The 72,089-nt window shown below is 36.4% G+C and overlaps 1 protein-coding gene and 1 non-coding gene across 4 annotated transcripts; both read right to left on the reverse strand.

The window, feature by feature from the left end:
- Positions 1-21,828: 21,828 nt before the first annotated feature.
- On the reverse strand, positions 21,829-49,024 carry LOC107639375 (1-aminocyclopropane-1-carboxylate oxidase homolog 12). Of its 3 annotated transcripts, XM_021121209.2 has the most exons (4): positions 48,663-49,024; positions 48,034-48,574; positions 46,435-46,756; positions 21,829-22,246 (listed from the first exon to the last, which is right to left on the reverse strand). In XM_021121209.2, the coding sequence occupies exons 2-4, from the start codon at positions 48,435-48,437 to the stop codon at positions 21,986-21,988; spliced, it is 987 nt and encodes a 328-aa protein (XP_020976868.1). In that variant the 5' UTR covers positions 48,438-48,574; positions 48,663-49,024; the 3' UTR covers positions 21,829-21,985. The 3 variants fall into 3 exon arrangements, with proteins under 3 accessions (XP_020976868.1, XP_016198334.1, XP_020976867.1); XM_016342848.3 differs by having other exon boundaries at positions 48,034-49,024; XM_021121208.2 differs by lacking the exon at positions 21,829-22,246 and adding an exon at positions 38,223-38,620 and having other exon boundaries at positions 48,034-49,024.
- On the reverse strand, positions 23,032-23,119 carry LOC148568027 (small nucleolar RNA Z221/R21b). Its single transcript, XR_015882744.1, has one exon. It is a non-coding gene; the product is annotated as a small nucleolar RNA Z221/R21b (small nucleolar RNA).
- Positions 49,025-72,089: the final 23,065 nt, after the last annotated feature.

Genomic DNA, 72,089 nt, shown 5'->3' on the forward strand with positions numbered 1-72,089 from the left:
GAGAATTCATAATAGTATCTGGATTCTAATTCCGAATGACAGTGACATTCCTCTGATTCAAAGGAGAGTGAGATGCCAAAACTATTCAGTATTGCAATAGACAAGCCCCACTTCAAGAAGAGACATGAGCCTAATTGAACTCTCACTCCTCATGCAAATTCACATCTTAAATATGTATTAGTTCTGGTTGCTTGAGGACAAGCAACAATTCAAGTTTGGTATTGTGATGCGTGAGCATCTCTTCTATCTTTTCCTAGTGAATTTGCATTTAAATTGTTAAGTTTAATCAAGATTTAAATATCTTTTAGCCACTATGAATACTACTTTGAGTTGTGTGCAATTCTGTTTATTTCAGGTAGTATTTTGGACGAATTTGACAGAATTTGCGTGAAGAAATGAAGCCACAGCAGAATAAGGAGGTGAAGCCAAACTTGGACTCTCCAAGTTTGGTGCCAGGTGTGCTTCACAAACTCGCATTACTTTCAGCCTTCACGGCACCAAACTTTGGATTCTCCAAGTTTGGCGCCACACTCACCATTCTCTGCGAAGCACACGGGCATGATAAAGCCAAACTTGAGATACCTCAAGCTTGGTGCCAACTAAAGAGACTCCAAGGAATGGATACGGATGATTTGAATCCAAACTTGGGATAACTCAAGTTTGGCGCCAGCTAAGGAAGACTTCGAAGATTTCACACAGCCTTCCCGGCGCCAAACTTGGGATTCTCCAAGTTTGGCGCCACCTCTTAAGAATCAAGTGGTCCCCGCACTGTACAAAGCATGCACGAAATAGTATTTTAATTTGATTGAACTTTATTTTATTTTTAAAATTGAAAAAGGTATTATTTAGTTTTAGGAAATATAATTTACATTAATTAGGATTAGATATAAAAGGAAAAAGAATAAGCCCTTCGGGCTCTTCTCTTGTCTTCTACCTCATTCCGCACTTGACAGTTTTTCAGAATCCTAGTTTTCTCTCTGAACCATGAGCAACTAAAACTCCACTGTTAATGTTAGGAGCTTTGTCTATTGTATGGATTGATATTATTATTTTTCTATTTTAATTCATGTATTGATTTCTATTTCAAAAATTATTTTCGTTCTTTATCATATGAATTTGGGTGAAACGAAAGTATGACCCTTGTTCTAATTGAGTTCTTGTATAACTTGGAAAAGCTCTTTACTTGAACAATAGCTTGAAAACAAAAATTCTCCTAAATTTCTAATTATCTGAACTTAATGGGATACGTGACATATAATCTTCTTATATTTGGATAATTAAGGTTTCTGTGGCATATGAACTAAAATTGAACTTAACCTTCTAATTGGAATCAAGTGACCAAGGAATTGGTGGTTGATGAAGGTTAGAAGAGACTAAAAAGGACTAAGGAATTAGGATTTAGTCACATATAGTTTGCCATGAATTGAATCTTGCATGATCAAAATAGTTGGTAAGAAAAGTCAATCCGGAAGATAGATATCTCTGAAACCTTAACTATTTCTCCATATATACTTCACAATTAGTTTGTGGGTTATAAATTCCGCACTAATTGTCACAGATGTAAATTCCGCACTAATTGTCACAGAAGGAGACATCCCAATTAAGGAGGACAAGCCCATCACTAAAAGAAGGATGGATCATGTTAGAGAACTGGCAGATGGACCACAACAAGAGCATGTGGAGCCGCCTCAACAGAAAAATCCCTAAGATGCCTCAAGGATCTATTTTCCTCCCCAAAATTTTTTTGGGACCAATGGCATACCTCTCTAGGAGAATTGAGCTCCAACAGGGATCAGCTGAGGATGGGACATCAAGAGCACTCCACCATCCTCCATGATATAAGAGAAGATAAAAAATTCATGAAGGAAGAACAAAGAGTTATGACGGAAGAACAACAGAGGCAAGGGCGTGACATAGAGGAAATTAAGCACTCCATTGGATCCTCCAGAAGGAGTAGTAGCTACCATCACTAAGGTGGATTCCTTCCCTTTACTCCCTTGTTGCCTATGTTAATTTTTTCTGTTTTCCATGTATTTTGTTTTATTCTCTGTTTCTAGTGCATGATCATTTGTTTTCATGTCTTAAAGCTATGAAATATTCCACGCATCTATCACCTTGCTTAAAAGAAAATTTATTTTATTGAAAAAGAAAAGTAAGATGCATGAATTTTGAGTCATACATTAAGAATAGTTCAATTATTTCGATGTGGTGACATTGCTTTTTGTAACACCCTCACTACCAGAATGTCATGCTTCCGGCTGCGTGACTCTGATAGCTAGGAGTATTACAACTACTTTATATACTTAATATTAAAATAGGAGCCTGTGACTCAACACAGTATCGCTGATTTCTTTAAAAAAACCAGAAATAAAAACTTTATCTTAAAAGAAACAAGCAGGCATAGATTCATGTACAAGACTTCTTACATAATATCTTACTATATATATATACAACTCCTATCCCTCTTACAAAATTGTAATAACAAAGACGAGGGAAGAAAATAATCTAACTAATACAACAACATATAAACCAAACGCAGTATAACTCTTCATAATGCTTCTTCATCCGGTTCCTGAAAAGGTAAAGATGTAGGGGGTGAGAACCTAACCACACGGTCTCACCACGGAGTTTTAGAATTGTCATAAGAAGATATTTAATAAGAAAACTGTTTTCAAATTCAGTGATTATCATTGCCTTATGAATCCTTTTAAAATCCAATAGCTAATCGTTCAAAACCTTTTCAAAGAAACAATGTTTAATCTTTCAAAAATCCAAAGTCTTTCTTTTCTCATAAGAAAATTTCAATCAGAAACCAACCACGCAACCAATCAATACAATCATCAATTCAGCACCAAAGTTCAATCTCAAATGTAGCACACTAGGACAAACACAGGTAAGACAGATAAGGAAAGCACAGGTTTAGGTAGTAGTTACAGCAAATAGTTAAGGTAGCAGTTAAGAACAGTTTAACAATTAGGCACACCAAAACACGTTCAAACCCAAGCAAATCATACAAATGTATATGATGCATGCCTGTCCTATGGCTGATGAGGCTCATCTGTCGGTTATCCAGCCAACTCGACAAGTCTGAAAATACTTAGACTGTCCCCCAACGTGCATCCCCAAGAGTCTATGCATAGCTTTTTCTCAAATAATCAATATTGCTCAATGGGGTTACATTCTCGAAAATTTATATAGTGCCCGGTCAACTTACGTCGTAGGGTCAACAGAGTATCGAGCTTTCAACCTAGAGCAAGTGATGGCAAGCCACTGCATTTACCCAGGGAAACTTGTGTCTCAGATAATTCAATTTCATAAGCCATATAAATAATTCATTCAACATTCATCAATGTCTAAGTCATTCTCAACATCATCATCATTCATCAATCCATATCTCATTTCCAAATTCATTCAAAATCATATGTCAAAGAAAATCCTCATCGTCCTTCTTTCCATTCCGTTCACTAACAATTCCCAATCCAAAACATAACTTTTCCTTTGATAAATGAAGTAATCTTAAATCATATAATGCTTAAAATTAAACCTTTTAAAATAACTACTTCAAATGAAACTTCTAATTTTATAAAATTTTGGCAGCATCTCCTCTAAAACTCGGATTCTGCCACCCTTTTCGGGTCCCAACCAAACCAAACCAAACACCTGTTAATCAGAAAAATCACTTCCAATAACCATTATCACAACAACAACATTCAACCCATGGAAATTACAAAATCCATAATTCAATCAACCAATCCTATAAATCGCAATTTTAACCAACTTCAACCAATAGCAATCAATCAATAATTAAGAATTCTCGGTCTTCTCTAAACAGTTTCAAACCAAACCGTTCTTCAAACCCTTTTCGATTCATTTTCCAAAATAGCAAATCATTCTCAACAAAACAAACCGTTTTCAAATATTAAGTCTCTTCCAAATTTATTTTAAAATCAAATTCCGATATTAAATCGGGTTTAATATCAAATCAAATTTCAATATTAAATCGTTTCTAAAATTAAACTAAATGCCAATACTAAATTTCTTCCAATAATTCAAGGAAAACCACTTTAATCACATCAGTCAACTAGTTAGAATATTCAACTTTCTCATTTGATCAATTAATCAATCAAACTCACAAATCTCATTCATCCAAAACAACTCAATTCAATTCATAAGACTCACGAAATCACAAAAAAGTATTTTACACATTAATATCGATTTATAACAACTCTGAAAAGTAAAACAAGTTTAAGAAAAATGCCCCTACCTCAAAAGTCGAAACCTTTAAGGGTTAACGCGTCAAGGGTCCCTTTTTAGTCTTAACTCGCGGCAGCAACCACGAGAAACGAAGAAGGATGACACCGCAACAGCCTCTATTTTAATCATACAGTTTCCAGAACTCAACCCTAGCATATTAACATCATGAACTTCTCAAAATTTTATAGCAGAATAATAACGGTAAGAAATCCAAGGCTAGAATAAATTACCACAGTTAAAGAAAAAATTCCGCAACGGAGGGGCAGAAGCTCCGGCAGCTACTCAAGTGACAACAACAGCCCCAGGCTCCGACGACGCAACTGTAAAAGCTCTGTAGTGACAACAATGTTCAAGGAATTCAGAAGAACAGAGATTAAAAATGAAACCCTTACCGACAGTGGATTCCAGTAACGACAGTGCCGTTTTCTGGCAACTAGGCACGGCGGCGAGGCTCGGCAACCCATAATCAACCGTGGTGACAGAGCATGCGACGGTGGCGGCGGCTTCGCGCTGCACGACAGCGCCTTCCCTCTCTCCACTGGAAGCTCTCTCTCTCTCGCTCTTTGCTCCAGTGACGGCGATGTTTGCGGCTTCACTCGGCAGCAACGACGTTGGCGGCACGCTCAACGTGACAGTGACGGCGTGGACAATAGCAGTGGCCTCCTCCTCTCCTCTGCTCGCATGGTTCCTTTTCATCCTTTGGGCAATGTCGACGGCGACGGCAAGGCCCACCAGCGCCGGCTCGTCCCCCTTCCTCTCTTCCCTCTCCTCTTTCTCCCTTTCTCTTCTCTCTGCTCAGTGTTTCTTTTTTTTTCTTTTTTTTTTCTTTTGAAATAGTTGTTAGTGGCGTTTATGGGAGGGGTTAGGGCGGTGAGTGTGGCGGTGAGGTTAGGGAAAATTTGGGATTTTGTTTAATTAGGGTTAGGGTTTGCGTATGGAATTGGGGATTTTGGGTTTAAGTTGAGTAAAATAATTTTAATAAAATTGGAGCATAAAGTATTAATATTTTGAAAACCTAATTTAATCTCTAAAATTACTTTAAAATATTATTTGTGGTACAAAAATACTAATTAATTATTAATAAATTACTCTAATTAAAAATACATGGTAATATAATTAATTTTCTTTATCTTTAACTTAAAGTATTAAATGATATAAATTAAATTATCTAAAATCAAATCATATAAAATTCTTATTATTTCATAACTACCAATTTTATAATTTAAATATAGAAAATAATTCAATAATTATAAAATTAGACAAAATTCTAATTTAAATAGCCAAACCTCATTATTTTTCAAATTTCTAGAACTTTAATCATAAATAGGAAAATAATCCATAAGTATAGAGTTCGGATAAAACCTTAATTTATTTAAAATCCAATTAATTGCCTTTAATTATCTTTAATAAAAATAATTTCTGAAATTAAAACTATAAATAAATATATGATTTGAGATTAGTTCAAAATAGGACTTTTCAAAAGTCTTGGGTCTTACACTTTTATTTTCTGAATGTATGAATAAATAGTGCATATTTGATGTTGGAGTTAAAGAATTTGGCTCTTGAAATAATTATGATAAAAGTGAAATATTATTGGTGATATGAAAAATCCTAAAATTGATTCTTGAAGCAAGAAAAAGCAGCATAAAGAAAAAAATACGAAAAGAAAAGCAAGCAGAAATAAAAAGCAGAAAAAGCCAATAGCTCTTTAAACCAAAAGGCAAGATCAAAAAGCCAGTAGCTCTTTAAACCAAAAGGCAAGAACAAGGATCCAAGGCTTTGAGCATCAATGGTTAGGAGGGCCTAAAAGAAATATCTTAGCCTAGGCAGTTCAAATGAGTTGCTTCCCTAACTATATGCTTGTGGTGTGAAGGTGTCAAGTAAAAAGCTTGAGACTGAGCAGTTAAAGTCATGGTCCAAAGCAAAGAGTGTGCTTAAGAACTCTGGATACCACTGGCTAGGGACTCTAGCAAAGCTGAGTCACAATCCTAAGGAGTTCACCCAGTTAAAGTGTCTGTGGCATTTATGTATCCGGTGGTAATACTGGAAAACAAAGTGCTTAGGGTCACGGCCAAGACTCTAAAGAGGCCGTGTTCAAGAATAAAAAATAACTTAACTAAGAGAATCAATAATATCATCTGGATTCTGAGTTCCTAAAAGATGCCAATCATTCTGAGCTTCAATGGAAAGTGAGATGCCAAAACTATTCAGAAGCAAAAAGCTACTAGTCCCGCTCTTCTAATTGAAACTGAGCTTTGTTGAAAACTCTGAGATTTATTGTATCCTTCTATTCTTTTTATCCTACTTTGTTTTTTGTTTCTTTGGGACAAGCAACAGTTTAAGTTTGGTGTTCTGATGAGCGGATATTTTATACGCTTTTTGGCATTATTTTCATATAGTTTTCATTATGTTTGTTTAAGTTTTATTATGTTTTCATAGGTTTTAGTATAAAATTCACATTTTTGGATTCTACTTTGAGTTTGTGTGTTTTATGGTGATTTCAGGTATTTTCTGGCTGAAATTGAAGAGCTTGAGCAGAAGTCTGATTCAGAAGTAGAGAAAGGACTACAGATGCTGTTAGGATCTGACCTCCGTGCACTCGAAGGAGCTTTTCTGGAGCTTCAGAAGTCCAAATGGCACGCTCTCAATGGCCATAGAAAGCTAACATTCATGGATTTCCAGAAATATATAATAGTCCGTACTTTGTTTCAGAAATGAAGGCCCAAAACTAGCGTTTAACGTCAGCCACCAGCTCCATTCCTGGCGTCCAGCGCCCACAGGGGAGCAACTGGAGTTTAACACCCAACAGGGGGTCCCTAGCCAGCGTTCAACGCCCCTAAGGGACATTAGCACGTGGGAAACACTTAAGCTCAGCTCAAACACTCACAAAGTGGGCCCCAGAAGTGGATTTTTGCGCTATCAACTTAGTTTATCTTATTTCTGTAATCCTTAGTCCTTAGATTAGTATATATAGGAGAAGATCACCCATGTTTAGGATCTTCTTCCTCACCCATTATTTTTGAACACTATTATGTACAGTATGAGTCACTAAACCTCCTAGGTTAAGGTTAGGAGCTCTGCTGATTTTTATGGATTAATAAAAGTACTACTGTTCTATTCAATTCGTGTGTAACTCTATTCTAAGATGTATCTTCGTTCTTTAACCTTATGAATGAGATTATCTGTGACAATCATCCTCATTCTACATGGGTTCGGTGTGAGTCCTTGACCGAAAATCACTGAACCACAAGCTTGATTATACATCTCTTAGACGGCTAATCCACGACTTCGTTGGGGACTTTTCGAAACACCAGTTCAGCCGAGGTATGGGGAGATTAGGGTCTTTGTGGTAGAGGCTAGAACCAAAGGCGCAATATTCTCTGATCCGGAATATTCGACCTTTTCTGTGGTGTCTTGAGTAGGATCATCAAGGGAATGAACTGCAGGAGCTTTACCCTCATTCAGATTGGGCGCACACTAAACCTGGCGTTCGGCCTGAGAGAGGAAGATTGGCGGCCATTAAACCGGCGTTGATCACTTACAGCCTGCCATGGAAAGAACCACTCACAGTTGGAGAAGACATTAGGAAAGGTTGATCCAGAAGAATGAAGCATCTTCAAAGCCTCAACCGTTCTCTTATCACTGGTTTCACTCAAATTAAGTAATTTCATCCCTATTCTTGTTTTATGCATTTCTCTCAACAAACTATATTTTCTAGTCGCCTGACTAAGATTTACAAGGTGTCCATAGCTTGATTCAAGCCAACAATCTCCGTGGGATCAACCTTGACTCACCTCAGGTATTACTTGGATGACCCAGTGCATTTGCTGGTTCAGTTGTACGACTTCTTATTTTGCGCACCAACTACGCCGTTCTAGCCTAAACCATGGAAAAGTCACCTATGGCATCCCTCTAAAAGCTATCTAGCAGGTATCAGTTCAATCTAAGAAAGCAACAATAAAAAGGAAACCAAGGCAACAATGATGTAGAATAAGTAAAATGGCATAGATAATTGGTCACTTTCCAACAATTGTGACGCAGAAAGGTGCTCGAAGATGGAAATGGCAGGACTCTCGTGACAGTAGCAAAAATCAACAGAAAAGGAAGGAAATGGTAGTTGTAGAAGGGAGGAAACACAGGTAAGTAATGGTAAGCAATTATGAAAAAAGAAGAGAAAAAGAAAAAGATAATATGAAAAATGAGCGTGGTAACTGTTACTAGGGAAGTAGAAGTGCAAAAAGGTAGGGGTATAATGGGCTTTTCCACGATCTTTCAAATCAATTAAGGGGCATTTAATGCTCTGGCCACAGCAATCGAAGCGACGCCTTCAAGTAATGGTTGGGGACAACTCACGTGCGCGAGGAAAGCGCTACAAGCGTGAGCCTTGCCAACGGAGCCACGATGGGCGAAGACTGCCACATACGAGAACACGGGCTAAGTTAATGTGCTAGTCACGAACCCCCCAACTTGGCGTATTGTGGGCATTGTTCTGCCCCAGCCCAATAAGTGCCGGAGGTCCACCAAACGGACCCACGACTTGGCTGTAAGGTGAGACACCATCACGTGACACGACCTCCTGTAGGAGGATTTAGACAGCTGGCGGAAGCTTTTAAAGGGCTAGGCCTGAGTGAGAGGGCTGACGTTGGGTTTTTATGGTGGTAAAGAATTTTATAAAAACAGTCGCGTTGTAGATATAGTCTCTAAACCAACAGAAATCCCTTCGTACAAACGTTTTGGTTGTCACAAGTAACAAACCCCTAAATAAATTGATAACCGAAGTATTCAAACCTCGGGTCGTCTTCTCAAGGAACTGCAGGGAAGTATGTTCTTATTATTGGTTATGGAGATTGTAAATTGGGGTTTTGAGAATGAGGAGCGAATGGTTTAATTAGCAATTAAAGTAAATGAAGAACAAGTAATTTAAATGGCAAGTAAAATAAATAAATGACTGTAAATAAACTTTTGGCAAGGTATGAGAAATTAGAGGTCCTATCCTAGTTATCCTTATCAACGATGATGAGAATTGAATCTTAATTCCACTTTGTTAACCTTTACTAAGATAAAGGAAGGTCAAGGGATTAATTGGTTTGATCTTCAAATCCTATTTATTTCCTAAGAAAAGATTGGGATTATTGAAGTTCAATTTAATTAACAAAGATAACAATTATCAATCATGCTTGAGTTTGATAACTCCTGAGTTACTGATTTCTTAACCAAGACCAAAAGGAGAAAAGTAAATCTACTGGAATAAAAATGTCTTCAGATGGAAATAACAATATTGTAAATAAAAGAAAAGCAATATTAAACTGAAATACCTCAAATAACATTAATTCAAAGATGTAATCTGTAACATGGAAGAATTCATAAATCAAATTGCAAGGGTAAATAAAAAAGGAATGTTGAACCTGATAAAGAGATAATCCTGAAAGCGAATAAAATCCTAATTCTAAATCCTAATCCTAAAGAGAGAAGAGAGAGGAGAGAACCGCTCTCTCAAAACTAAATCTAAATCATGAAAACTAACTAAAAGTGGAGACTCTCTTTGAATGGATGCATTCCCTCACTTCATAACCTCTGGTCTATGCCTTCTGGACTTGGATTTGGGCCAAAAAGGGCTTCAGAATTCGCTGGGAGCATTTTCTGCAATTTCTGGTGCGTGACCTCTGTCACAGTCATGTGACCGCGTCATATGTGTTTCGCTCGAGGCGCGCGGTCGCGTCAGTTATGCGACCGCGTCGCTGCTTCTTTGCGCTGGCATGCGGCTGCGTCACCCATGCGATCGCGTGGATGCCAGTTTCTCCAAAAACTCTGTTTTATACTTTTTCTTCTATTTTTGTATGTTTCCTTTCCATCCTTTAAGTCATTCCTGCCTTAGAAGATCTGAAACTACTCAACACACTAATCACGGCATCGAATGGAAATAAAGGTAATTAAAATAATTAATTTTAAAGCATAGGAAACATGTTTTTCACATACATCACATAATGAGGAAGGGAAAGTAAAACCATACAATTAATATGAATAAGTGGGTGAAGGATTGAATAAATCACTCAAACTAAGCACAAAATATATCATAAAATATGGGTTTATCAACCTCCCCACACTTAAACAATAGCATGTCCTCATGCTAAGTCTAAGAGTAATGTTAGGTTGAAGTGGTGGAATGTCATGCAATGCAATCTAATATAAATGAAACTACCTAGATGAATGATGCATCATGCAATTCTTATTTTTATTCACTTGTATATAAAGCTTGCATGTAGTTGAATTAATTCATATTCTCAATGAGTCATATATATATATATATATAGCCAAACCTTAGATAATGATAAAGTGCCTTTACAATTGAGATGGGCGAGAAAAACATTTTATAAACTTGCAAGACAATTAATAATTTAGCAGAGATATATGTTAATGAGCTATTGAACCCTCACTGGATTTTATGTTTACTCTCTAATCACTCAGTGTTTATTGGGTTAATCACTCTATTCTTCTTTTTATTCTTACTTTCTATAACTTTGTTCTTCATCTAACCAATCAACAATTATAGAATATAGACATATCAAAAATCATGAGGTCTTTAGTTAAGGTTGTAATGGGGCCAAGGTAAAGGTAAGGGTATATGTATAGGGCTAAGTAAGCTAATAAGTGAATCCTTAATTAGTCTAAGATCTCACCTAACATACATACTTTGTAAAGCAAAGCTTCTTCACCTATTCTCCCATATTTTCCCACTTTTGATGTTACATGCTCATGTTTCAATGTTTATTATTTTTATCCCATGTGCATTGCTTTATTTCTCATTTGGGGAATTCTTTTGTGTCCCCTTTATTCATAACACTTTTTTTTTAATGCACATGGTCATTCAATTATTTTGATTTCACATGAGCATGCTTCCCAAAACTTTTATTTTGAATTATTTTATTCTTTTCAACATTTCTACCTTTTGTTTTTATCATCCATGTTTCCAATAGGTTTCCCACATGTAAACCATACACAATTTCTATCTTAAGCTAACCAAGGATTCAACTTTGGGATTTTTATTTTGTTTTTCTGCTTAAGGCTAGTAATGTGGTTTATAAAATAAAAGGGATTTAAAGACTCAAGGGGCTAACAAGGGTGATGTAAAGGGTAGGCTATTTGGGATAAGTGAGCTAAAATCAAATAATGGCCTCAATCACTCTCTTGGTATGTATTTCTATTCTATAATCGGACATATAGATTAAAACAAAGTAAAGAACACAAAGTAAAAAAGAAGGGTGGAACACACAGGAATAAAATATTATGGTTTGAATGTAACCATACAATTAAGCTCAAAACTCACAGGCTGTGTGTTCTCTAGCTCAAAAATCATTTATCACTTATGTATGTCATGCAGGTTTAGTTAAAAATTCCCATTATTCTCAATGTAAAACTTATATTGAATGGCTTTAAAGTTCTAATGTTTCTCCTTGATGAAATGTTGTTAACTAACTAACATGTAATGCTATATATACAAGGTGTGTGGATTGTTTCTATTATGTTCAAGTTCCTAGTTTACTTCCTTTTTATATTTTTCAATTTAAACTAAGCTATCTTATGCTAAAAAGGGTAAACTATACTAATTAATCCACAATTTCTATAACTAATAAGTTAGAATTGTAACTAAAACTAAATGGCTAAAATATGAACTAAAGTGCAACATGCAGAAATAGAGTAAAAATACATAAAAATAGCAATGTATAAGTAAAAACAAAAATAAGGAGAAAAATAACAAAATAAAATAAAAAGAGTATGTAGTGGTTCACCAAAAAATACGCCAGAGATGGTGACCTCCCCACACTTAAAATGAAGCATCGTCCCCGATGCTCACTCAAGCAGGGTGTGAAGGGGTGTCATCACTGGAAGGACGGGTAGCTGGAGTCTCTGTGGTGGTGGTCTGAGGATCTGGATGCTGCAGAGGAGGTGCTAACTGGATAGGGATCTCGGGGTCTACAGCCTGAATCTGAGGCATAGCCTCCTGATGTGATGCGGCCTACTCTGTGCCTGCCTGCGCAGCCTCGCTCTGGGAATGGGTCTCTGCCTCGTGATCATCCGCCTCCTCCTCAGATGCCTCGGATGGTGTGTTAGGCTCGGAGGGGATGTCGCCAGATCGTATCATCAGCTTCAGGTGCTCATAACGTCGCTTGTTGCGACGCTCCATCTGGTCAAGCCATCGAAACAGGCGGTGCACTAGATGATAGATGGGCTCTGGGGCAGGTGGAGGTGCAGTGGTGGTGGCAAGGGTAGCTGTGGAAGAAGAGGGGCCAGCAGATGGTGTGGCTGTGTCAGCAGTAGCAGTGAAGAAAGGAGGTCTGTAGCCCAAAGCCAGAAAGTTCCTGTTGTGAGGGATAATCTTCTTGCATTCTGCAGCAGGTGGCTTTTCATCAGCATCCTCCCAAGGCACGTCAGCTCGACGGCCTAGCTGTGTAACCAGATAAGGAAAGGAAAGAGTGCCTCGGACGTGGACCCTAGCCATATGGTATCGGATAAAGCGTGGCAGGTGCAGGTCCTTACCCTCCATCACACACCATAGGAGGGTGATCATAGCGGCTGGTATCTCAGTCTCGTGAGTACTCGGCATAATGAAGTTGCTAAGTATCTGATGCCATAGCCGAGCCTCATCATTCAAATAAATCTGCTTGATTCCCTTTGGCATGGTGGTGTTCTGACCCATAATCCAAGGAACGGTCAGGTCAAGGGCTATCCAGGCCTTGACTGCATCCCAATCAAATCGCATGAAGCGCATATCCTCCTCAGCTTTTTGATAACCATCCAGCTGATTAGTTTTAGGCAGAAGCTTCAAGACATCTTCAATGGCCTCTTCAGTGACCAGAATCTGCTTTCCTCTAAGGTTCACTACATCTAGGGAGGTTTTGAAGTAATTGCAGTAGAATTTCCTAACCCAAGATGTATTGACCTCAGTCAGGTTTCTCTCCAGGAAGAACCAGCCTCTTTGTTTGATCTGATCAGAGGTGTATTGCTAGAGTTCTTCTGGGATCTTCAAAGTTCTCTCCAGGTATAGGTTCCTGGAGTTTGCAAACACCGGATACTTCAGCTCACAGTATCGGTTTGCAAATTTCACTGGATCGGTAGCAGGGATTAGCTGGTCGGCCTTCTCCTGCGGGGTAAAATTTTTCTCCCGCAAGGATTCATCGTGCATCATATCTATGATGGACATAGAGGATTCTTCTCTTTTACGTTTTCCAGTAGTAGCCTTGCCTTTTCCTTTTCTCTGGCTGGCAGACATCCTGAAAAATAGAAAACCAAGATATAGTGAAAACAGGAAAACAAATAGGCAAATAGTCAAAAGAAACACAAAGTGGGAAAGGAGCAAAAGGATAAGGAAAATGAGTTAAGTAAATGTGCATTAAGGATTGTATAGGAGTTAAAAGTCCGAAAAGGAGAATTCACAATCCAAAATATAATTGAATTCATGTTAAATAGAAAAATTAACATCATGCCATGGTTAGAATGTTAAAAGAAAGTGAAAGAAAATCAGAAGAGAAGTTTTGAAAGGTTAGGTTGGTTAGAATTGAAAAAGAGTTTAGGAAGTTAACATTAGTGAGTTAGTAAAAAGTGGATTAAAGTAATTGGCATAATGAAAATATTCCAAGTAACAAGTATTCACAGTTAGAAACTATAAGTAACTCATATCCAAACAAGGAAAACAAGGTGATGATGATTCAAATAGATATAGAGAAAGCAAAAATTGGAATCAAACATCAAAAATGTAGTTTAGGAACCAGGAAATCAAAAAGGATAAGAAAGCATGCCCTGGAAATCATGAATTGGTTTGGTTAAAGCAGAGGAAAGCAGAGTTCAAAATGCCAAAACCAAAACATGAATGAAAACATTTTACAGAAATTTGGGCAGCATTCCGGCTAAAATTGGATTGTCCCGGAAAATAAACAACAATCAAATAGTTCATATGAATCAAAATTAAAGCTGCAATTACATATGAGGAATATAAACATGAAAATGCAGTGTACAGAGCAGCAAGAAACAAGAAAGTACAACATATAAACATTACAATCATCACAGCAACAGCAAAATAAAACAAGAAACAGGAACAGTGCAATGAAACAGACCTAAATCCACTAACCACATCCTAGGCTACCTAACAACCTAAAATCCACTACAACATGCATATCTAACTAGCTTAAATATGAACAGAAATAGAAAAAAATTATGAATTAACGACGAAGGATAGAAGGGTGGCGTTTGTCGGAACCTGGTAGGCGAATTGAGGAGAGTGGGCAGAAAGGTGGCTGGGGATGACGGCGGTGGTGTTTGGCGCGGCGGAAGAGGGTGGCGCGGCAGCAGTGGCTGCTGTGCGGAGGAAGGGAGGGAAAGGGGGGTTGTAATGGGGGTAGGGGGAAGAAGAGGGGGAAGGGGGAAAGGGGTGGGTGGCGCTGGACAGTGGTGATGGCGGCGCGGGGGTGGTGGTCGCGGAGAGGCAGTGGCGGAGAGGGGGGAAGAAGAAGGAAGAAGAAGAAAGGAGGGGGAAGGAGGAAGGGGGGTGGGTGGCGGCGGGGTCTAGGTGGTCGGCAGCGTCTGGTGGTGGCGGTGATGGTGGTTGGGTGGTGGTTGGGGGTCGGAGAAGAAGAGAGGAAGTGGAGGGGTTTGGGGAGGGGGGGCGCGACTGATACGGTTCGCGTGACTGGGGGGGTTATAATCTGAATCCACGCGATCGCGTGGGGCACGCGGTTGCGTGGTTGGGGCGAAAAGGTGGTTGATGCGATCGCGTGGGTGACGCGATCGCGTGGAGGGAAAAAAGAGTAAATGACGCGATCGCCTGGGGCATGCGATCACGTCGCTGGAATTTGTGCTAAACGCACGAATCCAGCGTCGTTTTAGTGCAACTCTCTATCTCATTTGGGGTGTTTGTGCAATCCATGCGACGCGATCGTGTCGCTCACACTGTCGCGTGGGATTGAGGTTGTGCAAGTGACGCGATCGCGTGGGGCACGCAATCGCGTGGGTCATTTGTGCAAAACGCACAATGGCCGCACGATTCCAGCCTAACTTTCTGGACGTTGGATCTTTACGCCGATCTCCAGGGCACGCGGCCGCGTGGATGACGCGGTCGCGTGGAAAGTGTTTTTCACAACTTGACGCGATCGCATGAATGATGCGGTCGCGTCGCGCACCCTTTTTTTTATGCAATATGCAGAATGCAATGATTAATATGAATGAGATGCAAAACTCCAGGTTCAATATAATAAAATAAAATAAAACTTGAAAGCAAATAAAACTAAATAAAAAAAATATTGAAAAAGGAACGATCATACCATGGTGGGTTGTCTCCCACCTAACACTTTTAGTTAAAGTCCTTAAGTTGGACATTGGATGAGCTTCCTGTTATGGCGGCTTATGCTTAAATTCATCCATAAATCTCCACCAATGCTTGGAATGCCGATAGCTTCCAGGGTCCCAAACTAGGCATGTGAAGCTTCTGAGCAACTTCAAATAGATTGTCAGGCTCCCGGGGTGATGAATGTCAGCACAGATTCCAGGATCCCAAACTTTGCTTTTGAATCTACCTTCGTCTTGATCTATACTTTTCCATCCGGGCAGTTTAGAGATTAGATTCTCACCAGAATAACCAAACATTTTTCGAGATCCATCTGATTGATCATGATGCCAATCCGTGTACTTCGAGTTGAAGCGTGGAACCTTATTGAACCTTGTGCACCAGCTCTGAGTACGAGCCATTTCCCGCTTACTCTTAAAGCCGCAGAGAGCTCTAAGCTGGCCATCTGTTTCAAGCAAACCATATTCAAGTGGAAAAATACAGTTAAAGGTTAAGGATTGTACCCACTTGAAGCTTGTATTGGGTGGTAATGGCCTTGGGATAGGTGGTTCTAGTGGTTCTGTGAGTTCTACTCCCTTGTGCTCTTCTGTGAATTTCTCCACTTCTTTGCAGGATTCTACAAATGTATCCATGTCCTGATCAAAGCCATCTATGTCTTCCTCATCACTTAAGTCATAGACTGGAGGTTGAGAGAAATCTACCTCCGTATCATCTTCGTATTCACTTGGGAAAGATTCTTCGATCTCAGAGAATTCACTTGCGGATGCAGGTTCATTACTAGGAGAACTCGACTTGTGACTATCATCATCAAGGAAATTTGCTTCTTGGGTTATTCTGTCTAGTTTTTCATGAAAGACTTGCTCTGGGGATTGCGCACAATCCTCCTTAGCATCAATTGTAACATCCTTGACAGAATGCTTCACAACTTGGATTCCCATGTAGGTTCAGCGTCTCCTAAGTCTTCAACCAACTCTTCTTCTTCAATAATAACAGCTTCCTCTACTTGTTCCAGTACGAAGCCATGCTCTGTCTTGTCTACTGGAGTTTCTAGTATCTCCTTCATACTACGCTCTTTATTAGATTGTCCACATGGGGCTGTGGGAGGTCCTTGAATGCTCGAACGTCTAGAAGATAATTGACTTACTGCTTGCTCCAGTTGATGAAGGGTTGTTTGAAATCGATTTACTGTTTCCTTGAGGCGAACCTCTGATTCTCGGGGTGATAGATTTGAATATGGTACAGGGGGAAGTGGTGGTGTTTGGGAGTGATTGGATTGGAATCGGGGTAAATGCGGATCATGTGGTGGCGAATGGTGAAAAGGAGCTTGTGAGTGTGGTGGTTCGAAGTTGTGTTGAGAGGATGGTCTATAAGCACAGGGTGGGGCTTGTTGGTGATTATAAGGTTGTCCACCATGTCTATTTGCTTGGTATGCATTGTAGAAAGGTCTTTGTCCATGATATCTTGGAGGGTGTTGTTGCCTAAAAGGTTGATCAGATCCTCTTGGCTCCATCCATCTTTGGTTGCTCTGACCTTGATGCATGTTCCTGTTATAACTTCCATTCCTTTCAATAACATTAGAACCAAACTCAAAACGATATGGGTAAGAATTCATAGTAGCTAAAAAGAAATAAAGAGGGGAAAAATAAAGACAAATAAACAAGTAAAAGAAAAATATTTACAATAACCAATAATAAGGCACAAGATTGCAGTTCCCCGGCAACGGCGCCATTTTGACGTTGGGTTTTTACGGTGGTAAAGAATTTTATAAAAACAGTCGCATTGTAGATATAGTCTCTAAACCAACAGAAATCCCTTCGTACAAACGTTTTGGTTGTCACAAGTAACAAACCCCTAAATAAATTGATAACCGAAGTATTCAAACCTCGGGTCGTCTTCTCAAGAAACTGCAGGAAAGTATGTTCTTATTATTGGTTATGGAGATTGTAAATTGGGGTTTTGAGAATGAGGAGCGAATGGTTTAATTAGCAATTAAAGTAAATGAAGAACAAGTAATTTAAATGGCAAATACAATAAATAAATGACTGTAAATAAACTTTTGGCAAGGTATGAGAAATTAGAGGTCCTATCCTAGTTATCCTTATCAACGATGATGAGAATTGAATCTTAATTTCACTTTGTTAACTTTTACTAAGATAAAGGAAGGTCAAGGGATTAATTGGTTTGATCTTTGAATCCTATTTATTTCCTAAGAAAAGATTGGGATTATTGAAGTTCAATTTAATTAACAAAGATAACAATTATCAATCATGCTTGAGTTTGATAACTCCTGAGTTACTGATTTCTTAACCAAGACCAAAAGGAGAAAAGTAAATCTACTGGAATAAAAATGTCTTCAGATGGAAATAACAATAATGTAAATAAAAGAAAAGGAATATTAAACTGAAATACCTCAAATAACATTAATTCAAAGATGTAATCTGTAACATGGAAGAATTCATAAATCAAATTGCAAGGGTAAATAAAAAAGGAATATTGAACCTGATAAAGAGATAATCCTGAAAGCGAATAAAATCCTAATTCTAAATCCTAATCCTAAAGAGAGAAGAGAGAGGAGAGAACCTCTCTCTCAAAACTAAATCTAAATCATGAAAACTAACTAAAAGTGGAGACTCTCTTTGAATGGATGCATTCCCTCACTTCATAACCTCTGGTCTATGCCTTCTGGACTTGGATTTGGGCCAAAAAGGGCTTCAGAATTTGCTGGGAGCATTTTCTGCAATTTCTGGTGCGTGGCCTCTGTCACGCGTCCGCGTGGGTCACGCAGTCGCGTCATTCGGAGTTTTCCTTGTCACGCGGTCACGTCAGTCATGCGACCGCGTCATATGTGTTTCGCTCGAGGCGTGCGATCGCGTCAGTCATGCGACCTCGTCACTGCTTCTTTGCGCTGGCATGTGGCTGCGTCACCCATGCGATCGCGTGGATGCCAGTTTCTCCAAAAATTCTGTTTTATGCTTTTCCTTCCATTTTTGTATGTTTCTTTTCCATCCTTTAAGTCATTCCTGCCTTAGAAGATCTGAAACTACTCAACACACTAATCACGGCATCGAATGGAAATAAAGGTAATTAAAATAATTAATTTTAAAGCATAGGAAACATGTTTTTCACATACATCACATAATGAGGAAGGGAAAGTAAAACCATGCAATTAATATGAATAAGTGGGTGAAGGATTGAATAAATCACTCAAACTAAGCACAAAATATATCATAAAATATGGGTTTATCAAGGGCTCACCCGACAAATGAGGATAATAGAGAGGGACCTACCCCTCTCCCCAGATACATTACTTTTAGCCTAATTAGCCGCCTCGTCGTATGGACACTTACTTTGGCATCAAAGTGTCCTTACAAATGGCCCCACCCACCGACCCACCGACGACTTCTGGCTTCACACCTCTTCTCAACTCTCGCGCTTAGGTTCTGACCCTCACCTTCAACGATCCATACTCCACCGGTCTGATGAATAATCGAACAATAAAAATTATTATCATATTATATATATTTGATACAGAATTTTACAATCTCGCATAAACTCATGGTGAGTGAGTGTTGATCCCACGAGGATTAAGGAATTAAGCAAGCATAATTTTGATTGAATATTCTAGTCAGTCAATTCATATGGAAATGATAAACAAAATTATAAACTGGAACTTAAATGACTTGAATTCAAAGAAAGCAATAATGTGACTAGAAGGTAAAGAACATAAATGTAAAGTGCTAGGAATTTAAATTGCAAGAAAGTAATTATTGGAAAAGTAAATTGCAAGAAGACTAAAGTACAAGAAAGTGAAGTTCAAGAAAGTATAGTGCATGAATGTAGAGTGCAAGAAAGTAAATGAAGCAACGTAAAGAAACATTAATTAAAAGCAATTAATAAAGAGTGGGGCTAAGAGAATAAGGGAAGATCATTGGGGTACTAAAATATTGAATTCTCTGGATCAAATAGCTTTTCATCTCCTCTTCAATCATGCAATTCATTGATTTCTTGGCAAATCATAAGTGATTAAGTTCCAATGTCTTGGTAATTCAATCCCTCTTAACTTGATCAATTGCCAATATCTTGATTTAATTGCTCATGAGAAGAGATGAAGATTGGTCTCTGATTTAAAGCCACACAATTTCATGAATCAAGTTATAGGTTGATTACATGTCACATATCAATCCCAAACCCAAATTCACCAAATTGGGAGATAGATCTTCAAGCTCAATTCCATGATTCCTCTCTCAAATTTTCATAGAATTCAAGTGAGATTGAAACCATCTCTCAATAGATTGTAAATCCTTGGAATGAAGAATGAAGATTCTTTCTAAAGAAGCAAATGAAAGATGAATTGAAGATGAAGAGTAAATCACAATTGATCCATTAAATTTAATAGATCTTTTTTCCCAATAAAATAGGAAATTAGCCACTCATGGCTTACAAAATGTGAAAGGTAAGAAGAGGAAAAGAGTGGAAGAAGAGAGCTCAGAGAGCTAGCTAGATGCCCCAAAGTTTTCCTTCATCCTCTATTTATAATCTATCTAAAATTACAATTCAAATGAAATTCAAATTACATTAAATTCAAGATTAAATTGAGACGGATTCCATGGGCTTGATCCAATTGAAAATTTGAAAAATTAAGGAATGAATGATGAAGTTGAACATTGGAAGTTGGAGGTTGAATGTGGAGCACAATGCAAAGCCAAACATTTTCATCAGATGATGGCCCAAATCTTGCCTCTGTCGTGCTACGCTAATTGCTTTCTTTCCTTAAATTTTTCCAAAAATTGATGAGTGAGGCAACTAGCATGGGACGACAATGTGCTTGGCATGGCACTTGAATAAGCCTAAATATCCTAGTACGATGCTGAGGCGTGGTACGTCGAGGACTTGGCGTGGCACTTCAATGACTATTTGGCCCAAATTTGTGAAACTTAAGTCACAGGCGTGGTATGGGTCAGCATTGGCATGGGACGCTAATTTGCAGTTGTGTGTACACATGCTTTATTTGAAGATTACGCCGGTTGTGCGTACGCATGAAATGATGCGTAGACATGACTTACTGAATTCGCTATTTGTACGACGCATGAGTGCATGCGTACACATACTTTTACTTAATTTGGACAACTGTGCATACACATAAATGCATGCATACGCACGATTGCCATGGCATGCCAACACTTCTACGTAGGATGGCAAAGCTTTCTAGACCCAGATGTGTTGGTTTTTGTCTTTGGAAAAAGTGTTTCCTTAGCTTTCAAAGCGTGCCCTTTCTTCCAAGCATGTCCTTTGCTTCCTCTTTTGTTCTTTTAATTTTTGTTTCATTTCCTACACTTATCAAAGTACAAAACAATTCTAAAGAGTATTGATCAAGGCACCAAAAGTCTCATTTAAAGCAAGAAAAATTTCTATCTTAAATTTAAAGAAAGAAATATTAAAAACATGGATTAAAAATATGAAATTTTTAATAAAAACTCTAAATCATTACCATTATTTAAAGAAATAACAACTAAAAACTATTAAAGATATGCATGCATCAATGTTTTATTATCACTATCAAAATTCTTTGGATTTGTCACTGCTAATGACCTCAATTATCAATAAAAATAAATAAATATTTATTTTATAAAAATGTATATTTACTGACGCCCTAGCCGAGTGGAGGTCGAGGAGCTATGACTGGAGCATCACAGGATGAGTAATTAGTCACTCGCATCTTGCCCATAGAGAAGTCCATCGGTAACGATGCTCGTCCACTAATTGAGATTGGATAGCTGTGTGTTGACAATCAGCTGGAGGCGGGTATCTGCTTCTCATACCTCTATTGAACACGCCGCTACTCCTCCTACACATACTAGTAGCGTGCCTCGAGATCCCTATTGAGCAAGATAACATGCTCTTGCTCCCTAATGTCGATCGGTCTATTAGAAGTAGACTCAGCATCAGAATAACATGGAGTAGTGGCGATACAGACACGTTCAATCCCGTAGATCCTTTTCTGCTTGCATCCGCCTGCTGTCTACGTCCACAAAGGCATCCTCCGAGACTTGGGGGGGGGTCTGGCCCCTTCAGCGACCCTGGTCCCACGGTGGTTAATTATATTATTAAAATATTTAACATTTCAATATGCTCTTTTCTATAAAAAAAAAAAAAAAGAAAAAAAAAAAGAGATGACTTAATTAATGTCTGATGCATCGCATGAGTTACAATATTTAACATTTCAATATGATGCTCTTTTCTAACGTGAGAATATGATGTTGAGATGTTTCTTACATTAAGGTCATTTATGAAGGGAAACAAGCCATATATCAAACTCTCAAAGGAAATGATGACTTATTTATTCCGATGAATTAGGCCACTCCATGTAATAAAAAGTAGTGTAATAACGTGTTGAATTCACAATTTAAAAGAACCCAATTGAGAGCTCCCATTTAGGCTCTTGGCAAAATATTTTGCTAAAAATTCCTTTATTGTGGTCTTTCTGTAGATTGCAGGATTTTCTTCTGAAAGTAGTTCCTTGATAGGACCATAGACCTTAGGAGTACCTTCAACGGGATCCTGTGCATTCACAAAGAAGCTTGCTATAGAAATTCTTGGTCCTGTTTTCTTTGATAACACCCGGTGATAAATACTGATGAATTTATCATTTGTGATAAGCTGCAACATTCAAAGGGAAATTGTTAAATATATTATATCCACAATTGAAGAAACAACAGAAGTAGTTCACATTTCTATTTTTCTTATGCTTTCTTCTTTCACCTACCGCCAGTCCAATTAAAATTTAAGGGCTTTTGTTTTTTCTTTATTTCCCCCTAATTATTTTATCCATGAAAATGGTTGATTTTGTCCCCTTTAGAGTGTAGTATTTGAACGTGCATTAGAAATATTAATAATCTATAAAACTATTTATAACGGGATATGAACTAAGATAGGTCAATTTTTTTTACCTAAAATATATTTTATTTTATATAATCTATAAAAATTATATTTTGTTGTTTCTAAGTATAATGAGATGCTTATTATTTTGGCCAATGCTATATCTATTATTTTCTCGTACATTTAATTTAATAAATAAAAAAGTAGATTAACGCCTGGTCATACACTAGTTATAAAATAAAGGAAAAAATATGCATTTTTTTCACTCACATTGATGAGAAGCTTTAAAATTATAATTAACTTTTAATTTTATTTAATTTTATACTTAGTGTTCGAAATAAATTTCAATTCTAATTGCTACATTTGCTTTTCTATAATCTACATATTATCAAATTTAAGCTAGGTTGACAAAGAGATCCACTTCACCCTACTCTATTTTATATAGAACTCATACTACTCTTACGCGTAGGGTTTGAAAATATGTATTTTAATTTTTTTTTAGGTTAAAAATGAGACTCAAATTTAAAATTTTTATTTAAAAAAATGTTATTTGAAATATAATTGGTTAGCTATTTTTTTGTTTGGATGTGAGAAACTTATCAACACTGAATCATCAGAGTGGTGCACGACTTTCTCTAATACTCATCACAGCCCAATATGTATTCTAACCTTACCGTTGAGTAAATCCATATATGTATTTGAATAAAAATATATATATGTATTCAATTAAAATCATAATTCATAATTTTATATTTTTATATTTATTTTTTTAATATTTTTAATATATAATAATTATTGTAATTATATATGTGTGCACACGTATGTGCATGTGTGCTTGTCCGTATCTCATCCTACTTTGTAGTAAAACTAGTCACAAAGACAATTTGTTCCTCACTGTTCAAGTAATTATCTGTCTTGATTGATTGGAGAGAATGATATTTGCGAGTTTAGTTACTATTATCTTCTATTTTTTAATTTTATCTTCTACCAATATTCTAAAAATTGGATCAAATTGCCCAGTTTGATCAAGTAAATTGAAAATCCGTCTTCTGACCAGTTCGATTAATATCTAAAATCGACTTGCAAAAAATTAGTATAAAAACCAATCGAACCGACTGAATTGGACCGATTTTTGAAGAGTCGGTTTGCTCTTCCACATTATAACAACGTCGTTATGATTTTTTTTCCAAAAAAAAAAAAAAAAAAGAAAGCCCAAACGGGCAGAAGCTCATCTCTATCTCCCCAAAATTCCTAGTTTTTAATTTGTGCGACTAGAAGCAAACATATCCCCTTCTCTCTTCTCAAAATCCAACTTTAATTTTTTTTAACCCTATCAAAGAAAACAATAAAGGCACGTCAGCGGCATGCCCCTCTCACAAAAAACTCACGTTGCAGTTGAAGTAGCATCATTATCCTGTCGGCATCACTCAGTTTCATTCGCTTTTGACTCTCACTGACATGCTTCAGATTTGTCGCGGACTTCTCCGATCCCTCCCCGTAGCTTATGTTCGTTCTTTTCTTGTCGGCGCTATGTCGCGGTTCTCTTCCTTGCATCACCGACGTTCGTTCTCTCCTTGGCATCTCTCTTTATTCAAGCGCTCTCTCTCTCCGAATTCACTCCATGTCATCGCTAATAAGCCTCCAGCTCTCCACTGCTTCTTCAATTTCATTTGTGAGCTAATTGTTTTTTTTTTCTTGATTATTTTTTTGACTATTGATTGTTGTTAACAGAGATATGGATTGTTGTTGATTGTTGTTAACAGATTCTGGTGGTGCCTGATATGTGATTATGATTATGATTTGTGATGAATGGTATTTTTTTATTTAGTTAAAAAGTTTGTTTTTGTTTTTGTTTTTGTTTTTGTTGGTGGAATGTATTTGTTAATTATGTATATTTTGATTTTTTTTTATAAACTTTGTTATTTATTTATATTTGTGAATTTTTAAAGATAAATTATAGACAAGTTATTTTATAAAATTGTAAAATTTTAAATTTTATTAGTTTAAAAATTATTATATTTAAATGTTTGAATTTTATATTGAAATTTTAATATATATTTATTTTATATTTAATTAAACCAGTTCGATTACGGTTCAACTTCGATCGAATCATTGAACTATTAAATCAGTTATTTCAGCGGTTCGATTCTCACAAACTTGTTTCTACTACATCATCCATTATGGTGACCATCACATCACCAACTCTGGTCCTCACTATCATATTCCCATCCAACTGCACCTTATCCTACACCACATCATACCATCCTAATCACTGTCATCATTGCCACCATTACTTCGAAAAGCAAAGTTGTTTGGTTTTTTTTTCTCCATCAATTTCACTCTTCAGCTTGCTGACAATGTAAAGTGGAGTGGTGTAGCAGTGGGTGAGGTGTGCTGACAATGACTGAAAGGTGACGACAATGGGTGTACTGATAGCATTAGATAAAGGGAATGGTACGTACAGTGATGGTGTGAGAGGTGATGATGGTGAGACGATGATAACAATTCAGTACTTATAATAAAAAGAATAAAAAAGTTAATAATAAGAATAAAATTTAAACTTATTATAAACGTTAGATAAAGGGCAATTTACATAAATAAAATGAATGGAAAAAACTGTTACGTAAATACAACATTCTGAAAAACCAGATGCAAATGCAACAAACCCAATTGTATGTAATCCACGACACCCTAACGCGAAACTTGGATACACGTAATCTGCTACACCCTGTCGCGGATTAACTTGAGAAGCTAAAAACTCATAAACCGCTACACCCTGTAGCGGTTTATGATCATATGGACCCGAAGCCTATTCCGCTACACCCTATAGCGGATTATGAAGAGAGTGGAAGCAAAGAAGATGCCTATATATACCCAGCAAGTTGTGTAGAGTGTCATTTTCATTCATTCATAAGTTGAGGAATAAAGAGTGAGGAGAGCTTTTTGGTGTTAATACACTCTTCTGGAAAAATAAAAAAGAGTAAGAGGCACAGTGTGAAGTTTATAGATAGAGAACTACTGAGTGTTTTCATCAGGTCGTCTGATACACTGTTGGATCTGAAGACCAGTATATTGCAGAAGTTGGGCGCGTGTGGCACAAAGTGGATGAAGAAGCTGTTCTACAATATTCCTATTGCGATTGTGTCAACCGACGTGCAATATGAAATATTCATGTTATGATCAGATGAAGATATGCAAATGTTATTTCATTATCGTCGGAGTTTCCTGGAAGTGAGTATACACGAGTTGTTTACAAAGTTGGAACATGGGATCGATAGTTCTGGGGCATCTGCGCCAAACCCTCAATCCACCACGATGGGGGTTGCCTCTACCTCGATACCCGTCATTGCACCTGAGTGTTTGTTGGAGTATCGACTAGCTGGTCCAATTGGGGTATTCACCTCAGCGCATCCATCTCCAGATGTTGGACGTGAGGGGGAACCGGATCGGGTTGAAAATGCAATGCTAGAGGATGATTCCGATGAAGAGCCTGCTAACATTGGAGGGGACAGCGATGATGAAATTCTGACAAACCCAACAACATGTCAACCACCGTCAAGTGCGGGCACACATGAGCAACCTGCACATCTTTCTACCCTGGACCTGGAAACCATCGGCCAATCGCCAGATTCAGTTCCAACCTTTGGGGGTCAAGGTTTGCACGAGGGAAATTCTGTAGTTGAATTTCAAGTTGGCCAATCTTTTCACAGTAAGGAGAAAGCTATTCTTACTGTAAAAGATTACAGCATTCGGTGCGATGTTGAGTACAGAGTGATGGAGTCGGATCATCTTAAATACCATGGGAGATGCAAGGAGTTCGGCAAGGGTTGCACGTGGATGATTCGCATCAGCCTTCGAGTGCGAAAGGGAACCTAGGAGGTTCGAGGGTACAACGGATCATAACATGCTTGGCTACATCGATATCAAGCGACCACCGACAACTTGATTATCACGTGATCTGTGCGAAAATGTTTCCTCTGGTTCGAGCCAATGCGGCGGTATCGATAAAGGTGTTGCAAGAAGCTACCGAGGCAACGTATGGGTTCAGACCAACTTACAAGAAGACGTGGTTGGCAAAACAGAAGGCAGTAGCACAAATATACGGGGACTGGGAAGAGTCCTATGCTGAGCTACCTCGTTGGATCCTTGGTGTGCAGTCTACCATGGAGGGGACGGTTGCCTTGTTGAAGACATCTCCTGTTCGAGTCGGTGATGATGTTGACGACTCAACCGTGTACTTTTATCGTCTTTTCTGGACACTTCCTCCTTGTTTGAAGCTTTCTGACATTGCAAGCCATTGGTCAGCATAGACGGTACTCATCTGTATGGCAAGTATGGCGGGACTTTGCTCCTAGCCATCGCCTAAGATGGGAACTCCAACATCTTGCCTATTGCTTTTAGTCTCGTGGAGGGGAAAAATGCCAAGTCGTGGTCTTTCTTCCTGACCAACCTATGCCAACATGTGACTCCGCAATAGGGGATACTGGTCATCTTGGATAGGCACAACGGCATCAATGTTGCACTAGAAAATCCTAACAGTGAGTGGTTAGCCCCTCATGCATATCGAGCATTTTGTATTCGGCATGTTGCAGCTAACTTCGCACTCAGTTTCAAGGGCACGGATGCAAAGCGTTTACTTGTGAACGCTGCTTATGCGAAGACTGAGACAGAGTTTTACTATTGGTTTGATATAATGCAGATTGAGAATTCGGTAATGCGTGATTGGGCGAACAGAATAGAATACGATAAGTGGACTCAGCACTAGGATAGTGGCAAACGATTCGGTCACATGACGACCAATATATCTGAGTGTGTTAATTCTGTTCTGAAGGGTATACAGAATCTTCCGGTTACCGTCCTGGTGAAGTCCACATTTGGTCGGCTAGCGGAGTTGATTGTGATTCGTGGTCAGACGGTAGAGGCTCAATTGGCCAGCGGTGCCATGTTTTGCCAGTCTTTTATGAAGGCGATGGAGCGCAACTTGAGAGACTCCAGGTGCTTTACTGTCACCCTATTCGATAGACACTAGTCTGAGTATACCGTTGCCAAGACGCCACTGACCGAGACCTTTTCACTTGGGACGTACCGAGTTTTTCTTCAGGATCGTACATGCGATTGTGGGTACTTTCAAGCTCTCCATTATCCATATTTCCATGCGATTGCATGTTGTGCCCAGTCACGGCTTGATTGGTCTATCTATGTCGACGAAGTCTACACTATGCAGAAGGTGTTCAGGGTGTACCAGATGGGTTTTATGCCGCCAATACCAGAGGGACTTTGGCCACCTTATGATGGTCCGACCGTTATTCCGGATCCTAGCTTGAGGCATTGTCGTGATGGGCGAACGAGGTCTACCAGAATCTGGAAGAACATGGATGAGGCCGACCCTAACCGACCGAAGCGATGCGGGCTCTGCAGACAGCCTGGGCACACGCATAGATCTTGCCCCCAGAAAGGCTCCACCGTTGCTGGTAGTTCGTAGGACTTGTAGTGTTTGTGCTTCTAGTTTTTGAATTTTATTTTCTCATGTAGCGATTTACGTTTTTGGGTGTTAGTGTTAGTGCCTTGGGTGTGTTAGTGTTAGTTCCGACCTATTTGTATGACTTATGACATTTTTATTTCCATTAAGTGTTAATCGTTTGTGACTATTACATTTGTATGACTTATGTAGTAATTTATTCTGTGTTTGTGTTAATGCCTGGTGGCTATTATATCTGTACGACTTATTGCTTATGACGAGTATATTTGTATAACTTCGTACATTTTGCATCACAGGTTGTTAGTTGTTACTATTTGACTGGTATTCATGAATATGTTTCCAAACTTTCACTCTCTTCATAATCCGCTAAAGAGTGTAGCGGAATAGGCTTCGAGCCCATATCTTCATAAACCGTTACAGGGTGTAGCGGTTTATGAGTTTTTAGCTTATCAACGTAATCCGCGATAGGGTGTAACGGATTACGTGTATCCAAGTTCCGCATTAGGTAGTCGTGGATTACATACAATTAGGTTTGTTGCATTTGCGTTTGGTTTTTCCGAATGTTGTATTTGTGTAATAGTTTCTTTCATTCATTTTGTTTATGTAAATTGCCCTTAGATAAATTTAAATCAAATTAACATAATAAGGTTAATTTTAAATTTCTTCCATATGCTAAAAACAAGAAGTATACTTGATTAAGTATATAATGTATTAGTATTGTTAATTTTTTTATAGATATTTCATTCTGTAGAATATATACTTCCTATAAATTTTAAAATAACCAAATTTAAAAATGTTTAAAAACAATCAATTTTATTATCGTCGTTCTTTTATTGTTATTGTTGATGCGTTTTTTTATTTCTTTTCCTTCTCTTTCTCCAGATAGTTATTGTAATATTTTTTATTTTTTTGTTTGATTTTTTCTTTATTTTTTCTTATTTTTATTCTTGTTAAGAGATGAAACAGAAAAATTATCAGAAGGTGTAATAAGAAAAAAGACAAAGAAGAGAAAGAAAAGAAGATGATGAAAAACAAGAAAAAGAACAGAAAATTTTTTTGAAGTGTAGAATTTATCAGAAAAATAGCACTGTGATACATAAAAATTCTTAATTTTGACACTAAAATTTTTTAACCGTGACATATGTTCTTGTTAAGAGGGTGAAATAAGGATGATGATTTTAAATTATGTAGAATTTATCAGAAAAATACCTCCGAAACTTTTTAACCGTGAAATAGAAATTTTTTAATTTTGACACCGAGAATTCTTAATCGTGATACAAAATTTTTTCAACGTGTTATTTTCAACTAAATGATGTTCTTTTCTTATCATTGAACTATCTGTTCCGGTGTCATTTGCAACGAATTGATATATTTTTAGTTCCAAAACATATTTGAATATATTTTGTTAGTTTAGTGAGTTTAGGTTTTGGCTTTGTGATTCTTTAAAGATTTTTTGTGTCATTTATCAAAAATTCCTATGTCATTTCTAACTTAATGATGTATTATTTTTTATCACTGAAATGATTGTGTGGTATTGAACTAATATATAAGAGAATTAGCCATTCATGTGTCATTTGCAATAATTTAATGTATCTTTTAAATATAAAATATATTTAAATATATTTTGTTAGTTGAGTTAATCGGTTAACTAATTGTATGATATTTAATGATGATGATGTTGATGTGTAATAACCTAGATTTTCAATAATGGACTTTTCAGGCTTCATATGCTGGAAATTTGCAAAATTTGAGTGACACAGTTAGATTTTATTTAATAAGCCAATTTTTAATTTACAGAAAAATAAATAATAATATGTTATGATAATAATATTTTATTAAATAACAAAAAGTATTATGATATTAATATTTTATTATAACAATATTTTATGATAATAATATAATAATCAGATCCAAAGTTTAACCAGTAAAAATTATTACCAGTATTCCTAAATCAGTGCTATGGTACTAGAACACTCTAGAGATATTCTAGAATATTGATAATCATAATATATTGATATCAGTGTTATTTATACTGGTATATTAGATATTTAGTCTTATTAAAGTAAAAGTATGCGATCAAATATATCTATTTTTAGTAATTACTCATAAAATTTTACTTTTATTTCAAGTTCATTCTTATCCCTCATAGAAATTCGGTCCTCTCTCTCATTCTCTCTCTCTCTTTCTCTCTCTCTCCTCCAAATTTCTTAAAGTTTCATGAATCCATAAGAGAGAAAAAAGAGAGAAAAACTTTCATGGAAGTTTACTTTCAAACTTGATAAATGAAGGATTTAAAGTTCAAATCAAAATTCTAAATCGATTAAAGTCTTCTTCTCATCTTTCTTTTCATCCTCATACCAATTTTCTGAAGGTAAATTGAAGTATAACTCTCCTTTTCCCTTTTGAAATTCGGCCATATGGTTGTTATGGAGAAAACTTCAAGTTCTTGATGTTTTTGTTTAGAAAATCCTATCTAGAAGCCTCAAGGAACAAAGAACCATCAATTTCTAACTTGAAAGGTGAAGAAAATCTCTTTCTCTTTGTTAAAGAAGGTTCGATTTGATGGAGCATTAAAGGAGTAATCATACTTTGTTCTATTCCTTTATCATGCTCTAGATATTATAAGAAATTCAAAGCCACAATTCTCAAACTCAAAGGGTGAGTAAAACTCTCCCTTTTTCTCATGAGCAATTCGGCCTTAAGAGTTTCTTTGTGTTAAAAATTATTTTTGATTAAAATATAGGAAAAATTTGGTGTTAAAAAGCTTCTAAAAAGTGATTAAAAGGTTCGGAATCAAAGTAAGGGTTTGGTTAAAGTAATTATATGATTATGTATGTTTGATCTATAATTAATGAATTTGATGTTTGGTGAATAAAATTGAGTATTTAAATGCTTAATTGGTGATATTTGTATGTTGATTGAAAGCTTAAAAACTTGATGTTTTTTAGAAGTACCATGGCTGAATTGACTAGGTACTTATAAGAAAGCTTGTTCTAATCTTGTTTAAATTTTAATTTGTGAAGTAAATTTGAAAGTTTAATACATGAAAACAATGTTGCTTGAAAAGATTAAAAAACAAGCTTAAGGAAGATGTCAAGAAATAAAAGAGAAAAGAAAAAGGAATGATGTAGTAAGAGTAGAAGAAGATTCAGTCAAAGAGAAAAAGGTGATAAGGTATAATATTAATAAAGGTAAAATGGTCTTTTAATAAAAGATTAAGGTTAAAATGGTAATTTGAGGACACAAGGATATTATGATCATTTAATAATGGAAAAGTATGGGAAACTAATGTAATTGGTGTACAATGTGTACAATGGTGGTTAACACAAAAATGAATAGCACTTTTGAAATTAGAGTAAACATGGATAATTTTCAATTTTAACTCATATTGGACTAAATAAGCCGCCCATTGTACACATTGTACAGATATTCCATTAGCTCCCTAACGGGATTCTTTAATAAAATATGTGAGGGTAAAAAGATTTGTTCAAGATTTTAGGGATAAAAGGGTAATTATGTAAAAATATAGTGATAAAAGTGTAATTTTAAAAAAGATAAGGGGCTAAAATATAAATAGATAAAAGCTCTGGGACAAAATATAAATATGGAAAGTTAAGGAATAATTATGTAATTATATAAAGTATAAGGGACATAAATGTAATTATAATAAAACTTAGGACATAGTGATAAAATCAAGAGAAGATCATGGGCGTAATGGTAATTTTTAATAAAGAAGTATAGAAAAGGTAATTTAAAGCCAAAAACTCAGAACTCCTTTACATAACAGATTTAAGGTAGAGATGGCGATTTGAGGGAAGAATAATTGATGATTAAAAAAGAAGAGGATAAGTAATAGAAAAAGGTTAATATGAGGAGTGATAACTGAAAACTGATGATTGAGAAATGAGGAATTGAATTGATAAAGAACAAATATGAATTGAGAACAGAATAGTTAATGAATCAAAAAGAGAAAAGAGAACTGAGAATCGATAAGCGAGAAATGATAATTGATAACTAAAAACTGAAAGCAAACTGAATGACTCCAACCATAAGACTTAAGCAAGAGAGAATTGAAAGTCAACTGAATTGCACTAGCCATAAGACTTAAACAACTAAAAACAGAAAACTGAGAAAGATGAATAAAATGACTGAAAATGCTAAATGAATGACTAAATGCCTAGCAAGGTCAAGGGTTTTGTCCTGCTTGCTCAGTGCTTGAATGTAATAGTAGGGACGCCCACAGACTAAGAACTATTTTTCAAATGTAGGTGTACTAGTGCAAAGAAAATTCAACTGAATGTCTATGTCATAGGGCTTATTGCAATTCTGGAAGTCAACTGATATAGTTTCATCATAAAGGCTTATGCAACTGAATATCTAGAAAGTCATATTTGGGACTAGCGCTCGGGTAATGTTGGGTTCTGGGTAGTCAATCGATACATGAGCCATGGCCTATATAGGTCTAGACATGCATCATACTTGTCTGCAGCATAATTTCTGTGATCTTGTATTATGCTTGAATTCTTGTTGTTGTGCTCTATGACTTGTTTGTATTTTGATTGTGTGGCTTGTCTGTGATCGTCTGTTAATGGTTGACTACTTTGAGATTGACCTTAAAGTTAAAGATGAAAGGAAAATTGTAAGGAACAACGTGAAAAGGAAAATAAGGCTAAATTGACTACGGAGGAAAAGTTAGTAAGATCGTATAATCTAGGATCGAAAAGATTACGCGATGAATTACCTCTATGCTAGATCGTTGTCCTAGGACTAATGAAGGATTCATTACCCTCGTTAGTACCCTACTGGGAACCATAGATTCTCACTCCCTTCCCTTCACTATTCCTACAGGCAGAGCTGATGGCGACTCCCGTTAAAGAGATGGTGCCACTCTTTTTGCTATATCCTAGACTTAAAGTACATATACGTTTAAAGGACGTCTGATGCTATGTGAAGTTATAGAGCCTAGAGTGTTTTTCCCTCTTCTTGTTAGAATTTTCCTTGAGGGATAAGACTTATCTAGGATGAGTTCCAGACTAGAGGCTTTTTAGATGGGTTAGGGCTCAGGGTGTCATATATATCCTAGAGGCTTTTTATATATATATATATATATATATATATATATATATATATATATATATATATATATATATATATATATATACTAAAGGTGTCTAAGTCTAGGCTAATACTATTTACGTTTGTTTGACTAGTGCTACCTTATCCTTTCTTGCTGCTTGTATGAAATTTATGTATCTATGTTGTGAATTAAGTTTATTTCTGTCTTTTATTATGATTTATAACTTATTGTGTATGACCGCTATTATTTGCAATGCATTTTAAAAAAAAAACTTACCTCAAAAATGCGTTTATGTTTCTAACGGCGAACCAGGCTCATATGTTATATTAATAAGGAGTTAGAGTTTTAGGAGAACAAGTTGGTAACACCTTTTTTCTAGTGCGATTATGACGTGCTAAAAATTAGATTGTTACAAGAAGAAAAAAGATAGAAGAGAAAAAACTCAAATGAGAAAGAGAAGGAGGAGGCGGTAATAATGATAATAACGACCATGATAATGTAAGAGAAAGAGAAAGAAAAAAAAGGAACAAAAGAAAAAAAAAGTAACAATAGTGCACAAAAATAAAAATGACTTGGTTAAAAATTTATTTTGTTGTCTAATTTTTCTAAAAATATACAGTGAATGTAAGTTTAAAATTACTCAAATTTGTTAAACTAAATATAAATACAAGCCTAAATTAAACCAAAATAAATTCCAAGATAACAAAAGTGTAGAGACAGAAGAATTAAGATAGTTTGATAAATCTCATTATGTTTTCAATTCGAAATCCACCATAAAAGATTAATTTATTGATTTGTGAGGGTGCACATTTTAAAGATAAATATCTAAAAGGATAAATATTTTCAAATATATTTAATTAAAATCGAAACTATCCCATTAACATACACACAAGAGCCAGCAATCCTAACAATTATGAGTAACACATACCTAAAAAATCACAAATATACCCAACCCGCAAATCTAAGACATCCAAACCAAATAATGACTTTTCAATTATAGTTACTGTCATGCCTGTTAAGTTGCACTTTATGTTATTATTCTGAGTGATTTGCATATGTAACAATTTAATACCACACTAATTATTTAATATCTATATCTGTAAATAAAAATATAAAAGAATAATATAGAAATAAATAGCTTCTAAACACAGTTTTATGTATAAAAGTGACTATTATACCATTTTAAAAAAATTCAAAGCATATTATAATAAAAAATAGTCATTTTTAGCTATAAAAAATTTGAACACTAACAAAATTGAAAACAAAAAAATTAAATACCCATAAAAAATGAATATTATTTGACAAAAATATTCTATCGTTAAATTTTAAATTGATCTCGTTAAAATTTTATAAAATTTTTAAATTAACCTTTCTATCATCTACTCCACCGAATTTTTTTAACCTAACGTCTTCAAAATCAGAATCAACCTTAATAACCCTCGGTCCCTCACTTTCATTCTCTCTTACTCACCTAACTCAACCCCTCATCCTTACCTCTCTTATTTTGCTTCACTCACCTAACTTAGCTCTTCATTCTAACATCTCTCATTCTCCATGACTAACTGAATCACTTCCCTCATCCTTCTTCAATCGTCACTCTCACTTACTCAGCCTTACTCAATCATAGAAGCAAGCTCATCTTCCTTCACACCAACATCGTTATCTCATCATGATCACTGGCTTGTCTGCTACTCTGTGCTGCCAACAGCTCCTCGCCGTAGAAATTTCAGAGTTCATCTTATTATTAACTTTTAGGTTTTCATCTAGGTGAGTTGGTCTTCTCTTTCATGTATTAAAGTATTGATTATTGCTTTTGCTATTTCTGAATTGAAAAATTCTGCTATTCTAGCTTGGTTCCATACTTTGTTAGAAAGAATTAAATCTGAGACCCAAATTGGTATGCTGAATTAGGGATAGATATAGGTGTGATTGCAGTATATTCTTTAACCCAAGAATTAACCTAAATATTGATTGAAATTCCTCTACCTACCTTCTAGAGTAGTCCTTTTTCTAGCACCTTCCTACCCTCCAAAATATTTTTTCAACCCCAAGAAGGATTATTACCAGTTTCTACTCGTAGGAAATTAGTAAACCTGAAATACTTGCTCATATACACCTTATAGATCAAGGAGTTTGTTTGGATTAGAAGCCTCCAACCTTGTTTTGCAAGTATTGCAATGTTGAAAGCTTTTAAATCTTTGAAGTTTAAACCTCCTTGTATTTTTGATACGCAAGTAATCTTCCAACTTACACATTGCATCTTTGTTTTTGTTCCTTTTTAGCCCTACCAAAATTAAAGAATAGGCAGTTTGTCTAAGAGAATCTCTGACAATTTGAAGCAACTTTTAATGCAAATTGGAACCATTGTAGCCACTACCTTAATCAAAATTTTCCTACCGCTTGGGGGATAGTAATGCTCTTTTCCAATGTTGAAGCTTCAGAGTTACTTTGTCTTTAATGTAATTAAATATGGCCTTTTTTTTATCTCTGAACTAGCGAATAGGTAAATCCAAGTACTTGTTTTTATTTCCAATGTGAGGAACCATTAGAATGTTGGCTAAGTTTCTTGGGTTTGTAGTGAGGTGTTATTGCTGAAAAACATTAACGACTTATCTAAATTAACCATTTGCCCACTTAATTCTTCAAATACTTGTAGGGTATGCATTAGGCCCTGACAATCCTCTTAAGTAGCTCTAATAAATAGAATTGAGTCATCTACAAAAAATAGGTGGTTGATCTTCAGACATCTGTGATTAAGTCTCAAGCTAGTAAACTCCTGTCTTTGTTCTCCTTTGTTGAGCAAATGGGAGAGCCCTTCTGCATAAAATAGAAAAAGGCAGGGGAAGAGAGGGTCGCCTTGCCGCAGCCCTCTGCATGGTTTGAAAAAACCATGAGGTTGACTGTCCATAGTAACAGAATAAGAAACTGTCGTCACACATTCCTTGATCCAGTCCATCCATTTGATACAAAAACCCAATTTCTTCATCATAACCTAGACAAAAGGCCACTCAATTTTGTTATACGCCTTACTCATGTCAACCTTCAGGGCTAGATCATACTCACCACATCTTTTGTTCTTTAGAAATTGCATGAATTCATGAGCAATTAAAATATTATCACTAATGAGTCTTCTTTTAACTGCTACTAAGACTTATTGGTTGATTTGCTTCATTGAACTAGCATTAGCAACTTTTGGAATTAAGCAAATATTTGTGTGATTAAATGCTTTAAAGTTTTTACCTTCCAGGAAAAAAACTTCTTAATGCTTTAACCACATCCTCTTTGATCATTTCCCAAAAGAATTGGAAGATTTTGTCATTGATCGAATTAACAGCCTATTAGTGGTATCATCAATTTTCCATGGTACTTCTTGAATTTCCTCTTTAGGATCCCTCGAATTGGTTGATGAGAATAGTTCTTCAAAATACTGCCGAGCGATCAAGGCTATCCCTTCCGATCAGTTACTGAATTGCCATATTCATCCTGCAAAATGTGTACTTTATTCTTTTTATTCCAATTTTTAAACTTGGAATGAAAGAACTTAGTGTTTCTATCCTCCAACTCCAATCACTGCAATCTTGATTTCTCCCTCCAATACATTTTCTCCTCCATCAAAGCCTTCTCTAATTCTGCTTTCACCACCCAAACCTATATAGGATTGGCCCTGACTTCCTTCCCTACGTCAATCAACCGCTCTTTAATGCACAACATTCTGGTTTGGAAGTTATTAGGAGATCTTTTTTGCCACTTATTTGTGTCGATAATTTTCAATTTTTCAGCCAGTTTACACATCGATAAGCCATCAATATCTATCTTCCAAGCTTCCTTAACTAATGAAATCACTTCGTCCTTATCACAACATCTTTCCTGGAATTGAAAGCGTCTTTTATACCTCCTCTCTCGCTTGTCAACACTTAATAATAGTGGTTTATGGTTGGATCCAAGGTCTTCTAAGTGCATTACAAAGGCATTCGGCCAAGCTATCCTCCACCCATTCGTCACCATCACCCTGTCAAATCATTCCCAGATAAGGTTGCTACCAAATTGATGGTTATTCCATGTAAATTGCTCCCCTTCATATCCTAAATCAGCAAGTGATGTGTGAGTATCTTATTTATATTTTCTATTTATTTTAGATATAAATTAAGTGAGTTTTAATCTTATTTTAGTATTTGGAATCTCTTTGGATGCTACTTAGAGTTGCTTTAGTCTTTTAATTATTTCGGGTAAAGTTCGGATTAGTTTGGCAGAGTTTATGTGCAAGAAAAGAGAAGAATTGGAAGCTGCTAAGTTGGCGCTAAGCGCGGACCTGGGCGTTTAGCGCTAGTAGCTCAGAAGCGCGAGAGAGCTCTCTGCCCACGAGGGCGCTAAACGCCAGACCTGGCATTTAGTGCCAGCAAGCCAGAATGGATAGAAGCGTTTCTACCCCCTAGGGCGCTAAACGCCGAATCTGGCATTTGGCACCAGCAATGTTGATCACACTTCATCAAAAGAGCATTTTTAGTTGGATTTAGCTTTTAATTGTTCTATTTTATTTTATTTTAGTTATTTTTAATTACAAATAAAATCTTTTAGGTTTAGAATTTATTATTTTATTTTAGTTTCAAATCAAATTAGGTTAGATATAAAAGGAAAAATATTTAGCCCTTCAAGGGATCTTCTCTCTTTCGCACTTTCACATTTTTTGAACCCTAGTTTTCTCTCGAAGTCATGAGCCGTTAAACCTCCTTGGTTAAGGTTAGGAGCTCTGTTTATTTCTATAGATTAAGACTATTGTTTTTCAATTTTAATTAATGTGTTGATTCAGTTTTAAGGATTACTTTCATTCTTCATCTTATGAATTTGGATGTATTGGAAAAATAACTTTTATTCTATATGCGTTCTTATGATTCTTGGAAGAGTTATCTCACTTGAATACCTGCTTGAGAGTAAACTCCTCCTAAATTGCTAATTACTTAGACTTAACGAGATACGTAACATATAATCCTTTTATATTTGGGTAGTTAGAGTTTTGTGGCCAATAAACTAGAATTGAACCTAATCTTCTAATCTATATTAAGTGACTAAGACATTGGCGGTTGATTAGGTTAGAGGAGACTAAATCACTAAGGAATTAGGGTTTAGTCAATTACAGTTTGCCATGAAATGAATCTTGCATGATTAAAATAGTTGGTAAGAAAACTTAATCCAGACAAATAAATAACTCTGAAACCTTAACTGTTTTCTCCCATATATTTCACACCAATTTACTGTTTGCTTTCTGATTCTCTGATTTTACTGTTTAATGCAATTGAACTCTCAAAACAATATTTTCTGCTTGCCTGACTAAGTAATTCATTCAACTACCGTTGCTTAGTCCATCAATTCTCGTGCGATCGACCCTCACTCACCTGAAGTATTACTTGGTATGATCGGTGCACTTCTCAATTCAGTTGTGGTATTCATATTCCACACCAGCAAGTTCTTCTGAGTTAATGAAGTCATTAAAGTCTTGAATTGACTTCGCTGAGTTATCTTTGCCTCCTTCCTTCTCATGGTGACCCCGTACTACATTGAAGTCTCCCATAACAATCAGATTGTTGTTGCTCCTTTCAATTATCTGCAATATGGTAGCAAATTAATCCCTTCTATTCTCATCCAAAGCCAGATACATTCTAACTACCTCCCATTACTTGTTTGTTTTCAAGTGGACATTTTGAAGTGAATGAAAAAGCATTTTTGATTAAAAAACACATCCGTCCCATCCTTCCACACACAATTGCCAAACTACATAGTTTCCCTTTTAGGTCCACTCACTCCACTGCCAAGGCAATATTCTTAGTTTCACATAGGAATATTACTTCAGAGGAATGGGACTTAGCAATCCCTTATGTATATATACATGTGTTATTTATAAATTTTTAATGTAAATTTTATATTTTGACATATATTCTATATATGTGGTTAATTTAGTGTATACGTTAATATTAAGACTACACATCAAAAAGTTCAAGAAAGCAAGATTTAAGAACTTACCTAACTAACTGCACAAACAGATTTTTTGTTTTTATTGGTTTTTCTATTTTTGTGATGGGATTCAACTATATTTTTATGTTGGTTGTCAAAGACCTAATACAACCCTCATCTTTTATCCCGGAAGTAGTGTTAAATGAGCAAGGATTCTCGCGTTTTCGTAAACAGACGAGGGTAAATAAGCTAGTTCACAAAGTTAAAGGTAAAGGTCGGAGCGACAGAAGGTTGAGATTTGGGACAAGGAACATAGGCACTCTAACAGGAAAGTCCATGGAGGTAGTGGACACGATGACAAGGAGGAAGATTAACATTATGTGCCTACAAGAAACAAAGTGGGTAGGTGCGAAGGCTAGGGAGTTGGCTACTTCTGGTTTCAAACTTTGGTATACAGGAAAGGTGAAGAATAGGAATGGGGTTGGAATAATTGTGGATAAGCAGTGGAAGAAGGACGTAGTAGATGTCAAGAGGGTGGGAGATTGGATCATCTCTATCAAACTTGTAGTAGAGGGAGGTGCTTTCCATGTGATTAGCACCTATGCACCGCAAGTGGGTTCGGACGAACAACACAAGATAAGATTTTCTTAGGAGGAGATTTAAATGGCCATGTTGGGAGAGAAGTGACTGGATATGGGAGTATTCATGGAGGCCATGGTTTCAGGGTGATCAATGTCGAAGGTAAAACTATTTTGGACTTTTCCTCAATTATTGATCTTCTCATCGCAAATACATGTTTTAAAAAGAGAGACGAACATCTTATAACTTATAAGAGTGGCATGACAAGCTCTCAAATCGACTTCTTCTTGTTGAGGAGAGTCAACCAGAAATTTTGTATTAATTGTAAAATTATCCCGAGAAAGAGTTTGACAACACAACATAGGGTGCTCGTCATGGATTTTCGCGTTGAGAAAAAGTTGAGGAAAAGACATCATACGAAGAACCCAAGGACGAGGTGGTGGCGGATGAAAGGTGAGGAACAAAGAAGCTTCCTAAGACGGGTAGGAGAAGAGGCAAAGTGGGATGGGAATGGAAGCGCAGAAGAGATGTGGAGGGAGATGGCAGAAGTTATTAGATGAATAGCAAAAGAAAGCTTTGGTGAATCTAAAGGAATAGGACCAAGAGATAAGGAGTCCTGGTGGTAGAATGTGAGTGTACAAGAAAAGATAAAGATAAAATGGAGTGCTTTAAAGAGTGGTCTTTATGCCGCAATGCAGATAATTGGGAAAAATATAAGGCGGTTAAGAAAGAGACAAAAGTGGCTGTAAGTGAAGCAAGAACAAGAGCATATGAGGGCCTCTACCAGTCTTTGGGCACAAAAGAAGGAGAAAAAGATATATATAGAATCGCAAAAAGCCGTGAAAGAAGAACGAGAGATTTGGATCAGGTTAAGTGCATAAAGGATAAGGATAGAGAGGTGTTGGCTAAAGAGTAGAAGATTAATGAAAGGTGGAAGAGTTACTTCTACGAGTTATTTAATGAGGGACAGAAGACTCTTCTGAGCCTTGGTCGGTTATGCACAAGGGAAGAAGATCAAAACTTTGACTACTATCGAATGATTCGAGACTTCAAGGTAAAAGAGGCTCTAAAGCAGATGAAAAATGGCAGGGCAGTAGGACCTGATAATATCCCGATTGAGGTTTGGAAGGGTCTTAGAGAAAAAGGCATCAACTGGTTAACCAAGCTTTTTAATGAGATTTTAAGGTCAAAGAAGATGCCTGATGAGTGGAAAAAGAGCACCTTGGTACCTATCTACAAGAATAAGGGGGATGTACAAAGTTGCGAAAACTATAGAGGGATCAAGCTTATGAGTCATACCATGAAGTTATGGGAAATGGTGACAGAACAGAGGTTGAAAAAAGAGACACAAGTAATAGAGAACCAATTCGGATTTATGCCAGGCAGATCTACCACTGAAGCGATATACCTATTAAGAAAGATGATGGAGAAGTATCGTAGTAATAAAAGGGATCTACATATGGTGTTTATTGATTTGGAAAAGGCGTATGATAGAGTACCAAGGGAGGTCTTATGGAAGGTTTTAGAAAAGAGGAGAGTAAGAATCGCATATATTCGTGCAATTTAAGACATGTATGATGGGTCACAACTAGTGTGAAGACTCAAGGTTGTGTGACTGAGGAATTTTCTATTGGTATAGGATTACACTAGGGATCATCCTTAAGTCCATACCTTTTCACATTAGTCTTGGAAGTGCTCATAGAGCACATCTAAGAGCTTGTGCCATGGTGCATGCTTTTTGCCGATGATATCGTCCTTATGGGAGAGTCAAGGAAAGACCTAAATAAGAAGTTGGAGTTATGGAGAGAAGCTCTAGAAGTGTATGGTCTGTGCATAAGCCGTAGCAAGATGGAATATATGGAATGTAAGTTTCAGTTTGAGAAGGGAAAACCTTGATATAGAGGTGAAGATTGGAGAAAACATCCTACGAAAAGTTAAAAGTTTTAAGTATCTTGGATGTATCATACAGGATAATGGAGAGATTGAACAGGATGTAAATCATAGGATCCAAGCAGGTTGGTCAAAATGGCGGAGTGTATCTAGTTTTATATGCAGAAAAGTGCCTTTAAAACTTAAAGGTAAATTCTATCGCACCGCTATACGATCGGCTATGCTTTTATGGTACGGAGTGTTGGGTGGCTAAAGGGGAGCACGAATATAAGCTGAGTGTGGCAGAGATGAAGATGTTGAGATGGATGAGTGGTCATACGCGATTTGATAAAATAAGGAACGAAGATATAAGGGAGAGAGCTGGAGTAGCACCCATTGTGGAAAAAGATGGTTGAATATCGGGTCTCAGGTGGTTTGGACATGTGAAAAGAAGGCCGATAGAACATCCAGTCAGGAGGGTGGATGAGATGAAAGATGGACAAGGGGCGAAAGGCAGAGGAAGACCTAAGAAGACAATCCATGAGGTGGTCAAACGAGATCTACATGTAAACGGTCTCTCTGTAGACATGATACATGACAGAGCACAATGGCGTCGTTTGATTCATGTAGCTGACCCCACTTAGTGGGACAAGGCTTTGTTATTGTTGTTGCTGTTGTTGTTATTGGTTTTTCTATTTTCTAACTAGTTACTGTGCTAGAGATGTAGTAAGATGTATGTGTCATGTGTGTATATAAGATGGATCATTTAGATGAATGGATGTATGAGGATTCTAGCTATTTATTTTGAACACAAAACAATTCTCTTTTCTGAATTTCTCTACTTTCTTTTCTTACTGCACAAGCAATTACTTCTGATTTCTATTATGGTATCTAGTGCTTAGAATTTTTTTTCTTTTCTCTTTACCATTGATTCTGTAGGTGAAATATCATCCATCAACATTGATCCTCCAAGCAACAATGCTGGAAATTCTTCTCAACAACCATTTATCATCAATCAACGATCCTTCACACTTATTTCTGATAAATCGGGTGAAAACAATAAGAAAATTTGGCTGCAGCAAGATCTAGCTGCTATTAGAGAAGAAGATCTAGAAGAACACCTATATGCAGATCGAGTTCCATCCCAACAATCATCAACAGCAACACAAGGTTCCTCCACAAACACAACAACTTACAAGTAATGGTGTCAAGATTATCAAAATTTAAAATTCACCTAATTTTAAAGGATATAAATGCCTCTCTTCTAGTGAAAAAATGTACATTTCAAGAAGTGTTCATTTTGATGAAACTCAATTTTCATATTCTGAATTATTCACTAATACCTCTACTGATAGAATTATAACTAATGACACTGATAATCATGATTTTGCATCCTCTTTCACCAAACACTCTTTACTGCATACAGATCATCATCGTATTACTACTGATAATACTACTTCTAAATCAAACACTAGCCACATTAATTCTCAAATTGATTGTCTTGATATTACTGAGAATGACATTAATAATCAATTACATAATTCTGATTTACCCCTAAATTCCTCCCAAATTCCAATTTCAAGCATAGAAATACAACACCCTGCCTTAGATACTGATGCCATTGAACTAGATTTACCTCATATTAAACGTTGTGCACTTAATGCTAATAAACACTTTGGTTACTAGGTCTAAGGCTAACAACAACAATCCCAAAGTCTTAAATTCTATCATTACTTCCCCTTATTACACACAACATTCACCAAAATCTGCTAAAATAGCAGTTACTATACCTCATTGGCATAAGTCATGATGGAAAAATATCAAACCCTTATGAAAGCTAAGATATGGATTGTAGTTCCACCACCACATCATGCTAAACTTACAGGCAGTAAATGAATTTTTACCATTAAGAAGCATCCAGATGAAATTATACAAAGTACAAAGTTAGACTTATTGCTCAAGGCTTTCATTGAGAAGAAGGCTTTGATTTTGAGCAAGTCTTTAGTCCTGTAATTTGGTCATCTACAATTCGATTAGTTTTGAGCATAGTTTTATCTAAAAACTAGATTTTGAGGTAGTTTGATTTTAATAATGCATTTCTAAATGGGGATTTAAATCAAATCTTATATATGCATCAACTAGTTGGTTTTGAACAAATTCTATCTAAATATGTTTGCAAATTGCATAAATCCATTTATGGATTGAAACAGGCCCTAGGCAATGGTTTACTAAACTAAGTACTACTCGTTACTCCTAAATCTGACACATCTTTATTTGTTAAACACAATTCTAGTTCAGTTATATATCTTTTGTGCTATGTAGATGACATAATCATTACAGGGAACAATGCTAGTAAAGTTCAATCCTTAATCAATTCACTAGATAAAGTGTTTTCTTTGAAAGATTTAGGAAATTTAAAATTTTTTTGGGCATTGAGATTCAAAGAACCAATTTAGGACAACTACATCTCTCATAAACAAAGTATATCACTGAGTTGTTAACAAAATTGGGAATGGCATGATCCAATTCAATGCTTACTCCAATGATCTATTCCCTTCAACTCCTCTCAACAGGCTTAGATACCCTTGAAGATCCTAATCTCTTCAGAACAATGATTGGATCTTTGCAATACTTAACCATCACAAGACCAAATGTGGCATATGCAGTGAGCAAGATTAGTCAATTCATGCATTCACTCTTCTTGCTCACTAGAAAGCTGATAAACGAGTTCTAAGATACCTTCAATGAACTAAAGAGCATGGACTTATGATACATAGATGCCAGAATTATAGACTATATAGTTTTTCAGATTCAAACTGGGCAACTGATCTTGAAGATCGCAAGTTTGTTTCTGATTTTTGTGTGTTTTCAGGTACTAATCTAATTTCTTGGACATACAGAAAATAACACACAATTAGCAGATCGTCTATAGAGGCAGAATTTCAAAGCCTTGCATCATGTGAAGCTGAGTTGGAGTGGCTCAAAAACTTGCTCTTAGAGTTATAAATTCTTCTCAAGACAACACCTACAATATTTTGTGATAACATGAGTACATTTCTTCTAACGACAAGGCCCTACTCAAATTTGAAGAGGATATTAAAACTACACATCAAGAAGTTCAAGAAAATAAAGTTCAAGAACTTACCTAACTAACTGCATATATAAATTTTTGTTATTACTGGTTTTTCTGATTTCTATCTAGCTGCTATGCTAGAGCTGCAATAAGATGTATGTGTCATGTATATAAGGTGGAACATTTAGATAAATGGGTGTATGAGGATTCTAGCTATTCATTTTGAATACAGCATATAACTTTCTTCTCTGAATTTCTCTGCTTTCTTTCTTACTGTACAAGCAATTACTTCTGATTTCTATTAGTTAATATATACATAATTGATTCTTATTGCATTTAATAATTATATTTTAAATAGTTTAACTAAAACTGTGAATAAACCGGTGCAAAGCAGGAGCTAAACTCTAGTTGTTTTCTAATGCTTAGTAGCATGAGTAGTTGAGATTTTTGTGTGACTCTGTTTGTGGTGTTTTCTCATTCACTCTATTTGCATCCTTAACACCAGACAATCATGCCAAAAAAAAAAAAAAAAACCCATGAAACAAAAGGACAAAATAATGAAAATTATTGGGTCTACGCATATAAAAATAAATAAAGATTAAACGAAATAAAACTTTTCGTACTTCTATTATCCAAGAAATATTTTATTGAGAAACTCAGCAAAGAAAAAAGACAAAGAAGCTTAGCTAAGGATATAACAGATTGCCTGTCATTATATTTCGAGGTAGTTGTCTCAAAGAAAAAATCTCCGTTGATTAATATTTGCCATGACAGTCCTTAATATGTTTTCTTTTTCGGTTGTTCCTATCGATCCTTTTATACAAAAATTTTTAATAATTTAATTTTTGTTCCCGATTATACGGATAGTCTAATATACTTGAGCTATTATTTGTTTGTTTCTTTTCTTTTTTTTGAATGATGAATCATTACCAATAAATTTTAAAATTATGTGGAAAATTTCTTCCAGAAAAATTTTATCAGGACCACATGAGATCAGATGTGTGATAGCTATATTCTAATTAGCGCTAGACTGTGTGCATGAAAATAAATACCTATTTAAAATGGAATTAATAACTAGTTACTTGGTAGTGCATTAACATCAAGAAAAAGAGATTTAATAGTGAGTCTTCAAACTAGACCACTAGTGGAAGTCAGAATGAAAAATTGGCATTATGTATGTGAATAATGTAGAGCATCTATGCATAGTGGCACCTCATATATGCAACTTTCAAATCAGTAATGGTAGGAACGAAGAGTTCTTTTTCGTGTGTTCCTGTTTTTACTGTAAACTTATTATTTATTATTATTATTATTATAAAATAAAGTGGCCACTATATGGAATCAAAATATATGTCAGATATATATAGCACTAAAATATTAAGTAAAATATTTTATCAAAATTGGCTCAAGCCCGAAAAATAGCCAAGCAAAATACACATCTTAAGGAATTAAATATTTTTATATATGTTTATTGTGTATTATTCATCACCTTACTAACTAGAAGATGAAATATTGTTTTCAACAAAGTAAAAATTAAAATCATCTTATGACGTGTGAAAGAATAAATTAGAATCAACAAAATAAAATAAAATAAAATAAAAACATTCTTTACGGATAATATATCATTCATGTATTTATATCTAATATTTTAAATTTTTAAAATAAATAATTTTATAATATAATATCATAATTTTATCACCAAAATATTTAAAATTTAATTCTTATTATTTATTTCATAAGTAAGAAATTTTAATAATAATAACTTAAACTTGTTGAATAAATAATTTCATGACCCCATTCTGGCCCTTCCTCTTTCTTTCCCAAGCCTTATGAAAAATTGATATAATAAAAGCTTAATAAAACCATTAAAATGCAGATATTTTTGTTAACTTACGATAAAATAAATAAATAAATCCAATGATAACTTTAATTCTTCGAGTATTTACCTGTAGAAGATCTCCTATGTTTACTATTATAGCTCCATGCACAGGAAGAACATTGACCCATTGATTCTGGTGAAGAAATTGAAGCCCACCATGTTGGTCTTGCAGAATTAATGTCATGAAGGTGCTATCAGTGTGCTTGGTGGCTCCCATTGTTAATTCAGGTTCAGGGCATGGTGGATAGTAGTGACCCAAAATGTAGAGTCCTTCGGCACAATCTAACTCCTTCAGATAAGAAGGATTAAGGCCAAGGGCCTCTGATAATAACTCAAAGATTGTGAAACCCAATTCCATTATCTTCCTTGAGAATTCAATCACAATATCTCTGTGATAAGTACGTAATAAACTCATCATCATGGGTTGAAATAATTCAGTTGGACAAGATCATAACAGCAACCGAAATTCACTTGCAATGGTAATTACTCATCATTTAATGTACAACAGCCTAAGTTATTACAGCTGAGAATTTGCACATGCACTTGTAAAAGGGAAATGTTTGATAACTAAAATAAATTAACTGAAAATAATTAAAATTGGTCTTATTTAACCTTTATTAATTGTTCATAAATAAAGTAAGTTCTGATTTTTTTTCTAACATTACTGCTTGCAAAAATTAAGATAGTATTTATTGAGACATAATTTAACCTTCATAATTTTATGTATATATATAATATTTATTTATATATTTATTATATTTAAAATTCTATAATTATTATAACTAACTCTAATGTCTTCCAAACATGATTGCAAAAGTATCTAAATATTATTCTACCTTTTTAATAATATAGATGATACAATATAAAAAATGGTATTCGTCTATGAGAAAGTTTTAGGACTAGTATTTTCATTAAAATTTAGTCAATATTTAACTATTAAGAAAAGAGTGTGTAATTTCACATCATTAAATATAATCTCATACCATTAAAGATATTAATGATGACTAACTAATAACTACAAATACAAAATGTGGTGGCCCCTATCACTATTGTTACCCATTATAAGTTAAATTGTATATAATCAAATTATCTAGTCTTGATCAAGGAAGAATTAATCAAAGTGGTAAGTATCTTGATATTTTTTAATAAGAAATCTAACATTTAATTTAACCATATGACTTTCAATAAGGATAGTAGATAACTAGGATAATAATACTCTTATTTATAAATCTAATCAAGCACTCCCTCCAATTAAAAAATGACTGTCCATTTAAAAATTTAAATTGGTTTAAAAAAAATTTAAGTAACAATTAACGTAGTAATTTTATAAAATGAGAGAGAAGAATATTTTTAATAATCACTTTTTATGTAGAACAATGGTATGACCACTAAAATTTATTATTTTTGGTAAATATTTTAAAAATATTTAATACTAAATTTTAAACCTTAAATTTTAAATTTTTTAATAGTAAAAAAAAGTGTGTTAAGTTAAAATTGATAAAGAGTGGAGGTCTCTTAAGATTTCTGTTTTAAATATATGTATTTAGTACTATAAATAGACAACTATCTTGAAGACAAGGGATGGAATAACTAATTAACTTAACTTCTAATAGCTAATGAGCACTTGAGCTTAAATTGGAATCAAACTGATAATGTTTTCTATTACCTGCATATTTGTGGTATTTCTTCTGGTTTGGGTGGATCAGGAGCAACCAACATAGTAAGAGTATCTCTCCAATTAGCAGCCTGGTTAGTATTGGCTCTAACACTGGAATGATACAAAACTTTCTTCTTTACAAGATCCCTGCAATAAAACTCTTTCCTTACCTTAGCATCTTGTTCATGGAACCGCCTAATCCCATCGATCATACCGTCCAAGATGCTGACTGGAATTTCATGATTAATCACCTGAAAAATTCCCCACTCATGGCATGCCCTGCGAATATTTTCAATTACTTTGGCGCGGAAAGTTGTGCTGCTCTTTATGTCTCTGATGTCGACGATGGGAACATTGGAATCATAGGCAGTTGCTTGAGTTTCGTTGGCGTCCAACTTGCCCGAGTGGAACATGCGTGGGATTTTGGTCACACCGGATTCTATAAGGCCTCTAACGCCGACTTTGGAATCTTCGAATGCTTTCCCTTCGGCTTTTCTGTCATAAGTGGAATCACTTGTAACTGCTTCCTCTAACTGCTTTGTGTTTTCTCCTGCCATGTTGAGAGCGGAGTTACAAAAAATGAAACAGGGTCCTGCGTGCTATGAAACAAAGCCGGTGTGGAATTGAGAAAAACTAACCCAAGACCCGAAAGGAATTATATAGAGGGAGTAGAAAGGAATTGAGAAAAACTAACCCAAGACCCGAAAGGAATTATACACCAAACTTAAAACTTTGCTCGTCCTCGAGCAAAAATAAAGAAAAGAGAAGAATGGAGTAGAAGAAGAAGAAAATAGAGGAAGATAGAGGGAGACAGAGGGCTCGGCCTTGTGGGTTGATGAGTGTATAAGAGGTGTGTGTATGAAGGGTTATGAAGAGTTGTATTTATAGGATGGGGGTAGGTTAAGTTCGGCCATAGGTGGGGTTTTAGGTGAGAAATTTGATTTTGAAGTGGGTGGGGGTTGGTGGAAATTATGATGGTTTTGGGGAACTGGTATGGATGTGATTGGGCTAGGGTTTATAGGAAAATGTGTGTGGGGAAGTGTGAAAGTAAGTGGGGTAGGTGAAGATGCTGTGGGACCCAATGGTCCTGAGAGATTAGGGAATTTAGATTCCCTGCTCTCTGCACTGGCGTTTGAACGCCCAGGGTCTGCTCCCTGGTTGGCGTTCAACTTTAATAACACTCCATCCATAGTGTTCTGTTTTTACTGCTGTGACATTTCTGTCTCTGTTTTGACTGCTGCATATGATTATGAACCTAAAATGAAAATTAAAGAGAAACAAAATAAAAGAAAATAATTAATTAAGGTTGGGTTGCCTCCCAACAAGCGATTCTTTAACGTCGTTAGCTTGACGGTTAGCTCCTTGCGGAAGTGAGTATGGGCTCAGATTTTCGCCCCCTTACAGTGAATTTTCTTCCTGTCTACTCATGGATAAGCTCTACATGCTCTAAAGACAAGACACGACTCACTGTGTATGGTAAAACTGGCTTCTTAGTGAAGACAACTCTAATGCCAGGTGAGAGGCCTTCAGTTGGGACTTTCTTGTCCCTCCAACCTTTAGGTACTTTCTTCTTAGTACCTTTGTGCTTAGAGTTTGTTGATGGCTGCCCACCACCAAACTTAGAATTGGTGTCTGGGGACTCTGCAATGCTCTGCATAGAAAGAGAGGGTTGGAACACTAGGTGTTGCACAGTTATCTCTCTTTTAGAGGGAGAATTGGGATGAGGCATCTTGAATAAGATGTGATCCTCCCCTAATTGTAGGGTCAATTCTCCTTTAGCCACATCAATGATAGCATTAACAGTGGCTAGGAAAGGTCTTTCAAGGACGATAGAGTCATCCTCATGAGACCTCATCCTCTCCAATATCCAAGACTATGAAGTTTGCAGGGATGTAGTGGTTTTCAACTTTCACCAAGACATCATCTACTAAGCCATATGGCTTCTTCATTGTCTTGTCTGCCATCTCTAACGAGATGTTTGCATGTTGTACTTCAAGAAGTCCCAGCTTCTCCATTACAGAGAGTGGCATGAGGTTTATACTTGACCCTAGGTCACATAGAGCCTTGTCAAAGGTCATGGTGCCTATGGTGCAAGGAATCAAAAGCGTCCAGGATCTGGAAGCTTCTGAGGTAGCCTTTATGATAAACCACTATTTTATGGTTTATCTTGTGCTCAATTGAGTGGTTTTCATCAACTCTTTACCCACTTATTCATACTATTTGCATGGTTTTATATTTGCCTTCCTAATTATGTGCTTTGATTGAAAACATGTTTCTTTGGACTTATATTTGCTAATATTAATCCTCTCTTATTACCATTAGATGTCTTGATATGTGTGTTAAGTGTTTTCAGAGATTATAGGGCAGGAATGGCTCAGAGGATGGAAAGGAAGCATGCAAAAGTGGAAGGAATACAATAAGTTGGAGAAATTGCTAAGCTGTCTAGCCTGACCTCTTCGCACTCAAACGGCTATAACTTTAGCTACAGAGATCCAAATGATGCGGTTCTAGTTGCGTTGGAAAGCTAACGTCCGGGGCTTCGATTTGATATATAATTTGCCATAGTTTCCTTGCTGCCAGACGACGCGAACGCGTGGGTCACGCGTCTGGCCAACACTCAACCCGCGCGTCCGCATGGACGACGCGGCCGCGTCATCTTTCCGCGACCTGAACGTAACAGAAATTGCAGAGGGCGATTTCTGGGCTGCTTTTGACCCAATTTTCAGCCCAGAACACACAGATTAGAGGCTATAAAGTGGGGGAATGCATCCATTCATGAGGAGGCTCATATAATTCACTTCTCATGATGTAGATTAGTTTTTGAGAGAGGTTCTCTCCTCTCTCTCTTAGGATTTAGGACTTCTCTTAGTTTTAGGAGTGACTCTCAATCCCAGGTTCTTTATTTTTATTTAATTTATGAACTCTTCCATGTTACATATAATTTTCTTAATCAATATATTTTGAGGTATTTCAGACTTATGATTGCTTTCTTTTATTTATATGATTATTGCTTCCATCTGAAGGCATTCTTATTCCAGTAGATTTACTTTTCCCCTTTTGGTTTTCGTTAAGAAATCAGTAACTCAGGAGTTATCCAATTCAACAGCATAATTGTTAATTGTTATCTTGCCAATTGAGTTGAACTTCAATAATCCCAATCTTTTCTTAGGAAATAAATAGGATTTGAAAATCAAACTAATTAGTCCCTTGACTTTCCTTTACTTTAGTAAAGGTTAACTAAGTGGAATTAAGATTCGACTTTCATTGTTATTGATAAGGATAACTAGACTAGACTTCCAATTTCTCATACCTTGCCAAAAGTTGCTTTACAGTATTTATTTATTTTTAATTGCCATTTAATTTATTTGTCATATAACATATTCCCACCTTACTTCCAAAACCCCAATTTACAAACTCATAACCAATAATAAGAACATACTTCCCTACAATTCCTTGAGAAGACGACCCGAGGTTTAAATACTCGGTTATCAATTTTAAAGGGGTTTGTTACTTGTGACAACCAAAACGTTTGTATGAAAGGACTTTTGAAGGTTTAGAAACTATACTTGCAACGAGGATTTATCCGCAAATTTCTAGACCATGCAAAAGTTCTCTCATCAAAATGGCGCCGTTGCCGGGGAATTGCAAACGTGTGCCTTATTATTGGTTATTGTAAATATTTTTTGCTTTTTGTTTGTTTATTTGTTTTTATTTTTGCTTTTTCATAAATTAAGAGGTTATTGGTTTTTATTTAGTTATTAAAAAAAATTTTTTTTTCAAAAATTTGTTCTTAATGTTCATCTTGATCTTCAAGTTGTTCTTCGCATTCATCTTGACTTTCAAGCTGTTCTTAGTTGTTTTCTTTGTTTTGATCTAAAAAATTTGAAATTTGGTGTCATTTTATTGTTTTTCTCTTTCCTCATTAAATTCAAAAATATTTTTAATTAATTTTTTCGAAAAAAAAATTTCAGATTTTTATTTTTAAAATTTTTATCTTATCTTATCTTATTTCAAAAATCAAATTTCAAAATTCAAATTAATAAATTTTCAAAATTTAAATTTAAAAATTTTCAAATTTCAAATTTCAAGTTTCAAATATTCAAATTTAAAAAATTTAAAATTCAAATTTCAAAATTTAATTTTCAAATTCAAAATTTAAATAACCTTTTAATTTAAATTTGTTTTTATTTTTATTTTTAATTTTTATTTGCTACTATGAACTCTCACTCCTTTGGCTATGAGTCTGGTTACAATAATGTTGCAGGAAGAAGAAATTACAATGAGAACAGGCATCAAGGTTGGAACAATCAAAGATGGGAGGAGCCACAAGGATTTGATCAACCCTCTTGGCAACAACCACCTCCAATGGATTATCAACAACTACCACCATATGCCTATAAACCCTCTCCTCAACATAACTTTGGACCACCAAACTCACAAGCCCCTTTCCGCCATTCACCCCATATGACCCTAACCCTCAACCACCATACCAACCACCTTATGAGCCATATGAACCATATATAGAACCACCCCAATTCCAACCCAATTACTCACAAGAACCACTACTTCAATATTCACCATCTCCATATCCATCAATCCAAGAGCACTATGATCCTATTTATGAAAGCCGAGTGCATCAAGAGACAAAGGATCGTTTCAAGGAAACAGTGGATCGATGTCATGCAACCATTCGTCAATTGGAGCAAGCAATAATGAGTCAATTAGCTTCCCGACGTTCGAACACTCAAGAAACCCCCATGGCTTCATGTGGACAATCTAATGAAGAACGTCGCATGAAAGGAGACACTAGAAACTCCAGTGAACAGTACGGAGCATGACTTTGTACTGGAACAAGTAGAGGAAGCCGGAATTATTGAAGAAGAAGAAGTGGTTGAAGACTTAGGAGATGCTAAACCTCCATGGGAAAGTCCTGTCATAGAACCCCTTCCAAGGCGTTTGAAATTGATGCTGAGGAGGGTGTACAACCTCCAAAGCATATCACAGTTAAAGACTTGAAAGAGGCTGATCAAGAGATGGAGATTCAAGAAGAAGAAGCACAACCTCCCATGCCCTTGGAAGCAATGAAGAGGAGATTGAATTGGAAGAAAGCTGCCAAGAGGAAGAGGTTGAAATTGAAGAAGCTTGCAAAGAGGTGGAAATTATCAGAGAAGAGCACAAGGGAGTGGAGCTTGCAATTTCATTGAAAATACCTCCCCCTAAGTTGCCATCATCCTTCACAACATTCAAGTGGATAAATTTCATATCCCTTAGCTTTCTAATCCCACTTGAATATGGGCAACTGGAGACGGATGGTCAACTTAGAGCTCTTTGTGGCATTAAGAGTAAGAGGAAGATGGTCAGTGGTAAGAATTGTCCTGCAAGGTTCATCATGGTTGGAAGCTTTAAGTTTAAATGCAAAGGTTGGTGTAAAGCTCAACTGAATGGGTCTAGGAAGTTGTTTGGCCGCTAACGTGAGAATTCAGACTGCTTGCCACCCGGATGGAACAATATTGCTCAACCAAAAGACGGGTGCAAGGGCAAGGTCTGGGACCCCGGAATCCATTCTATCAATAACCACTCTTGGGGCCTGGTCACTTGCTTTAACTTACTTGAAGGCTTTCTGCGCCTAGTTTGGGATCCCGGAGGTTACTGGAGATACAAACATTGGTGGAGATTCCTGGATGAATTCAAGCACAAGCCACCATAACAGGAAGCTCACCAAATGTCCAACTTAAGGACTCTAACTAAAAGTGCTAGGTGGGAGACAACCCACCATGGTATGATCGTCCTTTTTCATTTTTATTTAGTTTTATTTGTTTTTGAGTTTCGTTTTATTTTATTATATTGAACCTGGAGTTTGGCATCACATTCATATTAACACTGCATTCTGCATTTTTTTCAGAATATCAAAAAAAAAAAAACATGCACGCGTCACCAGTGCAATGGGAAGAAAAGAAAATGAACAGAAAGTTACGTAGGAGCAGGACTGGAGGTGTGCCAACGGCACAAATTACCCCACGCGACCGCGTCATATGGGAATAATGGCCTCCCACGCGACCGCGTGCCCTACGCGGTCGCGTGACCAGGATTTCGACGTCAAAAGGGTGCATGGCCGAAAGTTGAGCTGGAATTGGGCTGGACCCATGCTAGTAGCACAAGCCCTGCCACGCGAACGCGTCACCCACGCGTCCGTGTCATATTGGAAATAAGGCCACCCGTGCGATCGCGTCGACCACGCGACCGCGTCACCCTGGATTTTGGCAATACTGCGTTTTGAAGAGAGAGTTGTGCGACCGCGAGGCTGCACTCGCGCCAATCGCACAAAACAGGCCACGCGATCGCGTGACCCACACGTCCGCGTCGCCTAACCTTATTTGCGCACCACGCGACCGCGTCAACCACGCGACCGCGTCGCCAGCGTCGTACAACCTATCCAGATTAGTGCCAATTTTCTTATCCTTTCTTTTCCAATCCTAATTTCTTCCTTCTCTCTCCTTTCTCACTTTCTTTTTCCTCTTCTCATCCCTTTTCACTCTCATTCTATTTTATTTAATTTATTTGCATACTTTCATTCATTACATATTTTTTATTTTTTCTAAATTTATTATTTTACCATTGGTGTTCAAATGCTCTTATTCAACTATTATATATTTTCTGGTATTATCTTGGTGCTTATGACTTGTTTTATTCTGATTGGGTAACATTATTTAAATCAATGCTAATCTTTTAAGATACTTGTACTTCTCTTGCATCGATATGAACTTATCTTATCTTGCATTACCCACACTCTCCCCTCCTTTGTTGCAAATTCTGCACCACTGGTATGCCATGGTTTATATTATTTTCTCACGTACATGTTGAAGCTTCCATGTAAATGAGACCCTTATCATTTGGCATTAACCCAACCATACTTCATTTATTTTCTTATCTCTATTATTGGGTTACCTTTCTTCCCTTTTTCTTTCAGGATGGCCACCAGGAAGAGAATCGGAAGACGCTTAAAAGGGGAGACAAATAAGTCCATCTGCACAATCCTTGAAGAAAAGCATCAGTTGGAACAGCCCGTCCACTTGTACATCTTAGCATGCACCGAGGACGGTGCAATCTTTAAGTGTGGGGAGGTCGATACCGATCTCCATGGGTTAGTTATTTCCTATTTCAACACCAATGTTAATTTGTTCATTGTTGCATCTGCATATTTGATTGCATGTTTATTTGATTTTGTGCATTTAGTTACTACTTGGTTAAAGTAATAAAATTCTTTAGTTACTACTTGGTTAAAGTAATAAAATTCATTTTAGGACCCTATTTTTGAAAAATTTCACTAATTTAAAATGAAAATTTTTGTGTTAAACTTGTTTGAAGTTGTATTTGGAACATGGTTTTTGAGCCAAAGAACATACAACCTGTGAGACTTTGAGCTTATTTACATGGTTACATTATTTAACCATAAATTTTTATTCTTGTGTGTTTCCTTCCCTATGATTGTAATCTATATTTTGTTCCAATCTATATGTCCATTATTTAGTGTATTTACATACTTGCATATGATTGAGGCCATTGTTTGATTCTAGCTCACTTATCCCAAATTAGCCTACCTTTTACATCACCCTTGTTAGCCCCCTTGAGCTTCTAAATCCCTCCTTGTTTTAATAACCACATTACTAGCCTTAAGCAGAAAAACAAAATAAAAATCCTAAGTTGAATCCTTGGTTAGCTTAAGATAGAAATTGTATATTGTTTAAGTGTGGGGAACCTTATGGGAACATGGATGATAAAAACAAAGGTAGAAAATTAAAAAGAATAAAGACATTTCAAAATAAAAGTTTTGGGAAGCATGCTCATGTAAAATCAAAATAATCAAATTACCATGTGCATTGAAAAAAAATATTAAGTAATTAAATAAGGGGATACAAAAGAAAAAAAAATAATATATATATATATATATATATATATATATATATATATATATATATATATATATATATATATATATATATATATATATATATATATATATATTACCCCAAATGCAAAATAAAAAGAACCAATGCACATGGGACAAAATTCAAAAGAAAAAAAAGTTTGATACATGAGTATGTAATACAAAAGTGGGAAAATTTGGGTAGCTAAGTATAATTTTAATAGAGTATGTATATGTTAGGTGAGATCTTAGACTACTCAAGGATTCACTTCACTAGCTCACTTAGCCTTATATATATACCCTCACCCTTACCTTGGCCCCATTACAACCTTGAAAAGACCTCATGATGTTTGCATTGGTACATTAAATATTTGTTGATTGGTTAGATGAAGAACAAAGTTTAGAAAGCATGACTAGAGAAGAGTAGAGTGATTAACCCTATACACTTGAGAGATTAGAGTGCATATACACTTCCTGTAAGGGTTCAGTGCTTAATTCTATGTTTCCTGCTTTCATGAGCTATCTTCCTACAAGTTTACTTGTTTTTACTGTATAATTTTAATTAGTGAAATCTGATTTATGTTTGTCTTGGGGAAACTTATTTATTTTTAACCAAGTAGGTAGGAACATTTTTTGCATGTAGTTGCATTCATATAGATAGGTTGCATTTCATACATCCTACCATTCCTCTTCATCTTTATAGTTCTCTTAAGCTTAGCATGAGGACATGCTAGTGTTTAAGTGTGGGGAGGTTGATAATCCACTATTTTATGGTTTATCTTGTGCTCAATTGAGTGGTTTTCATCAACTCTTTACCCACTTATTCATACTATTTGCATGGTTTTACATTTGCCTTCCTAATTATGTGCTTTGATTGAAAACATGTTTCTTTGGACTTATATTTGCTAATATTAATCCTCTCTTATTACCATTAGATGCCTTGATATGTGTGTTAAGTGTTTTCAGAGATTATAGGGCAGGAATGGCTCAGAGGATGGAAAGGAAGCATGCAAAAGTGGAAGGAATACAATAAGTTGGAGAAATTGCTAAGCTGTCCAGCCTGACCTCTTCGCACTCAAACGACTATAACTTTAGCTATAGAAGTCCAAATGATGCGGTTCTAGTTGCGTTAGAAAGCTAACGTCCGGGGCTTCAATTTAATATATAATTTGACCTAGTTTTCAGCCCAGAACACACAGATTAGAGGCTATAAAGTGGGAAAATGCATCCATTCATGAGGAGGCTCATATAATTCACTTCTCATGATTTAGATTAGTTTTTGAGAGAGGTTCTCTCCTCTCTCTCTTAGGATTTAGGACTTCTCTTAGTTTTAGGAGTGACTCTCAATCCCAGGTTCTTTATTTTTATTTAATTTAAGAACTCTTCCATGTTACATATAATTTTCTTAATCAATATATTTTGAGGTATTTCAATATTATGATTACTTTCTTTTATTTATATGATTATTGCTTCCCATCTGAAGGCATTCTTATTCCAGTAGATTTACTTTTCCCCTTTTGGTTTTGGTTAAGAAATCAGTAACTCAGGAGTTATCCAATTCAACAGCATAATTGTTAATTGTTATCTTGCCAATTGAGTTGAACTTCAATAATCCCAATCTTTTCTTAGGAAATAAATAGGATTCGAAGATCAAACTAATTAGTCCCTTGACTTTCCTTTACTTTAGTAAAGGTTAACTAAGTGGAATTAAGATTCGACTTTCATTGTTATTGATAAGGATAACTAGACTGGACTTCCAATTTCTCATACCTTGCCAAAAGTTGCTTTACAGTATTTATTTATTTTTAATTGCCATTTAATTTATTTGTCATATAACATATTCCCACCTTACTTCCAAAACCCCAATTTACAAACTCATAACCAATAATAAGAACATACTTCCCTGCAATTCCTTTAGAAGATGACCCGAGGTTTAAATACTCGGTTATCAATTTTAAAGGGGTTTGTTACTTGTGACAACCAAAACGTTTGTATGAAAGGACTTTTGAAGGTTTAGAAACTATACTTGCAACGAGGATTTATCTGCAAATTTCTAGATCATGCAAAAGTTCTCTCATCACTCTGCTGAACCAAAGCATGGAGTTCTTTGGAAAGCAGTAGAGGTTCTTCCTCCAGAGGCATTGTCCCAAATAACTTAGTATTCAGCTTCATTAGAGCTCCTAAGTACCGAGCAACTTGCTCTTTCCTAGTGTCTTCATCCTCATCAGAGGATGAGTAGTCATCAGAACTCATGCACTGCAGAAGTGCATGCAAAGGAACCTCAATGGTCTTTATGGTTTTCTTTGGTTCTGGGATAGAGGGTTCTTGAGTGGGACTTAAGCATTCAAAGGGTGTGCTTTTACTGGCGTTCAACGGAAGCTCTGTTAGCTCTTTGGGTGTTGAACGCCCTTGCTGTGCACCTTTACTGGAGTTAAACACCAGTTCCTCTATGCTTTCGAGTATTGAACGCCCAGCAGGGATGTCCTTACTCGCGTTTAACGCCGGCTTCCCTGGGTGTGTGGGCGTTGAATGCCCAGTGAGGGGTTCCTCACTGGCGTTCAGCACCAGAAAGCTTGCCTGGTTGGGCATTGAATGCCCAGTGAGGGGTTCCTCACTGGTGTTCAACGCCAGAAAGCCTGCATGTTTCGGTGTTGAACGCCCAGCCAGTGCTCCCTGGCTGGCGTTTAATGCTTGCTCTGCTGCCAAGATGGGCGTTGAACACCCAGTGAGGGGTTCCTCATTGGCGTTCAGTGCCAGGCTTACTGCCAGATTGGGCGTTGAATGCACAGTGAAACCTTCTTTACTGGCGTTCAATGCCCTCCCAATTTCTCCTGATTCGGCCTCTACCTCTATGGTTATGGCCTTGCACTCTTCTCTTGGATTCACCTCGGTGTTACTAGGAAGAGTTTCAGGAGGAGTCTCAGGGATCCTCTTACTCAGTTGACCAACTTGCATCTCCAAGTTTCTAATGAGGACCTTGTTTCATTAATGAACCTATGAGTGGTCTTAGAGAGGCTGAAAACCAGAGTTACTAAGTCAGAAAGGCTCTGCTTAGAGGTTTCCATATTCCCTTTAGAAGATGGGAATGGTGGTCTGTTGTTGAACCTATTCTGGTTCCTTCCACCTTGATTGTTATTGAAACCTTGCTGAGGCTTCTGCTGATCCTTCCATGAGCGGTTAGGATGATTCCTCCATGAAGGATTATAAGTGTTTTCATAGGGTTCTTCATTGTAATTCACTTCCTCCATGGTGGGTTGATCAGGATCATAAGCTTATATTTCAGAGGAAGCTTCTTGATTACTGTCAGCTGTGGTTTGCATTCCAGTCAGATGCTGGGAGGTCGTATTGACCTATTGGGTCAAGATCCTGTTCTGAGCCAGTATGGCATTCAGAGTATCAACTTCATGAACTCTTTTCCACTAAGAGGTCCCATGGTTTACACAATTCCTTTCAGAAGTGTACATGAACTGGTTGTTTGCAATCATTTCAATAAGTTCTCTTGCTTCTGCAGGTGTTTTCTTCAAGTGCAGTGATCCACCTGTAGAGCTGTCCAATGAGATTTTGGACATCTCAGATAGACCATCATAGAACACGCATATGATGGACCATTCTGAAAGCATGTCAGGAGGACATCTCCTGATCAATTGCTTGTACTTTCCCAAGCTTCATAGAAGGATTCACCTTATCTTTGTTTGAAGGTTTAAACTTCCACTCTAATTTCGCTCATCATTTTAGGGTGAAAGAATTTATCCAAAAAAGCATTAACCAGCTTTTCCCAGGAGTTTAAGGTCTCTTTTGGTTGGGAATCTAACCATATCTTCGCTCTATCTCTTACTGCAAAGGAAAAGAGCATAAGCTTGTAGACTTCAGGATTAACTCCATTAGTCTTTTCAGTATCATAGATTTGTAAGAATTCAACTAAAAACGGATGTGGATCTTCCATTGGAAGTCCATGGAATTTGCAGTTCTGCTGCAGAAAAAAGACTAACTGAGGCTTAATCTCAAAATTGTTAGCTCCAACGGCAGGTACAGAGATATTTCTGCCATAAAAGTCAGAGGTAGACATGGTGAAGTCACCAAGAACCTTTCTGGCATCACCTTCAGGTTCGGCCATGACTCCTAATTCTTGTTCAAAGTTTTTCGAAAGGTTTCTTCTGGAATGTTGTGCTCTAGCTTGTTGTAAACTTTTCTTCAGAGTCCTTTCAAGTTTAGGATCAAGATCAAAGAGGGGTTTTTTATCCCTGTTCCTGGTCATAAACAAGAAGAGAAGAAAAGAAAGAAAGGAAGGAAGCTTTTTGTGCTACTTGGACTAAGACCTTCCAGTGAGATGTGAAGAAAGTAGAGGAAGATATAATAAAGATAAAAGAAAGGGAAAAATAATACTTTGAAAATAGGGGAGAGGAGTTCGAATAAATAGAAGTAGAGAAGAGAAGAATTAGAAATAGAAAAGATAAATAAGAATTAAAATATTTTTGTTTTTATTTTATTTATTGATTATTTTTGAAAATTAAGTTAATAATTTAAAATGAATTGAAGATTGGTTAGTAAATTTTCGAAAATGGAAGAGAGAGAAGAAGAGAGAGTTTTCAAAAATTACAAGAGAAGAGTTAGTTAGGAAGTTTTGAAAAAGAAGTGAGACAAGAGAAGTTATTAATTAAGAAGCGATTTGAATTTAAAATAAGATAAAAGATAAGATAAGAAGAGATTTGAATTTTAAAAAATTAAAATTAGGAAAGATAAGAAAAGAAATTAAAAAGATGTAAGAAAGATTTAATTTTAAAATTTGAGACTAGAAAAGATAAGATAAGAAACAAAAAAGATTTGAAAAAAGATTTTATAAAGATAAGATTTGAAATTTGATTTGAAAAAGATATGATTTTTTAAAATTTGAAATTTGAAATGATAAGATGTTGAAAACGATAAGATTTTTAATTTTGAAAAGATTTGATTTTTGAAATTTGACAACAAAGATAAGATAAAAATTTAAAATTAAAATCTGAATTTTTAAATGTAATTTTAAAAAATTAACTAAAATTAAGTTAGAAAAGATATATATATATATATATATATATATTAATTTAATGATGAAAGAGAAAAACAAGTAAAAGACACAAGACTTAAAATTTTTAGATCTAATGCCCCAAGTTTTCGAAAATTTGAAGGAGAAACACCAAGGAACACCAAACTTAAAAATTTTAAGATCAAAACAAAAAGAAGACACAAGAACACTTTGAAGATTGACAAGAACACCAAGAACAAGACTTAAAAAATTTAATGAACACAAGAACATATAAAGGACACCAAACATAAAATTTTTAGAAAGCTAAACACAATTTTCCAAAACTAAAAGAAAAATAACAAGAAGAGACCAAATTAAAGAATTGAAACAAGACTTAAACAAAAAGACACTAAATTTTAAAATTTTTAGAGAAAGGACTCAAGATTTTCGAAAATTGACTCAACAAGAACAAAGACTCAAACAAAAATAAAGAAAGCTAAGGATGCTTGAAAATAAACTGTATAAAAAAGGATTTTGAAGAAGTTTAAAAATTTTTGTAATTGAAAAACAAAAAACTGGTAATACTCAAACTAAGAACAAAGATTAAACAAAGAAAATAAAATTTTTTGAAAAAGTTTTTAAATATTTTTCAAAAAAAAAAGAAGAAGAAAATCAAAATAAAAGACTCTACAAAATAAAATAAATTACCTGATCTAGGGAGCAAGACAATACGTCAGTTTGTCCAAAATCGAACAATCTCCGGCAACGGCGCCAAAAACTTGGTGCACGAATCCCCACACTTTATTACAGCTGTACCAGCAAGTGCACTGGGTCATCCAAGTAATACGTGAGTGAGTCAGGGTCGATCCCACGAGGATTGTGGTTTGAAGTAAGCTATGGTTATCTTGCAGGTCTTAGTCAGGCGAATCAGAAGGTTATGTTTAGATGCAGTTTGATTGTGAATTTGAAAGGGATCAGTAATAGGAATATAGTTGAGGATTGGAGTTGCTTTGTCTTTCTGAATTAACTCTGGTAGTATTGTTTCCTTTGCTTCTGAATGATTTCTTCAATGGCAGGCTGTATGTGATTGACGCTGGTTTGAGCAGCCGCCAATACTCCTCTGGATCTGAACGCCAGGGTTAGTGCGGATCCATCTCTACTTGAGGGTGAAGCTCGTACAGTCCATTCTCCTTAATGATCTTACGCAAAGCGCCACAGACAAGGTCGAATCTTCCGGATGGGAGGAATGCTGCACCTTTGGTTCTAGCCTCTACAACAGAGAACCTAATCTCCCCATAAATTGGCTGAGCTGATGTCTCAAGAAGTCCCCAACGAAGTCGTTGATTAGCCGTCTGAGAGATGTATAATTAAGATGGTGGTTCATCATTATCCGATGAAAGACGCAGTCTAAACCCATGTAGATTGTGATAACCTTATGCCATTTCAATGCATTCATATTGATGAACGAATATACATCTTAGAATTAATCAAACACGGATCTAAGAGAAAAAGTAATACTTTTATTAATTCATAGGACTCAGCAGGGCTCCTCCCCTCAACCTAGGAGGTTTAGAAACTCATAATAAAGGGAAAATACAATGTAAAACTAAAAAATATGCTGAATGATGGGTGTCTCTCCCTTAGAGAGATGTAAAATAAGTCTTAAATACTAAACAGATGACTAGTAAGGGTAAAACAGTCTATCTAGTGCTAAAATTCACTTCTAGGGCCCACTTGGTGAGTGTTCGGGCTGAGCTTTGATGAGATCCATGTGCTAGGAGGTTCCTAGGGCATTGAACGCTGGCTAGGGGGTCTTCACTGGGCGTTTGGACGCTGGGCTCTGCTCTTTTGGCGCTGGATGCCTGGAAGGGGGCAGGAAGCTGGCATTGGATACCAGTTTTGGGCCTTCTAATCTGAAGCAAAGTATAGACTATTTTACATCGCTGGAAAGCTCTGGAAGTCAGCTTTCCAAATTCGTTGAGAACGCTTCATTTTAACTTCTGTAGCTCCAAAAAATGTCTTCAAAGTGCAAGGAGATCAGATCCAGACAGCATCTGCAGTGCTTTCTCTGTTTCTGAATCAGACTTTTGCTCCAGCTCCTCAATTTCAGCCAGAAAATACTTGAAATTGCACAAAAATACAAAAACTCATAGTAGAATCCAAAAATGTAAATTTAACACTAAAACTTATAAAAACTAAATAAAACACACAAAAACTATATGAAAAGGATGCCAAAAAGCGTATAAAATATCCGCTTATCATCGCCGTCGCCCAGTGTCGTTGTCGGCGTCAAGGCCGTGTCGAAGAAAAGGAGCCGCCACCATTTGTCGCTGCCAGCTCGTCCTCGTCGCTAGCTGTGCCGCCACCGTGTTTCTATCGCCGTTGAAGTTCCATCGTGTAAACCCTGCAAAATTAATAAAAAATTAGCCAATAAAAAATTATTATTCAAAAAAATTAGAAAATTAAATTTGATAATTTAGAAGAGTAGAAATAATTAAAATGCGAATTTTGACACTAATTTTAAATCTTTGGGCCTAAAAACTGGGTCGTCCAAGTAATACATCAGTTGAGTGAGGGTTGATCCCACGAGGATTGTTGGATTGAGCAAGCAATGGTTATCCTACAGATCTTAGTCAGGCGAATAGAAAGGTAGTTGTTGTTGTTGAGTGTGCGTAAATAGAAAATAAAGAAAAATGTAAGGAGTTAACGTAGAATCAATAATAAAAAATCAGTTAAGGCTTTGGAGATGCTTTATCTTTCTGGATTAATACTTCTTACAGACTACTTCAACAATGAATGATTCGTTCTATGGCAAAGCTGTAAGTGATTAACTCATGTCCTCTCATTAAGTTAATCTCCTCTAATTAATATCAAACACCGTTGTCAGTGGTCATTCAATATGAACAAGGATGAAGCCCACGCAATTCACTTTCCTTTTGTGATCCTACTCAAAACGCTACAAACAAGGTCAGATCTTCCGGATTGGAGAATGAAACTCTATGATTATACCCTTAGCGCCACAAGAACTTCATCACCCCTAACTAACCAGATTATATGTCACTTATCCTCGATTAGCCCAGATAAATTATTGGTTCAGGTGATGTATTCTCAAGCTTTAGCTTAATTCTATCCGGATCAGGACTCGTAAAGAACTCATGTAGAAAAAGGAACATACACAGTCTCATTAGATGAAGAACGACAATACATTATAGAATGGAATCAGATATATATTGAAATAGATACAGTAATATTATTAATCCATAGGAATCAGCAGAGCTCCTAATCTTAACCTAAGAGGTTTAGTTACTCATGTTTTACAAATAAAATACAGAAAAAAGGTGTAAAGTAATGTGTCTATGCTTCTCCCCTCCTAGGAGGCATGATCCTCAAGAGGAAGAAAGTCCTTTATTTATAGTAAAAACTCTAAGACTAAACCTAAAAGATATTGTTTTTAATTAAAAATTACAAAAAGAAACTAAAATAAGCTAAGTATAATTGCTAAAATTTACTTTAGGGCTCACTTGATGAGTGTTTGGGCTGATGCCTAGCGTTCAACTCAGGTTTTGGGCGTTTAACTTTGGTCCCTGCTCCCTGGCTGGCGTTGAACGCCAGTTTGGGCGTTCAACTTGGGAGGCCAGTCCTTCTTGGGCATTGAACTTCAGATGTGGATGTTGAATGCCCATTTTGGGCCATGTTCCTGAAAGAGAAGTACAGACTGTATATATTGCTTGAAAGCTCTGGAAGTTAGCTTTTCAATGCCATTGAGAACGCGTCAATTGGACCTCTATAGCTCAATATATGCTCGTTGGAATGCACGGAGGTTAGGATTTGACAACATCTGCTATCCTTTCTTCGTCTCTGAACAAGGCTTTGCCAACTTTGCCAATTTTTGTCCAAAAATCACCTAAAATCATAGAAAAATACAAAAACTTAAAGTAGTATCCAAAAGATGAATTTTGCACTAAAACATATTAAAACATAATAAAAATTAATGAAATCTAACTGAAAACAAGATGAAAATGCTACGAAAAAGCGTATAAGATATCCACTTATCATAACACCAAACTTAAACTATTGCTTGTCCTCAAGCAACCAAAAAGAAGATAGGACTATAGAAGAGAAAAATACATTAGGTCTTATAGTTCTTAATGAAAGTCAGTTCCAATTACTGAATGGGGCTTTTAACACTTTATTTCTGAACAGCTTTGGCATCTCACTTTCCTTTGAAGTTCAGAAATATTGACATCCTTTGGAACTAGAATCCAGATGATATTATGGAGTCTCTTCTTTTATTTTTTCTTGATTCTTGAACACATCTTTTTCTTTTGGTGCTTTGGACGTTTTGAGCCTAGCCGTGACTCTAAGCGTTTTGTTTTCAAGTATTACCACCGGATAAATAAACGCCACAAGCACTTAACTAGGGGAACCCTTTGGATTCGAATTTAGTTTTTCTTAAATTCCCAGACAGTTGTGCTCAGAGTTCTTAAGCGTACTTTTTATGCATTGGATCATGAATTTAATTGCTCAGTCTCAAGATTTTCTTGACACCTTCACACCACAAGCATTTAGTTAGGGATAGCAACTCATTTGAGCTTTTTAGGCCAATTTTGGCCCTCCTAACCATTGATGCTCAAAGCCTTTGACCCTTTTTCTTTTCTTTTGAGCTTTCTTTTTCTTGTCTTTTTATTTTTCTTTTTCTTTCTGCTATTTCTTTTGCTTCATGAATCAATCTTTTTTATTTTTTAGAGAGCCAATAATACTTCTCTACATTCATCGTCCTTCAAAAGTCAATATACTCAACTTCAACATCAATTATGCACAATTAATTCATAGTTCAGAAAATAAAGGTTAGGCCACCACATCAAGGTAATTGGAATAACTCATAATATAACTCAAAACTCGTGTAATTTACTACTTCTTTTTTAAAAAGTTTTCTTTTAAGCTTGTTGTGGGATACATGAGACATATTACACCCAAATTTTTTTTTTGAAAATTTAAACTACTAGACTAAAAAGCAAAGAAAATCCTAATAGTGATAATGTAAAAGCTATAATAGAAAATGGAAAATAGAATGAAATACTGGAAAAAGAAAGAAAGGGGCAATGAATCTCAACCACCTTGGTGCTAATGGTTGCTCAGGCTGTGCTCTTCTATGAAGATGATTCACCTCCCTTTGGTGCCATTGATGATAATATACACCAGAGCTCGCTCTGCAACACCAAACTTAAAAAGTTTGCTTATCCCTAAGTAAAGAAAACTTGGTCCTTTTTATTCCCTTATGGGCGTTGAACACCCAAGCTCTCTTCCCCCTTCTAGTGTTGAACGCAAGTAAGGGGACCCTCCTAGGTGTTTTGTTTTCCTTGTTAAGTCTTCTTGTTCCTTGTTCTAAGCACTGTACATGATCACAAATATTAGAAACCTAGGAAAACTTTGAAAAATAAAATAAATAAAATTGAGATAAAACTGAAATAAACTAAAAGATACTTATGGTTGGGTTGCTTCATGATGAGCGGATTTTTGCTAGTAAAGAATTTTATAAAAATAATCACGTTGTAGGTATAGTTTCTAAACCAGCAAGGAATCCTTTCATGCAAAAGTTTTGGTTGTCACAAGTAACAAAACCCAATAAAATTTATAGCCGAAGTATTTAAACCTCGGGTCGTCTCTCAAGGAATTGCAGGGAAGTATGATTTATTATTGGTTATGGAAAAGGGTATATTTTTGGGTTTTTGAAATAGGGAACAGGAAAATAAACTAGCAATAATTAAAGTAAATTATCATGAAAACTATTGCAAGGTATAAGAACTGGAAATCCCATCCTAGTTATCCTTATCAAGTGTGATGAGAATTGTTTATTGCTCCCACTTAGTTAACCCTTACTAAATAAAGGAAAGTCAAGTGGACTAATCAATTTGATTCCTCAAGTCCTAGTCAACTCCTATGGAAAGACTAGCTTTAGAGGGATCCAAATCAATGAGCAAATTCCAATTTTCAATCAACAGCTGAGTTTGATAACTCAAGTGTCACCAATTACTCAACCAAAGCAATAGGAGAGAGAAATCTAAATTAAATTAAAAGCATCAATAACATGAATTCGAAGAAAGCAATCTTAAATCTGAAATACCTCAAATTATATTAAATAGAAAATCAAATTAACATGAAGTTCATAGATCAATATTGAGAAAATAAATAAAGCAAAGTAATAGAATAAATAAAAGTAGAAGAGAACATAATTTAAAGGAACATTGAACCTGGAATTGAGAAGAAACAATCCTAAAACTAAGAGAAATCCTAAATCCTAAAACCTAGAGAGAGGAGAGAGCCTCTCTATCTAGAAACTACATCTAAAACCTAAAATTATGAATAATGAATGAATGATTGATGGATTATTTGATTCTCCCATTCTCCAGCCTCTATTCTGTATTTCTGGGCTTGGATTCGGGCCGAAAAAGAGCCCAGAAATCACTGGGGCAAATTCTATAACTTTCTGCACATGGCGTCTGTCACGCGTACGCGTAGGTCAGGCGTGCGCGTCATTTGGAGATTTTCCTTGTCACGTGTACGCGTCATTCACGCGTACGCATCACTCGTGCTTTGCGCTAGGCACGCGTCTGCGTCGTCCATGCGCGCGCGTCGTTGCCATTTCCTTCAAAACTTTAATTTGCGCGTTCCTTCCACTTTTGCATGTTTTATTTCTGTTCTCTAAGCCATTCCTGCCCTATAAAGCCTGAAAATACTTAACACACAGATCACGGCATCGAATGGTAATAAAGGATAATTAAAATTAACAGTTTTAAGGTCTAGAAAACATGTTTTCACATATATCATAGATTAAGGAAGGAATTGTAAAACCATGCAAATTATATGAATAAGTGGGTGAAGAATTGATAAAAACCACTCAATTAAGCACAAGATAAATCATAAAATAGTAGTTTATCAACCTCCCCACACTTAAACATTAGCATGTCCTCATGCTAAATTCAAGAGAAACTGAAAAAGAGTGAAGGTAGAATGGTGGAATCTATGCAATGCAATCTATCTAAATGCAAGCTACCTAAATGAATCATGCAATTCTATCCACTTATATATATATAAAGCTTTCATGTGGTTAAATTGAGTCAAATTCTTCAAGGAAACATATATGCACAGCCAAGGGCTAAATCATGTTAAAACATATTCACAATTGAGTTGAGTTAATCAAAAGAGTTCACAAACTTGCAAGACAATCAGTGATTAAACATGGATATATGGAAATGAGCTATTGAACCCTCACTGGATTTGTATATACACTCTAATCACTCAGTGTTTGGGGTTAATCACTCTACTCTTCTCTAGTCATGCTTCCTAAAACTTTGTTCTTCATCTAACCAATCAACAAATATTTAATATACACATGCAAACATCATGAGGTCTTTTCAAGGTTGTAATGGGGTTAAGACAAAGGTGAGGATATATGTATGGCCAAGTGAGCTATAATTTGAATCCTTGATTAGTCTAAGATCTCACCTAACATATACATACTCTTATACAATTCTTTAAATTATGCCTAGCTACCCAATTTTCTCACTTTTGCATCACATACTCATGTACCAAATTTTCTCTTAATTTGTATCACATATGCATTGATTTTTCATTAACTTAATATTGGGGTAATTTTATCACCTTATTTATTTATTTACTTAAAGGGATTTTTTTTAACATAAACATAAAATATCAATGCACATGGTATTTTAATTATTTAACTCTCACATGAGCATGCACCCAAATTCCGATTATTTTGTCAATTTAATCATTTCCTATTAACCCATGTTCCCACGTTTTCCCATACTTAATTGATACACAATCTCTATCTTAAGCTAACCAAAGATTCAATTTGGGGTGTTTCATTTGTTTTTCTGCTTAAGGCTAGTGATGTGGTAAAATACAGAATAAATGGGGATTAAAAGGCTCAAGGTGGCTAACAAGGGTGACATAAAAGGGTTGGCTTATTTGGGATAAGTGAGCTTTTAGAGAAACATGGCCTCAATCATATGCTAGCATGTAACTACATTCTATATTGGACATATAGAGTGGAACAAAGTAAAGTCTGCAATTATAGAGAAGGGAACACACAGGAATGAAAACTATGGTTAAATAATGTAACCATACAATTAAGCTCAAAAACTCACGGATTGTGTGTTCTTTGGCTCAGAAACCATATATCAGTTACGTATGTCATGCAAGTAAGAGTAAAGAGTTCCAACTCTAATTAATGTGAATAATTGAATGGCTTTTATAAAAATAAATATATTCCTTGAAAAATGTTGTCAATTTACCAACATTTATTATTATATATCTATATATGCTAAGTGGATTGATGTGATTATGAAAAACTAAAAATTTCTAGTTTACGCTCTATTTTCAATTAAACCGAATTCTCATATGCTAAAAGGGTAAACTAAATAATCCATATTTTTTTATATCACAACTAATAAACTAGGAGTGCAAATTAAGCTAAATATCTAAGATATATATACAACCCAAAGTGCAAAATGTAATAAAGTAGGAATAAACAAAAGTACAGTAAAAGAAAATGTGCAAGTACTAAAAGGAAAATAAGATAAAATAAAATAAAAAATAAAAATACAGAAAAAGAAATAAAATATAATGAAAAAGAGTCTGAAAGTAGTTCACCAAAATAAGATTCGCCAGAGATGGCGACCTCCCCACACTTATATAATAGCATCGTCCTCGATGCTCAATCAAGCTGGGTATGAAGAAGCATCATATCCGGAAAGGTGTGCTGCTGCTGTCTCTATGGTAGCCTGTGGTGCTGCAGGCTGCTTAAGCTGAGGCTCTGTGGGGTTTGTCAGTGTAGGAGCCTGTGGCTCTGCCTGTATAGGGGCCTGTGGATCTGCTGATTGTGTTTTCTGAGGCTCCTCATGCTGGGATGCTGCCTGCTCATTCTCTACCCGTGCATCATCCTTCTGCTCATCTGCCTCCTCCTCAGATGGTTCTGATGGTGTGTCAGGCTCAGAGGGGATGTCAATGTGTCCTGACCTGATCATTAGCTTCAGATGCTCGTAGCGTCGCTTGCTGTGACACTCAGACCGCTCATATCGCCACTGGTTGCGGCGCCCCATCTGATCTAGGCGCTCAAAGAGGCGGTACACTAAGTGGTAAATGGGCTGGGAAGCAGGTGAGGGTGCTGTGGGTGTGGGTGGTGCAGCAGGTGCTGAAGGGGCAGCAGAAGATGTGGCTGCATCAGCGGAGGCAGTAAGAGAGGGCGGTCTGTAGCCTAGAGCCTCGAACTTCCTGCCGTGTGGGATGATCTTCTTGCAGTCGGCGGCTGGTGGCTTCTCATCCTCAGGCTCCCAGGGTACCTCAGCTCGTCGGCCCAATTGGGTAATCAGATATGGGAAAGGTAGAGTGCCTTGGGCGTGAACTTTAGCCATGGAGTGATGTATAAATCGAGGAAGGTACATGTCCTTACCTTCTATCACGCACCAGATAAGAGTAATCATAGCAGCTGGCACCTCAGTCTTGTGAGTGCTCGGCATCACATAGTTGCTCAGAATTTGTTGCCATAGCCGAGCCTCATCATTCAGATAAATAATATTTATGCTTTTTGGGTTCACTGTTGACTTACCCATAACCCATGGGACAGCTGGATCGATGGATATGGTTCGCTTTACTGCCTCCCAATCAAAAGTCATAAATCTTATGGCTTTCTTAGCCTTCTGGTAACCATCTGGTTCATCTGACTTAGGCTGGAAATGGAGGATATCTTCAATTGCCTCCTCAGTAACTAAAACTTGTTTTCCTCTGAGCTGTACTACGTCCAGGTTCGTCTTATAATAGTTGCAGTAAAATTCCCTGACCTAAGATGCATTAACCTCAGTCAAATTCCTTTTCATAAAGAATCAGCCTCTCTGTTTTATCTATTCTGTAGTGTACTATTGTAGTTCAGCTGAAATTTTGAGGGTCTTTTCCAAGCATAGGTGCCTTTTAGTCCCAAAGACCTCATATTTCAGTTCACAGTAGCGGTTTGCGAACTTGATCAGATCAGTGGCAGGCACGAGTTGATCTGCTTTTTCTTGTAGAGTAAAGTTTTTCTCACGCCAGGAATCATCATGTAGTATATCTAAAATAGTGGCAGATGATTCTCCTCTTTTCCTTTTCCCTGTGCCAGCTTTAGCTTTGCCTTTCCCTTTTAGATCAGACATCCTGGGGTGCGCAGTGAAAGAAATTGAAATGAAGAGGGAAGGGAATGTTGATGGTGGCGTTGGTGGTGGCGGAAAGGCAGCTCTGGTGCTGCGGTGGTGGCACGGCGGCGGGCTTGAGGTCGGCGACGGGGCAGGGGTGAGAAAAAGAAGAGAAGGGAGAGAAGAGGAAAAGAAGGGAAGGAAAGGAAGGAGGGGGAGGGGGTGACGGTGGCGGCAGGGGTCGTCGACGATGGCGGCGGAGGGGGGGCTGGGTCGGCGATGGGGTAGGGGGCAGTGGGGGTTCGAGAGGGTGAAGGAGAAGGAGAAGAAGAGAAGAGGGAGGGGTGAGGGTGGGGGACGTTTGCGGTGGTGGTGGGCAGCGATCTGGGTGTGGCGGTGGTGGTGGTTATGGAGGTTTAGAGGGAGAGAGGGTGGAGGAGAACGTTGGGGAGGGGGGAAGGGAAAGTGACGCGAGAGGGGGATAGGGTTTCCACGTCAGGGGTTAGTGAATTCAAATCCATGCATACGCGTGTGTCACGCGTGCGCGTGAATGAGGTAAAATTGCAACGACGCGTAAGCGTCATTGACGCGAACACGTGAAGAGGGATAGGTGGAGATGACGCATACGCGTGAACCATGCGTATGCATCGACTAGAATCGTGCTAAATGCATGAATCCACCGTCGTTTTGGCACAACTCTCTGTTTCATTTGAGGGAGCAAATATTTTCAGGCGACGCGTGTGCATCGCCCACGCCCACGCATGATGTGCCAGAATGTAATTGATGCGAACGCGTCATGGATGTGCACGCGTGGGCCAAATTGTGCCTAACGCACATCAGCTGCACGATTCCAGCCCAATTTTCTGGGCGTTGGATGGAGACGCCGATTTGAAATTGACGCCAATTTGAAATCGATGCCCACGCCTGGCCTACGTGCACGCGTAGTGTGAGCTTTTTT

Source organism: Arachis ipaensis, chromosome B4, assembly GCF_059453495.1.
Source record: "Arachis ipaensis isolate K30076 ecotype BB chromosome B4, ASM5945349v1, whole genome shotgun sequence".
Classification (NCBI taxonomy): domain Eukaryota; kingdom Viridiplantae; phylum Streptophyta; class Magnoliopsida; order Fabales; family Fabaceae; genus Arachis; species Arachis ipaensis.

What these genes read in the sequence shown, in the direction of transcription:
- LOC107639375 (XM_016342848.3), bottom strand. Translation starts at nt 48,581, where the DNA reads ATGGCAGGAGAAAACACAAAGCAGTTAGAGGAAGCAGTTACAAGTGAT. An exon ending in GAAATACCACAAATATGCAG is followed by an intron (nt 46,757 to 48,033) that starts GTAATAGAAAAC and finishes TACTTATCACAG; the next exon opens with AGATATTGTGATTGAATTCT. An exon ending in ACATAGGAGATCTTCTACAG is followed by an intron (nt 22,247 to 46,434) that starts GTAAATACTCGA and finishes TGAATGTTGCAG; the next exon opens with CTTATCACAAATGATAAATT.